At 40.3% G+C, this 72089-nt stretch overlaps 3 long non-coding RNA genes across 3 annotated transcripts; 1 reads left to right on the top strand and 2 right to left on the bottom strand.

The window, feature by feature from the left end:
* Positions 1–16382: 16382 nt before the first annotated feature.
* On the bottom strand, positions 16383–20039 carry LOC109194816 (uncharacterized). Its single transcript, XR_003213692.1, has 3 exons — positions 19579–20039; positions 19299–19368; positions 16383–16861 (listed from the first exon to the last, which is right to left on the bottom strand). It is a non-coding gene; the product is annotated as an uncharacterized LOC109194816 (long non-coding RNA).
* Positions 20040–33085: 13046 nt separating this feature from the next.
* LOC102076836 (uncharacterized) lies at positions 33086–66723 on the top strand. Its single transcript, XR_269059.4, has 4 exons — positions 33086–33228; positions 53514–53623; positions 55160–55262; positions 66049–66723. It is a non-coding gene; the product is annotated as an uncharacterized LOC102076836 (long non-coding RNA).
* On the bottom strand, positions 34592–62233 carry LOC112842074 (uncharacterized). The gene is made up of 3 exons (XR_003213688.1): positions 61899–62233; positions 45301–45516; positions 34592–34665 (listed from the first exon to the last, which is right to left on the bottom strand). It is a non-coding gene; the product is annotated as an uncharacterized LOC112842074 (long non-coding RNA).
* Positions 66724–72089: the final 5366 nt, after the last annotated feature.

The raw sequence follows: 72089 nt of genomic DNA, 5'->3' as shown, positions 1-72089 counted from the left end.
GGGAGTGAGTGATGCGTGTTACTGTGAGTGTTTCTGACAAGCCCGAGCAGTCAGGGAAAACAAGGTCATGCTGCGTGATTACTAACTGACAGATGAATGTGTGCAGCCCAACCAGCTTGCTGCTTCTGGTCTGCTGATGAGTGTGTCTGGTAGTCTTCGACAAAACACCACCTCCTAGCTTGGTATTTCCCTAGAAGCACTCAAGCTTCGGGCTTCGACAGTATACGTCCCAGTAATTGCCCTTTCATTGCTCTTCAAAGTGTATATCAGTGCAAATGCATGTTTCGATATGTGCGTGTGTATTACCGAGGGCCCGCCGCCGCATGTGTCGAGGGGATAATTATCCTTTCATTTGTCTACAGCAAGCTGCCCACACAGTCTCTCTTGTCTCCTGACATTTACCTTTTTGCCTTTAATGTTAGTTTTCCTATACCTGCCCAATTTATGCCCAGATTAATCAATCGATCTCTCTTCCATCAGTCTACCTGTTTGTCCTCTCTCCCTTACCATTGCCTCTTGCCACCACCACTCTCCCTTACTCCCACACCTTCATCTCTCTGCTGCTGTTAGGCAGCTATGTGTGTGTACTGTATGTGTGTGTGGTGTGCCTGCATGTGTGTGGGGTTGTCCACATGTCTGCAGAGTGGATGGAGCCCAGCTGTCGGAGCTGTCAATCACTTTGCCAGGAGATGAAATCAGGATGTTCAGAGGACACACAGCACCTATCTGGCACTGTGCAGATAAGAGTGCTGCAAGCACAGGTGTGTGTGTGTGTGTGCACGCATGTGTGTGTGAGTGGGCACGTAGTTATCTATTTATGTGTGCATGCACGTGGAGACTGTGAGCTGTGTATGGTAGGTCAGGAGTATTTGTAAGTACAGTATGTGCATGAGTGTGTTGTTAGTCCCTGATCTGTAATATCATAGATAAATCAAAGTTTAGGATGTGGAAGTTTAAGCTAACGCAATAGCACGCGTTTAGCAAGAAGGGAATTTGGCTCATTTGCATTCTCTCAATCTTTTAATTACTTAACTGTGCTTACCAAGAGCTTTGTATTATTATGTAGCGTTTTCTCACTTAGTTCATTAACCAGCTCTACAGAAAATGACATCGATTTTCCCTTTTATGTACCAAGATGACTATATATATATGTGTGTGTGTGTGTGTTTGTGTTCAATACAAGGTCTTGCTTTTGATGCATTCACAAGTGTTGTAAAAAAATATTATAACTGCCTGATTTACACAGGGAAAATTGAAATTCTATTTCCTCTTCTCAATATACTCTTCTGAAGTTCTTTGTATATTCAAACACAGAATTAGCCAAACTGTCAAAGCAACACTTTCACAAGTCAAAATTCAATGATGGACTGAGTTCAGGGTTCGGAGTGTGTCTTTAAAGAGGGCGGGTGGAGTGTTGCTGGTTGTTGAGTGATAACACTAAAATCAAAACTCATTTTCAAAAAAATCCAAGAAGAACAATGGGTAATGTTTACTGTGTGGTTAAAATTAATTAAACTGGCCAATATGCACCTTGTCAGCTAAAATAATGAAGGTTTCCTGGTTAGATTTTGGAGCAAGGTCCCCTGCATGACACGGCTTGAAAATCAGCTATTAAGAGCTGTTATCATGCCAGCTTGTATTGTGCATTAATTGCGCGCATTACCATATTTCCAAACAAAGTAACAATTAATCACAGTGCTGCAAACCGACTGCCTAACATTGCATCTGGCATTCTGGTGCCCCCTTGGGGTCCGTGGCCTTGAGCTCGTCGCCCGTTTTGTTCTGTTGGTAATCCGGTCTGGGTGAGATACTACGAACGAATTGTAAATGCACCTCATCAACAATATGCTTTCATCATTTTTTAATCTAAATGTAATTTGATTTAACGAGGGATTTTCCTCTTCATCTACTCGGATGATGAATGGTGTTACATGTGGCTCTTTTTCAGGAATACTTTATGTAAACATTTCTCTGAGCAGCTCCATAAAATATCCCTCATATTCATTAATCAAGTTTAGCGTGTGTCACGTTCTGACAAACAAGCAAACAGATGCATGGAGCATACGCATAACCTGTCTCTGACTAGGACTAGTAATGGGAGTTTACAGTGGGAGAAAAAGAAACAACCTTGGGCCTGTCCTTTAACAACAAGGCTTGTTATTTGCAGAATGAAAGTGAGCTACTATTCTGAGGTGTCACAAAACACAATTTATTCAGTGCTTACACCTGAAAATGTAAAAGAACCGATGCAAGAAAAAAAAGGGTGTCCTGTGTGAGCTTTATATTTAGAGCAACACTGCCTCACTGAGTTAGCAAACTGTAGCTGTGAAGAAGTTCTCAGGCGTCGCATTGCCACTTCAGGGCCAAACATTCCAGTATTTCACTGGAAACATGATACATATCTGTAACACTTTAGAGAGATGAACTAAAATCCAGATGTGACCTCAGCCCCTTACTTCAAACCCAAAGTGTGTGTGAGCATGCGCCTGCATTCATACAATATGCCCGTGTAATGTCAATCCTCTCTAGTCATCCTACACTTATCCTTCATCCTCTCTGCACCCAGATTTAACTGTGAAACACCCCTCCCCCTATCACCCCAGCCCAATTTACCACCACCCTCCTCACACACTTTCTGAAGCTCAGCGCTTAGTCAGCCCCCCTCCCCTGGATCACGGGCACAATATTTTCTCTTTCCAAAATGCCTGGGACTTGCCCTCTCTCTCTCTCTCCTACTTTGTCTCCAGCTTTCCTAACATTGCCAAACGGTGCCAAATTGAATGGACTTAAAAGAACGAATGAGATCTTTTGAAGAGAAGCATGACATAAACATTGCTAAGGATGAGAAAGAAGTGGAGGGGTGAACATGCACCCCCGATGCCTTTCACTTGTCCAATCCCCATATGTGCATAATTCTGTCTCAGCAGAAGCTCCGCTGCGCTTAGATGTTGTGATTTGCATGGATTTAAAGAGGAGATGGGGTGGATTTCCAAGACACTCATGAGTGATTGTGACCATAGAGGCATGCTGGATTAAAATGCTGGGTCTTTGATAAGGAGATGAAGGGAAGCAAGGGAAACGCAGAGGAAAGGTGATTAGAGGCCAAGGTCTGACACTGGCTGTAAAAGTGACACATTTCTGAATGTGATTTACAGCTTAGGTTTCTGAAGTGGGTGATCTGGGAAATCTTGTGCAGACTGATGTGTGGCGATATGTATTATAGTTCTGTATCCAAATAATGTATGTAAACACATGCAAAGCTTTGGTATGCACATGTACAGGAGGGAAAGCCCAAGATTTGTCGGTTTTCTTATTTTAAATGTTAGCATATGTACAGTATGTACACTAAACTACTTGTGTGACATGAGTTTGCCATGGTAAATATAATTCTGAATATGGAAAAGCTTCTTGGTTGCGTCACACTGTGCATTCTTCCTATGTTTTTTCAAGCAGGCTATATCAACGTGGACAGCCTGGTGAAAATATTAGCTGACTGTCAAGGCTGGAAATAAAACAAACAAAGGAACACAGGGCCCGAGTCACAAAAGTGAATGTTTGTCACACTGAGAAAAAATTTAGCACCCTCCTGTCCACTTCTGTTTTCTCTTCCAGCTGAATACATTATCCAATTTAATACTTGCCTTTCTCGAGGCTTTCAGCAGCAGTTTGTGAAAAAAGAAATTGTAATGAAGTATGTGTGCTTTTATAACTTAAAATTAGGGCCTTTTTTGGTTCATTTTTGAGATCATTTACATGTTACTTTAACAACTCTTTATATTCTCAGCAGAAAAATGAATAAAATAAATATTGATATATAATGGTTGGGAATACAATGGAATAACAGTATAACAATTTGTTCCCAAGGAAGTCCTTGCATCCATCCATCTAGGCATCCATCCATCCATCCATCCATCCATCCATCTAGGCATCCATCCATCCATCCACCCATCCATCTAGGCATCCATCCATCCATCCATCTATGCAACCATCCATCCATCCATCCATCCATCCATCCATCCATCCACCCATCCATCTAGGCATCCATCCATCCATCCATCCATCCACCCATCCATCTAGGCATCCATCCATCTATGCATCCATCCATCCACCCATCTATGCATCCATCCATCCATCTTCTTTCTCCTATCCAGGACTTGGTCATGGGGGCAGCAACCTAAACAGAGTACCCCAGACCTCCCTCTTCATACCCACCCCCTCCAGCTTTTCTGAAGGAACACGGGGTGCTCTCAGGCCAGCTGAAAAATGTAATCTCTCCTGTCCTGGCTCTACCCCAGAGCCTCTTTCTGATACCTGGAACACCTCATCAAGAGGTATCCTTGTTAGATGCCCGAACTACCTAAACTGGCTCCTTTCGATGTGGAGGAATAGTGACTCTACTATTCAGCTGTCAATCCCCAGCTCCCCTCTTCATTCACTCGTGAACAAGACCCAGAGACACTTAAACTCCTCCACTAGACAAACGCAAGTAAGCAAGCCAGGAAGCATAATTTGTTAACTTAAACTAAAACGTAAGCTTAGTGAAAACACAGTTGCAGAAAAATAAAAATCAATCTCATACTGTAATGGAGATAAAAACAGAGAATACATACATCATGAAATATCATGAAATCAAACCATCTTACCATGATGCCTGAGTTTGCATGTGTGAGTTATGACAGAAACAATGTTGTCTGGGGTAACGTACCCTTAGTATAATCTTGCAGTACAAACTGATGCAAGATGACAGGGACTGTGTGATTCACAAGGTCTCAATGAAGAGAAAATATTAAGGGTTACGAGTATCTCACCATGTAATCAGCGCGCAGGTATACCTCGTTGAAAGCAGGCTCCTGTAACCAGGGGTCTTGGGCACATCTTTGGGTGATGGAGCAAACTGGTCCTGTGCTATGCGGATCAATTGGCCAGGTGAAGGCTCTGGTGCATCGATCACAAGTTGCTAAAACTGATTGTAATTACATGGAACATCAACTTTCTTGTGGGGTACATGAGGATGGGTCGTACCAGATAAGCGTATTCCACTTCACCATAATTCCACTGTAGTGCTGGGAGGCCTTCAGTGCTTGCATGGGTAATAGTAGTAAACCTTGAGGACATTCCCGATCTGAGCCCAAGGGTTGATCTGCTTTTAGACTCCTGTGCTAATCATAGTGTTATGGCCTTAGCAGCGCCTCCTCCTGAAGTTGCCTGTGTGGGCGTGTCCTACCATCTCTCCTGCCTTAGGTGCCACCTTTTTCTTTTGTACAGCAGCCTTCCATCAGCAATTAAAGATATTTAAGGCCAGAGAAAGGTGAGCTCTGGTGCCAGAGTGCCATGTGAGTGGTTGCAGCTAGTGAGCTGTATTTTGTGATTGCTTGCTCCTGCACGGTGGACAGGAGTGTGTTTGGTCACTAATCTTTTTTTGACTTACTTTTCAGTTTACTGACCAACACTTGAGTTTTGGTTTGTGTCTTCAAATGGTGATAGCGGCTTGTCTGTCTCTTTTAGTTGAGTTATAAATAGAATTAAACCATTTTGCTTCTCTGTCTCCAACACGGACACTTTTTGTTACTTTCCCTAATCGCCTGGACCCTTTTAGGGCAACGTAACACATAGTTTGTCCATAATGAACACTATGTTATAGCATAACAGTGTTTTTTACAACTGCACTTGGCAGCAGGCGTCACCAGGTTGCAGGTTTATGATCAATTTTGTAATTGCATCGTAACATCTGTGGCCGTATGTTTTGGGGACGAGAGGAACTGAGTTGGCAACTGAAAACCTCTTTGACAGCATTTCAAGGGAAGCTTTTGACATAGAGTCCAAGTGGACCCTCTGTCCCACTGATGGGACTCTATAAGTTGCAGCAATGATGCTGTTTATGTTTTCTGGTGTGCTAGTGACTCTAGAACCAAATAATGTACACCAGTATAAAGGGAGCTATCAAACTGCCTCTAAAGTCCTATTGAGCTTACGTAACTTCTGGGTTTCTGGAGGCAGGAGAAGGTGAGTGCTGTATGTAGTGATGGAGTTTTGAGGATCTCGTCAGTTCCTCTGCAGAGTAAAAGATTCTGGATATCAGGGATTACTTGTCAGGCCTAGTGGCAGGGCCCCTGGGGTGAATATCATTCACCCTGAGTTTTAGGCTCTGGATGCTGAACGGTTGTCCTAGTTGACATGCCTGTGCGACACTGCTTGTAGGTCCACTCTGGATTGGCACCATTGGTTTTGGTTCCTTGGCATCTGCTAATTAGGACAAAATAAGAGACTAATAAAATTCTAGGATTTCACAAAACTGAAGCAAAATCTTTTTTTGATGGTCTGTCCCTCTCAGCAAAAAATATTATATCAGAAAATTTCATTAGCATCTTCTAGTTTATGATTCTGTCCCTACATAACTGATGATAATCTGAAATGTTGGCAACATAAATCAAAATCACTGGAGTCAATCATTAATCATGCGCATTTTAACCCATGAAAAACAGAAAATGCTTTGCATAAATACCACATTGGAAATAAGGAGAGGAGTGTATTTCCTAGTCCTTAGTAGCTTGGTACCTGCTAATAAGTAGCTACTAATACTAGTACTTCACACCTTGTCTAGGTGAAAGGCTGATGCATTGTGTTGCCTCTTTGTAGATACACTTATTTTCTGCACACTGACTTTCAATCTGACTTTTAATAGAATTTCTTTTGCCTGTGGTCATCACAGTCATCGTGATCGTGACCTTGATGAAGGCCACAGACCAAAATGTGTTGGTCAAGTAATAAAGCTGTTCTTTATTCTTCAAGTGTTGCTTGACCTCTTTAGACTCTTGCTCTTCTCCATCCACCTCGGAAGTAGGGGAAGCGCTAGAAACCTCCATTCTTCTTTGAATTTTTGCTACCTTGCTCACTTATGTGCTCTGTAAACAACAAAAAATATCATTTTTGACAAACAAATGCATGGAAACAAGATTACTGTAGAAGAGCCTGCTGGAAGCAAGTTAAATAAAAGTTTATTCTTTTGATCCTCAGTCTTATATGTTTTAAATGACTGATTCTTACCTTTGAGAGCCAACTATGGGTATTTAATAGTTTCCAGACCAACGCTATATTGAATCTTTGCCACTTTGTCAGGTAAAAGGACAAAGAAAGTATTAAGGCTACATCATTCTGTGAATTCCACAATGTGTTTTTTCCTCTGCACATTGAACAAATGCCTGAATCCTTGCCTGACTTTTGAATCAATGTTCATCACAGAGAAAAGATCAGAAGATGACCTTGATAAGATGTGCACACGTATAAGCCTAGTGGGCAGGAAAATAAAGAAGTTGACAAATTCACAGCTATTCACACTTACGCAATCTGTATGGCTTATTTGGTTATTTTTCCTTCACGTCAAGTGTTTTTTTTGTTCTGATTTTTTATCTTATTTTATTTCACTCGCACTCCTTCGACCGCTAAAAGTCCTTTCGTCAGCTTCCCCCCTCCCTCACTGTATTCCTCCATTGCTTTCTGCTCAGTTTCAGTCTTGGTGGCCTCCCATGAGTGTAGTGTGTCTAACCAAGCTGTCCGTGGCTGTCTGTCAGTCACATCAACTCTCAGCCTTCGGGGAGACACAGAGCAGTGCAGAGGGAAAAAAAGCAGACCAGATTTAGTCAGACTTTTGAATGGTGAGCTACATCCATGTGAAAAAAATAAGTACACCCCATGGAAATTTTTGACTTTTACAACAAGCAGCATTTGATCCTTTTTGAAACAGTGCCTATTCAGGTTTTCTACAAGCCTGGCAGTCTGCTCTGCCTAACTCGATCCCTTTCTGGGCCTGTGCTCTAGGGATTTTTATTTTATAATGTTTTTTCTATAAAAACTCTATGTTATCCATGGATTTTTTTTTCACATAGAAAACACACAAAATAAAGGCTTTAAAGAAGGGCTAAAACATCTACACAAATTAATTCACATGAATTAATACTTTTTTACTTTCTTGATGTGCAGCTCAATTCTTCTGTCTGTGCTTCTGAACAGTTTGAAAGTGAAGTTAAATTAAACAATTTCAGCCAGACCCCACAGCCACTTAAACAGGACTCGGATTTAATTCAATTCATTTCAGTTTTATTTATATAGCACCAAATCACAACAGCAGTCGTCTCAAGGTACTTTGTATTGTAAAACAGAGAGCCTCCAATAATACTCAGATCCAAGGAACTAATTGCAGTGTTAGGATAAACCTGGTTTTGCTGTGGTGATTCTTCTCTCCGCATCCAACCTCTTTTAGTTCCTAACAAGAGCAGATTGTTTGTTGAAGAAGTGTCCAAAAAACCCCAAATTTCATCACGAGATCTGCCAGCTCTCGCAAATGTTCGTGTCAAAAAGCATGGGGCTACAATCACAAAAAGATTGCACAAATTTGACTTGCATGGGAGGTGTGCCATTGTTGTGCAAAAAGTAACATTAGAGGAAGACTACAGTTTGCCAGTGAACAAACACGCAAATACAAGGCCTTTTCAAATAATTTGCTCTGGACGGATGAATCAAAGATAATATTATGTGGCAATGATAACAGTTGTTGGCACAGACAAAAAACTGCTTTTCAGAAAAACCTCATACAACTTATGAATTGTGGTAGAAATTCTATGATTCGATGTTGCTGCAGTCCTAACAGCTATGAATTCATCATTATATCAAAGAAAGCTTGAAGACAATGCAAGTCCATGTGGCCAAAAGATGAAGCTGAACTGAAAGTGGACATTTTGAAAGGACAATAAGCCTCATTCACTAATATCTGCTTAGAAATGTTCTTACTCTGTGCAAAAACAAAAAAGAAAACGTGTATATGCAAAATTACCTTTGGATTCATGAAACATGCACAGCTATGACCACAGGGGTGGTGAAATGAAAGCCTGGCTGTCTTGGGAAATTTAAACACGCAAGTTTTTAAAAAGAATACTACTAGTAGTAGTAGTAATAATAATTTGTATTATTAAAGCCTTTTGGTCATTATTTAAAGTATTTCAAAACATCATAATTGCATATAAAAAAAAAACTAAATGGAAAGACTTTAATCTCAATTTCTCATCTTAGGCTGACACATCACACATGTTCCAAGTTTTTCATTAAAAAACTAAAAAAGGGTAACTGACAAATATCCAGGTTCTTCCGAGGAAACCAGACTGCAACTGATGACATCCAGCAAGTTTTAATTAAAAACATTTCTTGCATTTCGTGTTGTTTACAAGTAATTTATTATCTTATTCTTATGCATTTAAGTCTAATTAGTTCTTGCCTCATGACCTTTTGGAAAACTAAATAAGGACCAAAAAGAAATAACAATAATTAGCAGTTGTAGTGATTGCAGAAGTAGCATTCGGTTTAAAAATGCGTGTTTAAGTTTTCAGAGGCAGTCAGGCCTTCATCATTTGTTCATACACATGGCCTGAGGCCATTCTCAATAGATTCATGGATTACAAAAAAATTCAGGTAAGAAAGCATTGATGAATCCCAGATTTTAATGTGAAGCTTTTTGGGCACAGAAACATTTCAGTGTGTGAACGAGGCCCCATGAGCAGAAAGCTAAAAAAATCCTCCATGGAAAGTCTCAAACAGAAGAAATGGAGAGCTGTGTGACGGTTCAGATTTAAATCCCACTGAAATGTTGTGGGGTGGTACTTAAAATGGACAATACGTGTGAAAAAACAAAACAATACAAAAAAAACCAGCCTTCAAATGCCTTGCGACTCTTCCAGGGTTTTTGACCGCTCTTCCATACAAAAAGGAATTTTATATGGAACAGTGATCAGAAACTTCAGCAAGCCAGTGTTAACGATGGGTGGACAATTATGCAAAACACTTCCAAGGAGTTGTCTCTGCTGAAAGGGGGGAAATACTTCGTAGGAACATGAAGCTTTTTGTATTGATAAAAGTATTATTTGTTGCTTTTCCTAACATGTCAAAAAAGCCCCCAGAAATTCCCACTGGATGTCTTTACTTTTATCCACGTAAAAGCTCTATTTAAACAGAACTCCAAAAGGACATGAAAAAAGAAAAAAACTGACCACTTCTTTTACTAATCCATTTATTCTATCCCAAACCACCTCTATGCCTCTCACAGCCCTATATCATTTTATTTTTTTTTTCCCCTCTTGGCTCCCTCTCTCAGTTTTATTGAGTCCCTGCTCCCTGTGTCGTCTCTCTCATACCTCTCTGTTCAAATGACAGGCTCCCCTCTTAGCCCCTGTCACCATAGCTGCCACCTTGGCAGCAAGTGATAGTGTGAAGCTGTGTGGGAGTTCTCTGGTGCTGACGATGTCTCGGGCTAGTTTTCTTTTTCCACCAATGAGACTTACAGATCTGGATTTTTTATGTAAATATCAAATATCTAAAATGAGCGTTTGAGAAACTCCTGAACTCTTGTCCTCAAATGCCACGATTTGCATACCAAATTAACACCGATGAAGGATAATGTTAAAGAGGAAGAAAAAAAATTACAGTTTTATCTATTTAAAGATTAATTTTAAAAAAATTAAGCCAATTACTTGCTTTTTCCTTCAGCTACCTTTAGGATCCATATTGTCTTTTAACTCATGATAAGGTGAAGAAGGGGATGAAAGGGAAACCAGGTATATCTATCATTACCCGGCCCCCTGCCTGCACAATCTCCTTTATGGGGACCGCCCACAGTGACACACTCAAATTATTCATGGGAATTGCAGACCACCTAGCACCTTGCAGGAGTATCACTCATCCATCCTCAGATACATGGACACTTTAATTTGATAGTGTGAAATTGGAGAGCCTCTGAAGAACCTCCCCAAAATCTTATTTCCTCTTTCTTCACTGTCACTGGTATGTGTCTGAATTTCGAGAAAACTTATAATTTGCTTCTTTTTTTTTCATATTCACAGGACTGTGATCTTTCTCTTATTCCTGACTCCATTTCCTCCTTAAAATTTGTGTCAAAATTTTACTCGGTCTTCTCATACTTGCTTCGATTTTGCCTGTTTTTTGCCTCATAAAATTTTTTGTAAAAAATTGATCTTCTTTTGTTCTTTGTTTTTATTTTTTGCCTTTATTTCTAAATTACTTATTTCCCAAGTACAGAGCTGATGGTGGCAATCTGATATAAGTAGTGCAATTTCTACGTACACAACAGGAACAATAGGATAAATTCTACTGCTTTTTACTAACACATCATCAGCGACCCTGAATAGCAGTTTTTATAAATAAAGTAAATACTTTTTTATAATTTTATAGATGTTTTTATGCTCACACTTTGCAGAAATGATTTTATCTTGAAGTCAGACAAATTTACAGTGCAAGGAAAGGATTGTTGCAAACCACTATCAGCTTGAATGTAAAGTATTTTTTTATTCTAATGAAGTGAGGGAATAACTACATTTCATGTAGCTGTGCTAACTGTACAGCCCCATCAAAGAGATGACTAGAGGACCAGCAGGAGTTTGACTGCGGTTTGTGTTCTTACAGGTTTCAGACCGAACTGCCTTGGGCTATGGATCTCACCGAGTGTTTTCTGATAGATGTGCCTCTCTATTCTACTTCAGCTTGAACGCAAATACTTCAGAGTGGGATAGACTAAGAACACATAAGAATACTCCCAGTGGCACATACTGCCCTACTTTTGTCCAACACCATGGCCCACAGTCTTTTTTTCTTGGCTTATTTTGTCAGATTCATTCTGACAAAATATATATGTGGTGGGAGGGAAAATGGCCTACAACATTTTTTTTTGTCTTCACCGTCTACAGTCAAAGAAAAGAGTTCTCTCAGATTGGAGTGGTCCACAAAGTAAAACACGCTTACACTAGTAGTTGCAAAGCTTCTGGACACCTCCTGCCAGGTAGTGTTCTCCATGTTAAGGAAAGTCTACTACAGAAAACCTCTAATGTTATTCACTGGCGCCCAGTACATTACATCTAAAATCCTTCTAGTACAGTTAAAGCTCTCAATGGTTTGGCCTTCGAGTACATCTCTGACTCTGGATCACCCAGTCAGCTCTCTTTTAAATGTTCTTAGGATCAGATCTAATTATGCTGCTAACATGAGACTAATTACATCACAGAACCCTTAAACAGACTCAGAACCTTTTTATTCACACAGGCTAATGCTTATTGTTTGTATGTGTTTATGTTATGTTTTTATCCTCTCTGTTAAGCACATTAAGCTTCTGTATAATGACATGTGCTATATAAATAATATTGACATTACCATATCCATGTCTTTGATATATTATAATTCAGAAAATAAGTAGGTATATAATAATTAATTAAGTAGGCATCTTTTTCTTTCAAGTGCATTGTCGGCTTTCCTTAATTATTTGTTTGTTTGTTTTTCTACTTACATATTTCAAATTTGTGGGTAATACTTTACTAAATAGAAAGATCCATTTCTAACTGTGACCTCAATTTGCACCACCCAGAGCAAATCATTCACATATCCAGGGGACACTGTAAACAGAAGTTTAAATGAATATTCATCATGCATGCATTGCTTTTTGCAGCGGTGGTTTGCTTTTGTTTAACTGTTGGCATTATCTTTCATGGATGTAATGTGTGTCGTTGTGTGGTAGTAATGTTTGTGTCTGGAATTATCAGAAAGGAAACACGAGGCTACAAGAACAGAGAGGACCTGATAAGACAGTGCCCAAAAGAAACTTATGCCCACAACTTCTCAGTCTCTTAGCAACAGCTGCCGAGGCTCCGTGCTGGAGGAAACACTCCTCTGATTTTCCAGATGCTCTCCTGAATACTCGATTTAGGTGGTTGAACATCAATAACTTACTGTACTGCATTTTATTACCAGGCGTTTAAATTATATAAAAAAATTTTTTTTATTTTTTACTTTTTTTAGCTTTTAATAATAGTCAACATCTAAGAACTTAGAATAGATTTAACTTAGAACTGCAGTGACTTCTAGATGACTCCTTTGGTGGTTAATAAATATAAATGTAAAAATAATATTGTTATTAGGAGTTTTGTTGCCAGGCAAGTTGACTGATGAGAGCGAACTGGTGATTCTGGTAGTTGGGCAAAAAGAGGAGATAAAATAGAATTAAAAAAGAAGTGTTTTGCTGATGTCAAAGCCTGTAAAACTATTCTTATAGAGATCATAATACTGCCACAGCGGATCATCTGCCTCCATCTCACCGTATTCCTTGCATCCTCCTCTGCCGCACCAACCCCCTGCATGTCCTCCTTCACTAAATCCATGAATCTTCTATGTGGGCCTTCTCTTTTCCTCCTGCTTGGCAGCTCCATATTCAACATCCTTTGTCAAATATTTATCCACTATCCCTCCTCTGCACATGTCCAAATCGACTCACACTAAGCCTCTCTAACTTTGTCTCCAAACCACTCAGCCTGAGCTGTCCCACTGATGCACTCATTTCTAATCCTGTCCATCCTGGTCACTCCCGGTGTAAATCCTAACATCTTCATCTCTGCCATCTTCAGCTCAGCCTCCTGTCTTTTTGTCTCCAAACCATACATCACAGCAGGTCTCACTACCATTTTGCAGAGCTTCCTTTTCACTCTTGCTGCTATTCTGCTGTCTCAAATCACCCCTGGCACTCATCTCCACCCACTTCAGCCTTCCTGCATTCTCAGCTTCACCTTTCTTGCAAACTGGCCATTGTTTTTGATGGTTAACTTCAGGTAATTGAACTTATCTACCTTCACTACCTTTGCTTCTTACAGCTTCATTGTTCCACCTGTACATATGTGTTCTGTGTTGCTTTTACTGGCTTTCATTCATTACTCCTCTTTCCAGAGCATACCTCCACATCTCCGGGCTCTCCTCTGCTCTCACTACAGATCACAATACTTCTGCACAACATCAAAGTAATGAAAATTGATTTACATACAATTAATTGTTTTTTTATTATATCACTGGATTAGGGATGCTTAGTGTAGGCTACAGCATTTAAAGTCTCTGATTTTCTTTTTCCTTACTGAAAAGGGAAAAATTGACATAAAGGCAACATCTAGCTGCCCATATGTTGGTGAGCATATTACCGGTGCGTTAACTGCAGATAACACAGCTGCAGCTTCAGGCACTACTTTTTTTGCAGCAGCAACTAATTTTCACGTTGGCTGTGTGGCTGGCAGATTGGACCCAAAAGCGGGACTCAGAAACACAAAGGAATAAACTAAAAGGCAGATTTAATAAACTAAACAATGTACAAAATAACATGTGAAAACATGACTGGGAAACTCAAACCTACAACTCAACGCAAGGGAGGACACAACCTTGATGGACTACACGACAAAGGACAAAGGAAGCGACTGGGAAAGACCAGGAAACACAGCTGAACAGAATCAGACTAACGAGATGGGGGAAGCAAAACTAGACACAACATGAGATAAGGGACTATCAAAATAAAACAAGAAGGAACAAACACTGAGACCAGGACTAACACTTGAACTTGACGTGAAGTTGACACAGGAACAGGAGACAAACAAACATGGAGACATGACTGATTAGGGAGACAGAAAGGCAACACAAAAGATAAGTAACATAATCACACAAGAACACATGAACCAGAGAAACAGATAATAAAACTCAGAGGCACTAAGAATATTGAACACAAACAGAAGACTATGGAGCTCAAACACCAAATTCATCTTAACCCACAATGAACCTAAAGACTTATAGGAGCACAGAACTAAAACATGAAGGAAAAGACATCTCTGTGTCCTAGGGACCATGACACTAATAGGCTTGATGAGCCCTCATTACATCATTCTGCGGTGTTGTGATGCCAACACCACAGAATGATACACTGCAACATTTTCAGTTTAAGACAAGATTGTGATTCTATGATCACAATAGAAAGCTCTATATTCCAAAGCTGAGGAGTGAGAGAACTGGAAATTTTACACACTCTTATCCAGACATCTAAGTTACTGTCTGTTTGATAGAAATAAATGATCATAGCACGCCTTCCACAATCAGAAGGCTGTCTAACAGTTATAGCTATAACAGAAATGTAACAGTCTGGTAACATTTGAAACAGCTGGGTTACCGCTAAGACTTGCCAAAAGCATATATTATGCTGTTGTATGTTTCTTTCACAAGGCTGGGTGGGATGGCTGAAATAATGAAAAGATGAAAAGAAGTAAACCGTTTCCACCTTTGTTTTTGTAATTGTGGCTATCTCGTGCCTTTCTCCCATTTCTTTCAAAATTTAAAAAGTTCTATTCAATAAGAGAAGATGCAGGCAGTGAAACAGAAGAGCCAAAAAAATAAAAGAGAGAGAAAAAAAGCTTGACTCTGAAGATAGCCATTCCATTTTTAACATTCACATTTCTCCCAACATGCATGCATTGAGGAAATTGCTTACAAGGTTGATTATAGACTGTAGCTGGTGCACTTAGCATGATGTGGGAGAGGAACCCAAGAGTGAGGAAAATTGTTGAGCGGTCAGAATACCGTTATTCACACACATTTCTGCAAATAAGTAGAGGTGCAAAATATTCCAGCAACATGGGAATTTCAAACCACGAGCTGAGGAAGATTTGTCCCTGTGTTGTTTTTTTTTGTTTTTTTTTGTAAATATCAGCCTGCAAAATATTACAATCCAACATGGCTGCAGAGTCATGACCGCATGGCTGTGACAGGCAGCAGAAGTGAAGTGAAGCATGCACAGATGCTAGCTTGAATCTGTTTGTCAGCAAGAGGTTATCAAGAAAACTTTTGCTTGCTGAGCAGCAAGTGAACGAAAAGGAATCAAAGGAAGGCCACACACTTTTTCGGTACCCGGGGGCAGGGACCATCCGTGGCGCAGCTGGGCTTGCTGAGAGCCTTGAGGCGAGAAGGGCACCCCTCTGGTGCCTGGAGGGCAGACCACACCCTGCTGCCCTGCAGGCCACAAGATGTCTGGCAAGGGCCCGGCACAGATGGAAGAGAGAGTGTGTTGTGGCGCTCACAGACTGGTTGTTGGATATGTCATGAATAAGTGCAAGGTATGTAAATGTTCGAACATGGAGCATCTTTGCTCCTGTGTCATATATGCACTGTGCTCTTGTGCATGCAAATTGACCAAAGGAACACTGGGTGAAAGCATTACATCAGCAGTGAAAGTGCTTAAACTGAATTACATGTCTGTCTGTGAAAATTCACAATTATCCGGTGGAAAAAAATATCTATTTTCAACCAGTGTTTCCCCACTATGTTAGCCTGATCACTTTAAACATAGCACAAATGATTAGCTGGATCATTGAATAAAACAGCGATCATGTGTAAACATGCATAAATAAATACATAAATAAATATAATAAATACAGACTATATAACATAAAAAGTAGAAAAGGGTCATTTATTAGTTACTGTAATTATAAAGTGGTTACATCTTTGTAAAAACGTTGTGTGTACATTGGACTGCCTCTTGCTCGTATGTTTTCTGACAACACCTGTGACATCATGGTGCAAGCTCTTGTTTTTTTAATCAGCAACAACAATTACACCGTTAACAAATAAATACACACCCCACTAACACTGGAGGACATTTAAATTATTTATCAAAACCAATAAAATGCCCCTGAGTAAGTAAATAAAAGCTAACCACTTAAAAAGTAATACAACATACTAAGTGAAAGAGACAAAAAATAACTTTTTAAAAGGCTAAAATAACCAAACTCTACTCTGGAAAATAACTGCCCTTAAAAAAAGTGATGTCACTGTGGAAATAGCTCTAAAAGGCAAGAAAGTCATTGTTTTTAAAGTGTGTGTTTTACTTACATTCAAGTGCTTCAGATCGGTACTTTGAGTCTGTCTGATGTCTCTAATGGCTTTTTCTCAGTATCTCGTCCTCTCTGTATGATCTCAGTCCTTCTCCTCACTCAGACCACTATGTGAGAGCTCAAAGCTATTGTGGATGCACACACACACACACACACACACACACACACACACACACACACACAAATAGTTTATATTTTCTTTACTTGCTAGTGAAAGTTGTAAAGTACCTTATATCTTAGGATTTTGCAAGTGAAATCAGGGTCATTTTTACAATGTTAAATGACTCATGTAATCAGTGAATCGTTAATGCCAATAAAAAAACATTAAAAAGGAAAAAAAGATTATTGCAGACTTTTTCCAATATGCCTTTCTCTTTCTGTGTCCGTCTTTGTCTAAATAAAAAAGAAATTAATAATATGAGCATTAGATTTTACAGCAGTATCTGGAGTATTCCTGATGAGTGTCAAAAATCGGTCTGATCATTTACATCACAAAATACAGAGGTGAGATCTGCAGCTTCTTAATTCAACTTGTTTCAGTCTCAGTTATGCACCGGGGTTGCTGTCTGCCTGCAGTTAGAAAGCCTTACCATGAAGGGCGTCTCTGACAAAATGTTACGTGCACGATTTGTTCGCTTTCTAACTGATGCTGCAGCTGCTGTGATGGGCTGATACAGAGGGATGTAAAAGGATCATCCCTAACCTGATCATCATTCACTGGATCATTCGGAAGTTAGAAAATCTGCTTCATGATGCTGTAAAACAGGTTACAGAGCTAAGTTGTTTTCACATATTTATTGACTCTTAAACTTCAAAAGTCTGCTGCTGATCTCAGTAAATGTAATACAGGTCGCCTCCTCCACTTGTGGGAGATTTGCAGACGTGGGTAAAAGAGGGGTGACATACTGCAGACGACAGCTTCACAGGAAAACAGAAAAAGTCTGTCATTAAAAAAGACTGTGCTCTTAGCAGTCAGTTCCAGTGGAGTACTTATTTGTCAAATTGACAGTTACATTTCAACATTACCCATGTTAGTATTTGACAGCAGTAAAAATACTGTAAATGTTAATCCTTTAGCCTGAAATCTGTTGGCTTTTCCTAAAGTGTCAAAAAAAAAGAAAATATTTTTAAATATTGTATTGTTGTACAGGTGTTACAAAGTTTTTAACCAGTCACATTCAGTTTGTGCCATGTCTGTGTGAAATTTTTATAGGACAGTGGTGACACAGTTCAAGACAGATCTTGACACAGTCATGAAACATATCTGTGTTTGCACTACATTAGGTAAGGATGGAGCAATAACTTTGGTTGTGCTGTCATCTCCAACAACTTTTGTACATGGAACTTAAAACAGTCACAAGAAAAAGTTCGGATTTAGGTGTTACTAGAACAACAGATAATATTGATAGATGGTGTCGGTCTTATATACGGGCCCCAGGCGTCCAAGGGTGTCCAAAAAGGTCACTGTGCCCCCTTAAAAATTAAGATACACATTTTGTTAATGGAAATGTTAAATAGGTACTTACTATCTCAAAAAAAAATCATTGTAGTAACAACCAGGGCCATGATGGTAGCTTACTGAAACTCCACCAATCATAACAGCATGGCAGAGGAGGACGCTGGTTTTTGGAGTGCATGGGCTAAAGCAAATCAGGGCTTGGGAAGTCAGCTACTTCCCAAGTGGAAGGTCATCATCAGCTCATGAAGCTGTCTTCACGAGCTGGATCTTCTAAAACAAATTTGATATGCATACTGATTCATATGCAGGTTTCTGGTTGGAGGTTGTTTATGCTAGAATTTGTGTTTTTTTTAGGTAGGCTGTAAAGGTGGCAGAACTGTTCTTCTTCTGCTTTTTTTATTATTTGTGTTTTATAAAATAGCAAAGTGAGTGGAGCCTAATGCAGGGAGGCACAAAGTTAGTTGCCCATCCAGTCCATCTGCTCTGGCGCCAACCCGGCCATTGGAGAACTGTTGCAAGTACCGAAAAATTTAGTTGATTACTTCATGCAGTCTTTTTCGGGCAGTTGTCTCCACTGCTGCTGCGCCAGAAGTGACATCATTGCCATTTGTGCGCTTTGGTGCCTTTTTATCCAGTTGTGCGCCTCCCAATTTATGTAATCTGGCACACGCAGTGCAACCAGTGAAGTCTTGCTGGAGGCACGAGTCTGCCAGCAGGTTGCTCTCTACAGGCATTTCTACGATAGAGCAGTGTGGGAGTCTAAGGATTTCCAGATGGCAAAGTAGGAGATGGCTGCAGCAGTTGAAAAAAAAGTCATGTTTTGCAGAAAATTGTGGAAAAGCCCCGGTGATTGCTTAATTTCCTGTTTTGACTTCTTCTAATGGTGAAGCAATGATTGTTTTGGGGGTTTTTTATCATTAAGATTCTGAAGGTTACGGTGCTGTCCTTATCACCGTTTGTCCAAGCAATGCATCAGCTATACCTGCAGCTAAAGAAATCTGTCTTTTAGAGGTATCTAAGTGTTCACCATCCACTAAACTGTAAAATGAACTCATGAGTTAAAAAAAACAAACCAACAAAAAAACAATATGGCAAGCAAATACCTTTCTCTTTTTTGCCCTTTCCCTCAAAATGCAGCCTGAAAAGAAGTGCTCTCTGGGCATGCAGTTCACACTGTAAAAAGCGGGAAAGGAGATGAAAAGGCGAAAGAATGAGAGAGGGAGAACGAGAAAAGGAGACAGAGACAGAGATTCCTTTGATGTTCTCTGCTATAACACATCACAAAGTCAACTCAAAGGGTTTGTTAAAAATGCATGACATGCACACAACTGGAAAATAAGTAATGAACTTAAAGAAATAAAGATCAAGTGATTTCATACACACCCCGACTTCAAAGAATCAACTTGACTTGAAGAGAAGAAAATAGAGAGAGGGAGAAAAAAATACATATCAATGATTTCTTCACTCTGAGATTGCAGACTAATTATCACTCTGTACCACAGAGTGGGGCAGACGTGGCTGAAACTGTGCCGATGAATGGAATGAAAAGGATAGAAATTATTTGGATTTCAGGAGAAGTTTAGGCAAACATTCAGCGTGTCCCCCGATCAGGAGGTCTGACTATAGTCTAAGTGAGCCTGCCACGCCAGCGGGAGTGTAATAGACACAATCTGACTTTGCATTCCAGCAATGGAACACCAGTTTGAGGCAAGGAAGCAGATAATTGCTACATAATTACATGCAACAGCAGCCATTAGAATATCCGATAAAAAAAGAAGAGGGGGAAAAAAACAATTATAAAAGGATGATAATGAGGATTCAATCGACGGGGACGATGTTGCCAACACCAGAGAGACCTTGGTTCTCCCTCAGTTTGACTTGCATATGCTGGCCCACGTTCCACCATCTGGAAATGGACACAAACATAAAATGACTTGACACATTGTAACGTTTTTTTTTCTCACTTTCTTTTGTTTTTTTAAATCTTAAATAGACACCTTTTATTCTGTTACTCTATTTCAAACCAAGTGGGCTTTAGGGGAAAACTATCCATTTTTTATTCAATACGACAATACAAACATTTCTATCAAGCCACCTGATGCCAGACCAAAGCTCGGGGATAAAAGGAGGGGAAATGGCAGCTATCGATAGCACATTTATTGTGGTTTGCCAGCTCTTTAAGTGTTTAAATGTACCCAACAGCAAGGTGATATCGGCTGATCAACCCGGCTACTGCTATCTTCTTGGTTTTGCTGTGAAGTCTATTTTTACAGCGAGGTATTGGTGAGCCATTGTGCCTTCTCCCTGTAAACCGCCCAGCTCCCTTTCCCCATTTGTCTCTTTATTCAGTGTACACAAATGTAATCCACTGAATTTGAAATCATTTCCAGCTCAAGTCAATGAATGCAACTATAAGCCCACGGTGTCAGAACCTCGGGAGCATATGAATAAAGCATAAGAAGTGGGGTGGGGGCACAAGGAGCTGGGGAACAAAACTGGATCTTTTTACCCCTCGGGTCTCCCTGCTACCCAGAGAAAGTAATCGGCTTAACCCATGGTGCTGCCGTGGGTTTTCTAGCGTGAGCTACTCTGTACCAGACCAGATCTCACCAAAACCAGAGAGAAGTAAAAATCAATGGCGTACACCCTCTGACTAATGGGATTTCCTGCGTTGTATTGTGCATCTAGAAGTTGTGGGCATATGTGTGTGTGCGCGTCAGTGTATATTTGTGCATGCAAGAACTCTATGCCCTTGTATTTTGTGCGTGTCTGTGTGAGCGTGCACGCTTGGTAAGGAGGGTGGTGGGTGGTAAACGTCTGACATTTCCTCACAGCGGGGGGCATCTTGGGCATGCTTGGGGGTAGAAAATCATGTGTACACGCTGAGGGGAGGAGGATGGCAGAGAGGGGAGCCATAAAAGGGGTATGAGCAGAAGCACGGAAAGACAAAACAGAAGGGGAGAGGGAGAAACGCCTAGGGCTTCCAACTGTGGCGGCATTGCAGAAAGGTGTTATTGGAGGGGTAGGCCTCTCGTCTCTCGTTGCAGGGATTGTTTCTTTTTTTCTCCCGTGGCACGGGAAGAAGTGCATTATTAATTTGAACCTAGAAAGAATGCGGAGAAAGTGGAGGTTCTAAACTGGGGTGGTAAGACGTGACTTTGCAGAAACAAGCATGCATTGATGGTGAGAGGAGGATGTACTCATGTAATCAAGACATGTGAGAAGAAGAAAACAGGGAGTAAAAAAAGCCGTATAGTTCTAAAAATCTACTGCAGCTAAAATATGCCTGTCTACCATTTGGCCCTCTTAACTTCACTTTTTTGAAGCACTGGCTGAGTTACACCTACAGGAGTTAGAATTACCTTTCAATTACTGCTGATAAATCTACGTAAGGCTTTGGGGAGATTCCACTTTAAAGCTGGCTAACGAGACTAATTAAGTAACGAGACCTGGAGGGCTGTGAGAAAGGGTTTTCGCTCACTTTTTGGACTATTCTCTTTTTTACTGTCATCTCAAACCCTTTTTAGTAAGAAAAATCATATTCGAGAAATGCATTTTGTTGCTTGCTAAGATCCAAAATCTGAAGATTTTAGAGTTGTCATGCATCTTGATGAATCTCACACATTGTTTCACAGCACCTGTCCAACCCTTAATATTGTACACGCTGTACTTCGAGTAAGGTACAATGCACGATATAAGCAAGGCCTCAGCACAAAGTCTAATGCAACAGATCATGAATAACTAAAGACAGCTTGCCATTTTCAATATGGGGGCTTCTGAGGAGGCAGTGAAGTGGTTTTGCAGTGCTAGGCAGTATGCTCTCAGCTCTGGAGAACATGCAGGCATTACCCTGCCAAACGCAGCCTGCAGCTGGGTAATAGCATGCATATGCACACTGCAGGAGCCGCTGAATTATTTACACCTTTAAATGTACAGAGAATTCCTTGAGCATCATGTACTGTCTATCACACTCCACCTCACTCGCAGCTGAAATAATATGCTGTACTTCACCTCCTCCGTTTCCTAGTAGTATCAGTACTTTTTGCGAGCATATGCTGTATCTCTTCCCGCGTGCGTAAAACGGAATGTAAGCATGCATATGCTGTATGCGCGTTTGACTGAGATTCTGTGTTCTATGAAAAAGTGTCGTTAGGGGCGATTGAGGGAGCATGTAGTGTAAATAAAGACGAGAATAATGATGACACTAAAACAGTGGTTTGGACTCTATCGGTGCAGGGGGGCCAGGAACATTCTCCTGTCTCCTGCTGGGCTGACTGCAGCTTTCAAAGTAACACTGGAGATGACAGGGGAAAAGTGCCGTGCCAATTAGAGTGCTGAGAGAGAAAGAGAAAAGGAGGTGGGTGCAGCAGAGAGAGGGAGAGAAAGAGAGAGAGAGAGGGAGGGACGTAGCGAGAAGAGAGGCTACAAGTGAGAAAAGAAAAATAATGGCCTTACACTGTCAGGGTGGATGCTGAGCCAAACAGAGGGAGAGGAGGTAAACACCAGTGGGACAAACAAGTCAGCAGGGACAAGAGAAAGGGAGAGCGAGCGATGCAGGGAGAGCCGAAGAAGGAAAGAAAGAAGCGATAGAGGGAGGGTTAAATTGGCCTATCTCCCCTCAGGCTCGGCGGCTTCACAATGGCGCCTCACTGGGAAAGAAAGTAACGCTCCAAACAGGACCCACAGGGGACACAGGTGTGCACGTGTGTGCGCGCGTGTGTGAGCATGTGTGCATGTCAGAAAGAGAAAAGAAAATGACAGACACAGATAGTGAGGCAGGTAGAGAGAAAATTTGTGTGTGTGAGAGAGCAATCCTCTGTGGGATCCACGGGGAAGCTTGTCACCAGCGGTCAGACAGACAGACTCAGTGGATTTAGGAATAAAATTTCAAGGGAGCTCACAACCTGAGGGAACAGCAATTGGGTGAACTCAAACCGTTAACTCGCTTTTTAGCCTGATTACTTGGGCAGCTGAATAAAGTCATACTTATTGGGATCTTTGCCTTTTATTGTGCACAAATTGTTTTTCCCACCAAAGCAGAGATTTAACAGTGTGTTACAGTTTTGCTATAGTTGTTAGTCAAGGTGCGGCTCTACATACAATTGATGGTATTGTATTTCTTTACATGCGTTTATATAAATACAGGCATGAGATAACACACTGAACCAAATTTGAAATTATAGGTCATTAAGTTTTGGACTCAGTCTGCATAAAATAATACAAGCAAACATATAAAACAGCAACATAATTATGTTTGTGAGGTTCTCAAGAATTTTGGTTGCTGGTTTAATAAAAAGAAATGTGTGTGTACTCCTAACAGTCCCCCAACCTCATCCCAAATCCGACTGCGTCTGTCACGTTAAATTAGGAACCATGGCAAACATAAACTAAATAAATTGTTCTGTCTATTAAAATGTGCTCCTCCAGGACCCCAGTTAATTGGTATTTTTAAAAATAACAAATTAAAAATGTAACAAAAAAACAGTGATATGAAGTCATGGGGAACAAATTGACTGACAAAGTAATGAAAAATTGGGTTAATAGAGAAAAAAACACAAAAAACACCTGGGAAATGTGACAATACCTCTGGGGTTAGGCTGATCGGCACAATCGGGGTTAACCTTGTCTGTACACTCTTTACATTAGGTCTCAAAATGTTCATATTTAAAAAGAAATGTCTTCATATTCATTTTCTTTCCTTCTAGTTTTTCACTGTCTGCATCCATTTTCTAGCCACAGATCTGTGGGACAAGGATCGCCCTGCTGATTCGGCTGGTGGGTCTTAGCATCTCCCCAAAGTAGCAGTTGGTCAGCTCTTAAAACAGTCCATTACAGTGCAACGTCACACTGAGCTGCCAAACTTCGGTGCCCAAGTGTGACTGTCACAACAACACTGAACGAACAGTATAATTTTGTATTTTCTTCCTTTCCTTATCCTTATATGTTCTGTGCTGTAATTAACAGTAGCTTCGGAGACCTCATGCTGTTCTTGTTTGTCTTTCTGTCGGTCAGAAAAAAACACATTTCAGTTTTTTTTCAAATAAAACACAGTTTGAGTGCAATCAGACTACGTGTCCATCTGCACTTAAATGCTCTCAATGGGACATAATCTGTTCGTTACTGCAATGTGTTTTTGGCAATATTTACTCATTTTGGCTTTGATCATCAAGTCATTATACAATATGTGTACGATCCTCGTCATTCACAGCTAACAATGTGTTTACCCTACTACACCATGCAGCAGTGGTTCTCAGTTTGGAGCTATTGAACTGAGTCTAGAGCTTTGATTGCTTTCTAAGCAAGTGCAATGCTTTCAACAGGGCAAAAAAACCAGAGCGGTCTTGTAATTATGACTTCCAAATCTCACAATTACGACTTGCTGTCACTACATGAGAAAACTTCTTCTTAATATAAATTGTTGTGATATTCTACATCTTGAGTGGAAATCAATCAGATGCTCTGATGATACTGTTACGTACGCAACAGTCACATACTGTCGCACGTGAGTTAAAGGTCTGGTATCATTCACACTGCGTTGTTTTTTTATTAGACATTAAACGTGACACACAGCAACCAAAAAACAAATTAGATGTCAACCGTGGGCTTCTAAAGTGACTGATGTTGTTCGAGCAGAAAGCTTAGCATGAAGGGTCCATTGTGGTTTAAAGCTAAGGGATGTTTTTTGGATATATGAAAGTTCAAAAGTGCATCAATATTTGTGATTTTTTTCTGATAGCTTATCTAACTAAAACATAGAAATAAGTATTAAAAAAACCTTTTGTAATAGCAATATAAAGTTTAGTAGAATTAAACTGAATTAAACTATACGCCAGCTCTTCTTCTGATTAGAGAGATGTCTGAAATGGACTGATATCTATGTAACGCTTTTCTGTGCTTTTTAGATGCACTCGTTCACTGGATCCATCAGGGCAAACCTGAGGTTTAGTATGCTGAATACCTCAACATGCAGACCAAAGAACCCGGAGAATCAATCTGCCAATTTTGCGATTGCCAGACGGCCTGCTCTACTTCCTGAACCAAATAATGATAATCACAAAATAAACAGTCTGACATGAACACAACACTAAAAAGTAATAAGCTAGATTAAATGTCATATCAAATTGTAGAAAGATCATTAAGAACAAGCAACTCAGTGTCCCAAATACAGTGAACCTACAAACACCAGTATAACTTAACAGGTTCCATCCATCCTCTTCTGTTTATCCAATTCAGTACTGGTTCTGATTTGCTGGTTTTGAGTGCTTCTTATATCATTTGGGAAGCTGTCAGCTGGCCATGATCACAAAAGGTAGAGTCCTGCATCCAGTGATTCATATTTCAGAGCATTAGCATCTGATGCCGCTGACCCATTAAGAGCTTCATGTATGGGTTTCACTAGTTCTGCCCCGGCACAATGCATAGTCATCTGCTATTGAAAAATCAGTGACCGGAGACTGTGTGGACACAGGCTGTCCACATAGGAATGCATGTCTTGCCTGATCATAAATCAGAGACAGGACAAATTTCCTTTTCATAGATCCTCAACTGCACTGAACTGTCCACTTTAAGGGATAAAAAATAATTATAGTTTTAACAAAACAAAATACCAACAGAATACTCAATACTCATTTGCAACTCCCCTATGTGTGACATTACAGAAACCTTTGCCTCTCCTGCTATCTCTTAAAGTGTTCTTAAAATTACAGGTTTTAAAGGACGAACAGCTTCAAGTCCTTAAATTCTCTGCACAACTGTAAATAAAAACAGAATCCAGTGGTCTTTAAATGCCATAAACCAATATTTTATTTTCCAGTTAACAAAAAATGTATTAAATTATTAAGAAAAAAAAGGTAATTTTGAATCTGATGGGTTAATATAAACATGGCCCTTGCCAAACATCACAAAATAGTTTGTGTTTATGTCTATGCAGCATCATTTCTTCTTTTATTAAAAGTCCAAAAGGGTTTTTTTTGTATGATAGAGCTTTACCTGCATTTGTGGATGGCACAGTGAAATGTGTTCAAACATATTGATTACTGGGACTGCTCCCAAGCACATGCAGTTATTGCACGTGCTAATGCATATTTATAAAGAAGTGCCATGTAAGGGCCCAAAATCACAGGCATCCAATGCTGATTTTCATTCTTGTCCTTGTGCACAGAGATTTCTCCAGATTCTCTGAATCTTTTGATAATATTGTGTAAGGAACATCTGTTTTGTGTTGATGCAGCATCCCAGCTTTGCTGGAATTTCAGTTATACAACAAAATTGTGTATTACTTAAAAAGTAGCATTGCTACTGTACCATGGATACTGAGGAAAACATTTACTTTAGAATATCTTTTCACAGGACATGTTATCTTGAATTTTTAACAGGTATATGTTACCACATACAAAAGATCACTGATCATACACACAGAGACACAGACACACAGAACGCTGCATAGGTATTCCACATGCTTTCCTCCTATTTTGAGTAGAATTCTAACTTCCACAGTCAGTCTGGAGATGCTGTATGAAGTCACGTGTTTCCCTGATGGCCTGACCTCCTTCCTTTTACCTGACAGTGAGCCACATGCCATGGATTGTGCAATGCATCTGGATGTTGATCCTGGTTAACATTATACAGGACTAAAAGTCAGATTGTGGTATATATTCATAGCCTTTTATTTGCAGGGAATCACGTAGGATATTTCACTATGCATAATCATTCAGTGTGTCCAGTGTTTCTTTCACCAGTTTTCACAGTCCAATTTCTCTTCTCACTTATATGCAGGCGGAATAGCTGCATTTGCCTTCTGTGACTCGGTCCTTTGATATGTTTTCAGTTTGTGTTTGGAGCAGGAGCATTCAGTAGTAGCCAAGGTAACAAGATATTAACATTTTACTTAGCTCTTTTCTGCTTTAGTCATTTGGCATCTAAATACTAAATACAGCACATAAGGTCATTACAGATGAACTACCGTAAGTAGTAACACATTTTTGGAATGATCTGAATTTAATCAAAATTCACAGCAATGTTTATAATGACCAAAATCGTCCTCTGTGTTAGGTATTCAAGCTGAGTCAGAGGGGCTGAACAATGCAAGCCTCAGTCACAACCATAAGGTTTAAGCAATCCTTTGTTCCAGCTGCTATTAATGTGTTTAACAGCTGGCAGTAAATGAGTGCCACGTGTGATCGTATTACTTATTACTGCCTTGTGTTTTACTGTTACATATTTGATGTATTCATATAATGCAGATTTAATTTACACAGCTGATTTCTCGTGTGTGTGTAATTGTGTGTCTGCAAGTGGAAGTCATTTGTACAGCTGTTCTAATTTCTCTTTGTATGTGTGTCTTGTTGTTGATGATATTTGGGGTGGTGAAGAAGGAAATCAAAGCAAGTGGAAGACAGAGTTTCTCTGTAATAGTGGCCTTCAGACTGTTTTTCCCCCAGCTGAGTCACCTTTTATTGTTTTAATGCATGTTAACAGTGAGTAGAAAGCTCTCCTGCCTTTGGCTTTCAGCTGTGGAAGAACACAAGCTCCTGAAATTGATAGAATTTTCCAGATTCCCAAGACATCATACAGTAAAAATAGCAGTTGTCACATGCATGTTTTCACATTTAGTTTCATCTTCTGTTCAATCCCCATTTACATATATAAACTGCTATATAGAGAGAGACAGGGAGCAGTTTGGAGAAATCTGTGTGAATAAAGATGGAAAAGTTAGAAAGGATTTTTTTTTTATTTAAAGGGGTCTTTGTCCTACTTGTGCCACTTGAATAAAAAGTAATGCCATGGCTATTCAGTTTTGAGCACTGCTATGATAAGGCCAAATTGGGGCACTATTTGAATGTTACATTTGAATTTAGGAACAGTCGGAAAGAATTTCTTTACATCTCGCACAATTTTCTACTTCAAGGATGAACATATTTGAATTTGGTTGTAAAGATCAAAATCACTGTGACCTCACTAGTGCTTTGGGCCACACCCCAAGAACTCATTTACTACTTTCATAGAAATGTCTAATAGCATAAAATAATAAAGTGATAACATTAAAAAAAGGTCAAAGGTCAAGTCTTTAGAATTATGACTGTAGCTGGACCTTAACTTGACTGCTTGGTGGACACAGTGTATCACAGTTTAAAGACTGTTGTGCAGAATGTATTGCTTTTTTTATTTAGCATTTTTATGTTGTAATTGCAATAGTTTCCATTTCTTATTTATTTTTATTCACATTTTATTGTGATGCTGACAAGTTTTCAAAAGAGAGAGATTATTTACCTCTCATCAGCTGTATAATATTCACTACTTTTAGTTAATTAGTCTATATTTTTTAAAGCAAAGCTTTACGAGTGAAGACATTGTAGTCATTTTTGGAATTATTAAGCCTGAAAATTGTAACATAGTTGAAGAGCAGCCCTGATGGCTTTGGAAGACAGACAGCCTTGCTCCAAAACAACCTTTAATTATGATCACATGAAATTCCTTTGTCTCTAGTCCATCCTTGTCTGAGTTGCATGCAATCTCATCTGGAGTGAAAATAGGTTTAACATAAAGTTCCCAGCATGTGAAATGTCACTGAAGCATTATTGTCAGCTGTCACAAATTTGATTTGAGGAAACTGAGCCCACATTGATAGTGTGAGTCCACCGTGTGAAACTAGATAAATGAGAACTGGGGAAGTTTCTCCTCTGATCAGCGTTCTGCTGGTCGATAAATGTATGTCAAGAAAGTGAAGTGAAGCCCAGCAAGAGACCTGGTGACAGCTGCCAGTTAGCTGTAACTCAAGTTTGAAAGACATACTCAACGTATGGCTCAGATATCCATTTAGCTCAGCATGATCCTAAAAAAAACTCCTTTGAAAACGGTTTTGTTGTCATTAACTGATCCTCTGAGATTGATTGGATCCTTTGTCATATTTTATAATATCCTTTTTTGATAATGTCTGAACAATTTAAACAACAGAAAATGATTACAGCACACGTTCCTGTTTGTTGTTTCTCAGTCCATGTTTGAAGGAGAAGCCAATTATTTTAAACCCCTTGTCACATACAATCCCTCAGCTCTGCTGTCTAAGACAGACTCAGCCAGTCCACAGCAATCCTCAGTGAAATCACTGCAGCATAATTGCCCTGTTCTGTTGGTTACAATAGTTGGCTGATCTTTATTGTCCCCGCTAGCTGTGTGGCTAGAATGCCAGCTCCTTGTTTATTATTCAAGCTAGCGGGACTAGCTCAAACATAAATAGATAAACGGGTGATTTTCTGTACAACTGCTGACCTGCTTTTCACTTGCCTAGGCCTCTTCCTGCGATTTCTCAAATTGTTGTTCAGTTCTTGTCCAGCGCATAGACTAGGTAATTGGCTGAAGCTCATTCTTCAGCCTTCTATTCTTGTAATTGCACTTTTCTGGCTTGAACATGCACGCATTGATTTTTCTTTTTTTTCTTGAACCTGCTGTGTAGCTTCTTCCAATAGGTGTTCTGAGAAATATCTGCAGCAAGTATAGCAGCCACACACAAAAAGAAAAATCTCAAACTCCTCCCGCTGCGACTGTGTCTGAAGAAATGTTAGGGTATTAAAGAGTTTAGTTCCCCTAAACTTGGCACTAAAAGCAAATTGTGAAGCAAAGAGATGATTAAAGAAAATGTTGAAACAAAACACACCTATTCAACATCTTAAGAAACTGTGTAATTGGGGTCAACTTTCTGCGTGTCATGTAGTAGTAAATCAGATTACCCGTGCGGCGTCAATTAGGGAGATTCCTGAGATCGTCCACAGCTAGTCCTTGAACTTCTACTTTGGAAATACTTGAGAAATACTAGGATCATCTTTTAAGTAATTTGCCTTTTAATTTATATGTATTTAATTAAAGAATGCAGAGTATTTTTCCACAAGATGAGCAAACCGGATTTTAATACCAGCAATTGGCACGGTTCTCCCCTTAAAATGTCACGATTATTTGTTCCCAATAAAAGATCAACAGATAGCAAGGATACTCTGTTAAGACTCTAATTTTGGGAGATAGCTTAACCCGGGCTGCCATTAGTTTCGACTGAATGAGGGATAAGCATTTTGTTCCCCATTCTTAAAGAGTGAGAGGATCTTTTTGTGGCGAGGGCGAATGACTGCAATCCGTTACCATGTGAGTTCTGCATTAAAAGAGTCTGAAACAACACCTCGTCCTCCAAAAGAAAGGATTGATTTTTTTTCTTCAGAGACCTGCCAGCGTTGGATATTTCTAATTGTGTATTTAACCCCCCCTATTTTTTCGCACTGCGGACCTTTGATTTCATAGGAGATTTTCTATGCAAACCCTTTTTTTTCAAAAGCGAAGAAAAATAGAGTGTGAAGAAATGACTCATCATCATATCAAGCTATAAACCGCCCGGAGCCTGTCTGCATGCCGTACCACATTTTTAGTAGTTATATTGAGATATTACAGACAAGTCAGCAGCTATTTTTTTTTTTTTTTTAGTTATTCCCAAAACACATTCCTAATAGAAAATATATATTTAAAAAAAAAACACAGGAGAACATTACAAACAAAAGATGAATGCCTGAGAACAAAGTGAATCGATCTCTAAAGTCCATACCCACCATACACACATACACAAAATCCCCCCACTCTCAAACACACACCTACACATGCACACCGCAACACAAGCTCTCCGTACCATCACAGTCGAGCGGTTTGGCAGAGCGACAGCAGCAGCGGTGGTGTGGAGCTGTGTGCTGTTCTCTGTGCACTCACCTTTCACCTCCTGCCATTTTAGCCTCAGTGATTCCATCAGTGCACCTGAATACAGATGCCGACTTGAACCCTGTGCTTTGGTCTTACCTGATGCACGTGGACACCAGTGGAACAAACGTAGCAGACAAAGTATAACAGGTAGGAAAGGGGGCAACAACAATAAAAAATCACATACAAGGCAATATGACAGCCAGAGAGACAGGATGCTGGTGTTGTTTGCCGCATCTTGACATTATTCGTTTTCCACCTGTTTCACCTCATGTCACTCTGCTTTTTCTTTTTCTTCCACCTCGCTGTCCTATTTTCTCTCTGCGACCACTTTCCCTCCCTTTTTTGTGTGCATATCTTCCCTTTTGCAGGCAACTGTGTGTTGTGTTATACCATCAGGGCGGTCATGGTGTTACGGGGTCGCTTATTTGGATCAAGAACTACTTTTTCTTCCTCTTCTCGTATGAACCACGGAAACAAAACTTCCAAAGAAAACACGCCTTCGTTCTGAGACGTGGAAATTAATTTGAATACCTCAATCATACATGATCAGGCAGTGGACTTGGAAAAACATGCCGTACACCGACACAAGATTTGTCAGCTGATTGAAGCATTACATACTTCTTCCAGTCATAATGAAATCAAATTAAAATTCATATGGGCTTTGAAGTGTTAGGAAATGTAAAGTCTGTAACGTCGTAAAAAGAGGCACCACTTATGAATCTGTAGTACAAACAGGAACTGCTGTACATTTAAATGAAGAATATTCAGTAAGGGTTCCTCTTGAATGTTTCACTACTCCGGATTTGTTATGCAGTGCACTGTGGAGTTGACTGTGACAAAGAGGGTGACCCGTTCCTATCTGAAACATGCGCGCTTTCATTCCCTAACCCCCTGATGTCCACGCTACCGACCGCTCTTTCTTTCTGTCCATCTCTCATGAACGATTGGTATTCCTCCTTACCTCCTCACCAACAGCAAACATCACTCTCATCAAAGGCCCTCGTCTTTGATCAGGTCTTCAAAGAACCGTGTCATCAAAGTCTATCAGGTTAGATATTAACTGAGAAAGGCTGGAGAGAGTGGGAGAGGCTGCTTCTAATGCCTCTGAGTTATGGCACAAATGTATGCAGTAACAGGTCACTAATTACTAATTACTGCCATGGCACACACACCAAAGCAGTAATTTCTGTTAGATGGTGGGAGAGAAGGGGTGCTTTTGGGTTAAGGTGCAAATGAGACAGGCATCACGGCGGAGCCCTTTAGCTTGGTTGACATTAGCACAGAAATTGACGCGAGGACAGCAGAGCACACCTGAACACTTCTTAATCTTAAAAACAAACAGTCTTTCACGGTGATACAACTTATGTGACATCATTATGCATCAGAACAAAGATGGCAGATATCTGTGTCGGTGATGTGGAGGAAGCAGAAGATTTGCTCAGAGAGGAACAGAGGACAGCCAAGAGAAATGATCTCCATAGATAAATGCCTGCATCACTAAGTGACTCCCTCCCCAACTTTGCTCACTTTAAAAGAGACAAATTCTCATGTAATGTATCCATAGCAGCACACTGCATTACTCCTGTTCCCCAGTGCTGAAATATGAGTGCTATGTCACCTAAGGCTGCCAAGCTAACCGTTTGCCTAATATAGGAGGGAGCAACGCAGCAAAAGAGAGAGAAAGGGAACACTAAATGTCCTGATGGAAAGAGAGAGAAAGAGCGTTAGAGGCTCCCAAGGAATAGTGCCATCTGCATGTGAATGAGTCTCACCCGGGGAGATCTCTTTTGGAGAAATTAATGATCTCAGGAAAGCAGAGCTGAGAATGTGTGCTCCATGGAAAACGGAACGAGTCTCGTGTCAACCAGGTCTCTTCCTTTGCTCTTTGTACTCAGTCAGATATTAAACGTCCACGAGCTTCCTCTGGCAATCCCGTGCATATCCGCTTGTTTAAATATCATTATTACAGGGGGACTGCGAGGCGCTTGGTGAAAGGGTCATAATCAGTGAACAAGAAAGGGGGATTATATTAAAAAGGGGGAGTGAGTTCTAGACGTGGCGCTAGTTAAAAAAATAAATAAAACGAACGCGCGAGGCTTGTCTCAATAGCGTTGACATCCAGCTGAGGGCTATGTACCTGGGCGGTGAGATGTGAGAATTCAAAAAGCAGGAACAGGCTAATGAAGGATAATCAGCTCCGCATTGTGGAGACCTCTATTTCTTACCCCGTCCCTCATTATTTCTTTTGTAGACACGTCAGTGTACTGCGTGGCGGGCCTACATCAGAATTGTGCCTTACTGGTAAGCACCTCACTCAAATTAAAGCCTTGCTTCTTTGCAGAGACCCAAAGTTTTCACTTTGAAGACTTGGACGTATGTAATATGAAGTCACCCTTGACCAAAATACTACTGGTGCCATTTACAGTATGTTGTTCAGCCTAAATATTCACTTTAGTCTTTTGTTACTAGTGCAATTTTTATTGCAGCAGCAGTTTTCTATAAATTTCTCCTAGCCTTGATTCACAGGCAGGGAAAGGCACAGCCTCCCTGACAGTAACTCTTACAGTTTAGCACTCGCATTTGGCTGTTTACAAAGTCTAATAAGCGTGTCCCGGTGGCAGGCCATGCTTCTGCAGAGGAGGAGATTGCATTTTAGCTCCATTGTGTGGCTTGTGGTCCCCTCATCAGATCTGACAGGCAGTATGACAAGTCCTATCTGCCAGCTAGCTGATAAGTGCAGCTCGAGCTACGCTTAGGTCTGCCTCAATCCAATCATATGACAGTCCCAGTGAATGGCGTTCACTCACTGCAGCTGGGCAGGGCTATCCTGGCTCAGTCGCTAACGCTGTAGCATTTTAAACCATGGGTGGAAAGCTAGCCATGCAGAATTATAGTGTACTGTGTTAGATATGCTGTTTCAGCTCGAGTTGTGCTGAAGCTGATTTGTTTCTAATGGTGCCTGCAGTATATTACATAGAGCATTGAAGGAAAGCTTGTGCATTAAGTTCCAATTTTTTTTCTTTGACAAGGGAAATCGTTGATCCTCATAGCATATTTTACCACTTTGTTTTTTTTCCCCCTGACACAGACTCAGTCAACTGTATCACTGGAGTCACGTTTATGCATTCATTTGAAAGGGTCTCTTCTGTTGGTTTCTTTTTTAGACTTCTAATGTTTAAGAGGCAAAAAAAGAACACGACTCACAATGTCCCGATGTTATGCAACAACTCTGACTGAAGTGCAATTTTCAAACTGCCTCTGATCCGAAAGAAACTTCAAAGTGACTGCAGTTTTACAGCAATTGTGGAGAGTTAATCCAAGCCATCACTCTTATTCCTTCATGTTAGAAGGTTACACAAATCCAGTTGTGCATACAAAACTTTTCAAATAAAGCACTGATAGAACTACAGCATGGTTTTGGATTGCTTTTGTTGCAAAAGCAATATCAACATCAAACTATCAAAAGCACATTATATAAGGAGATTGTTTTATAAGGTAGTCTTTCAAAAACTATGCCATTCAAAAGAAAAATATGAAAAAAGCACAACAGATTGTAAAGGCAGAACAATTTGGAGTGAACACAATTTAGGAAAAATTCAAAAGCACTCAAAAGCAAATAGAGAAATCACACTCACAAGATGACAGTCTTCCCTATCTTCTAAGTGTCCCATTTCACTTCACCCTTCATGGTCACTGCTGTCTTACCGACATACTTGTAGCTGGTGATGTCGGGCTCACCTGTGAGTGGGCAATGATGAAAATGTGCCTCGAGTCAGAACCAACAGAGAAAACAAAGCTTTTACAAGACATGGCAACCATAATAATGACTCTAAACCAAATCTTTCTCTAAATCTAAACAAATGCACATCCTTTTTAGTGCCTAAATCTAACCTTGTCAGTGTTTGTTAATACCTAAAAAGACAACATGTTTTTTAAAAATTGATAACATATTTAAAAATATACATATGGTGTCATAGTGTCTGCAATATATAAGTTTAGCTTTAGCTTTAGGCGTGGGTTACGAAAGTGGAGTGCTAAAAAATGGTGTTAAACATGTTGTAATGATGTCATACAAATATGTAATCAATCAAAAATACATAGTTTTATTCTAATGAAAATATAAAGTTAAGTCAATAATTCTAAATAGTTAAGTAGTCGCAGGCATAAACTGATCACTCTCTTCCATCATTGTGGAGCCTGTACCGCTCTGTTAGAGAGGACTGTGTTGTTTTTCGCTTGTTGTGGCCTGCTTGATAGAAATAAATAAATAAAAATAGCAGTACCACTTAATCAAAAAGGATTTAACTTCAACTTAACTAGCTTTTAAATCAAGATATGGAGGAATATTGTTAAAAGCCAAATGAAAATCGATACAAGGCAGTGTGGCATTTGCTGAAGTGCCTCAAAACAAAATGCATTATTATAGAAATGGCAAACTTGAGTTGTGATTTCTTGTGTGGACGCTTTGTGTGCCAGTAGAGAGCTGAGCAAGTCTAAGTCAGGTCACTCTGAGCAGATATCCTTAAAACAATCTAGCGCCATTATTCTGCTAATATGTAGAGCTTTAAGAAGACTCATTACTGTATATGAAGTTAGTGAAATTCATTACAGCGCTGGAGAATACTGATCTAAAATGTAACAAAATTCCAGATTATTACGATTTTTTGATTTTTATAAACGCGCTTTACCCATTTTGATCATTTTTCTGTATTTTAAATTTCACTTTTTAAATACAGCACATTGTTTGAGTATGCTTTAGCAACTTTCTACTAGTCAGTGTAGAACATGGTGTAGTGTGAGGCATCACTAGACAACACATTTAGTGTTTTCCTTACTTACTGGTTTACTGAATTTAAAGACTGACTGTTAAACAGCTGGATTATTAATTATAATTAAAGTTTCCAAGTGCTGGCTTAGCTCGAGCTTAAGATAACCTCTGAATTTGTCAGGGATGTTGTTATTCCTTGTGTTACACTTTACTGGCCCGAGGGTTTTTAGTAAAGATCGGTTAAAATCCCTTCAACCGTTATGGCTGCGTTCATATTATCTCATAAATGCAAGTATTAATACTCAATAGGTGGTTATCTCTTGTTTTTTAAACAATAATCTTAACAATAATTTAAAGTTCTGTCTGATTTTTATATTATTTGTTGTGATGAGCAATTTCAACTTGGCAGGTAGCATGCTGGTCACTTTAACAAATACTGTGACCCTGGATATTGTTGTTGTGGCTACTTTCATTTACTGTAACACACATTGGATGTTTAGCTTAAGTTTAGAAAAAGTCAGTCGTTGGAATTACTATATACAATTAATTGGGAGTGAAACCAAGATATGCACAAGGACCTTGTGATGTCATCATGAAGTAAATGTGAATTATTCTCATCAGCTGTGACATTAAACACGATCAGTTCCAAACTGCACTTGTTATGTGGTGCATGATTGCAACATTACTGCACAAACTGTAATGTGACAAACCCACAACTACGACTTCTGTTCGCTTAAACCTTCTCCCCGTGTACACATTTCATTTGTTGCCCAACCCTACTCCTGCTAAAAATCCTAACCCAGTGCACCAATCAGTAACAGACAAAGCAAACAAGAAAAGGCAGAATCAACAAAAACAAATAAGATGCGAAAAGATTTCTCCTTCAGGTTTCTTTGAAGAGTTCAAATAATTTTACTCAACAAAAGTTTCCGTGTAAAGCAGACATTTGTTATACTCTCTGTGCTCCGTTTGTGTCTCGATAAGTATGGTGCATTTCTGGCCCAGCAATCCTCAGTCAGTCATGCTGACAATAGGGCTTCATGGAGGACCAAGCCAAGTCCAATTAACAAAGCCTGTTACCATCTTCTGTTGAAAAGAGCCACATACTGGGTTTTCATTTGGGAATATAACAGCAGAGATGTAATGTGCACTGACAAATGGTGTTTTTGACTTCCCCTCTGTTTTGGAGAGAAAGGGAGGTGATAGAAAAGAGAACTGGCAAATTCCACCGTAGTGTTAGTGCTCACATTTTGCTCCCTCCCGCCGAATCAGCTCCCCACGCATTAGAGTTACACGTGTTAGACTAATATTGCGGCGCTTTCTGTAAATTCACAATCATTGTAAAATCAGCACACTTACACAACCTTCTTTTTTTCTCCCCCCGCACAGCATCATAAAAAATAGAACATTTTCTAAGCAGGCAACCGCAAAACAAAGAAAGTGAAAACAATGGGGGACAAGTTGACAGTGTTAATGCAATGAACACGGAGCCTGTATTTTAAAAGAGCGCAAGTCTGTCAAACACGGAGTACTAAGATTGACACAATCCCCCAATTTAAGCTCCTGTAGCTCTTTCTGAAGCTTCAAACTATCACATAATCTTTACCAATAAAATAACAATGCCTCGAAAGAAAAAAACCCCAAAACTCATGATTAACTTTCCTTGTTTTTGTGTGTGTTCCACAACATCTCACTGTCTCTATAATGAGAACTGCTGTTTAATGGGACCAGTATAAACGTGAGCTTGTATGTATTAAAAAAAAAAACAATTTATAAAGGGTTCCAAGATTGTTTTTTCACTCTTTGTGAAAGCTTATGGTCGGCTGGGAAATTGTACCAGTCGAGGCAGTGGGTTTGTGCACTGTGTGGTTTGGCAGCCAGTCATTCATATGCCTTCTCAGAGTTTAGCAGTTTAACACCAAGCCTGTTAAAATGCCCCAGCAGCTGTCAATCTGGCTGCTATCCTGGCCTTGTTAGAACCTAGATATTGAGAGGGAAGGATTGCAGTCTCTGATATATAATATGTTGCCTGTATACTGTCGAGTGTGCAGTTATACAAGTTAGAATAACAGCCCTCTTAATAGGAGGCATGCTACATACCATGTGCATCTCTTTGAGGGCAGATTTATCAAACAAGTGAAGTAGTCAATTGGTCAGAGGGTTAAGTGCGGGTAAATGAAGGAGGCCAAAGAGAGATTACTTAGAATTCATGTCAGGAAGGCTGAAACACAGGAGACTTGGAGGGAAAGACTCTCAGCTTTCAGTGGGAGCTAGCTGCAGGGTCTCTAATAAAGATTGGAGCCTATGGAGCCCTTCCAGGTCAAACAGCCATGTGGATCAAAGACACACAGACTGCATTCCCACTGGCAAGTCCACAGGTGGTACAAACTAGGAAACACAGTCTAGAAGTCGGAATTGTAGGGCTGAGGACTCCCTACAAATTCCCTTTAATCCTTGGCCTGGTCAGGCTAACAGCAGTGTCTCTGCTTGAAGGGCAGGGTGGACGCTCTTCTCACAAGGGTCAAGCTTCCTGCTGCCTGCCCTAGGACCGTCCTCATGAAAAAAAATACCTTTTTTCTTTGCAGAAGCACAGAGTTTTTCCCACCTTCATATCTTCTTCACAGCTGGAGAACTTTCCGGGTGATGTTTCCATCAACCTTACAACTAAGTGCACTAAAACTAACTAAAATCACAAAGCACTTATTTTTCCATATGTTGTTTTCATATTTACATCTTTGCCCTTGTGCTTCACAGCCCATTCCCCTGTGCTGTTTCTGTACACGTTCTGTGTTATTTGCCAAGTACAAACATTTAAATCTAGGACGGAGATGAAAGTCTGTTCTTTGCACTGTTGTACACTGTTATCAGTGTTAATTACTTTGTTTATTAGAACTCCTTCTAGTGTGCTATTTTAACGCAGGGCTTGTTAGACACTTATCAAGACTTCACATATAAATTGCATTAAATTACCAAGAAATGGTCGAGCAACATATGCGACTCTAAAAAAATTGCCAGATTAGGGCTTTACAATCAAGGAAACTCTTTGATTAAATATTAATATAGAAGCTAACTAGCCACAAATCTACAATTCATATAAGAAACAAAACAAAACTTTAGTTTTAAGTCCACACTTTGAATTTTACATAAAGTCGTCTATAACATAATGTATGAATTTCCTTAACACATTAATAACTTTTCTATGAAATGCTAAGCATTTGGGGAATAATTTTGTCTCTGTACACATAATAAAGTGTACATAAAGTCTCTTTGTCAGCCTAATTATGGCTTCTTTGACTTGCTTTTATTCACCTAAGACCTCATATTCAGAGTTCCAATGAACAGCTACCAAATGAAAGTTCAACATCGGAAATCAACCACAGGTATGAATAAAAAGAGCTGTAAATAATTTCTGGTCATCAAATAGAGAAGTGGCTTCTCATTTTTTTCCCAGATTATTATTAAAGAAAGATTATCTGGAAAAACGTGACGACACTAATTTCATAATATTGCTTGTATCCTATATTGCTATGTCAAGACAGTCGATTCACGCTGTATTGCAGTATTTGATAGTAAAACCATCAGAAGGGAAGTGATAGGCTCACAAAAAGTGTATGCACTGGCACTGTGCTATTTAGTATTTAGAGACAATTACTATTTCTCTCCGCATGCACCAATAGCTTCTTTTAATCCTCACTTCAGTTGTATGCGGTGATTAAATAAAAGCAATCGGATCCTCCTCATTGCTGAGACACGTCAGCCAGATCAATAAAAATGACAAACTCTTAATGAAGGCCACTCTTCATCCCATATAATTCCACCACTCCTCCTAGTGTGAAAGCCTTGGTGCGCCATATGCCATTTAATATTTATTTACAACCAGTGAAAATCAATAAATAGATTTTAAGTAGAGCTGGAAGACACCAGTTTGCCCTTTATCGCTCTTTTTAATGAAGGTTTTAGTCCCTTTGGAAATGGGAGGGAAATTTGTAAATGAAATGAAATGCACTTCAAGCATTTTGGGGAGAAAAGAGAGTGGATTGAAGAAGCTGTGTGTGTGTGTGTGTGTGTGTGTGGGCTGGGGTGTGTATGTGTGCGCCTAAGTGCGAATATGTGCATGTAGCTTTAGCGGTGTTTGTGGCTACACAGACAAGGAGAGAAAGTCTGAATCAGGGCTTTCAGTAATCAGTGTCACATTGTCAGGGAGCCTGCCTTTGACTAATGAGAGGTGCTGACAACCTCACTGCATACTCCCTTGGCTCTGCTGAGTGGGACAGATCTGTTTCAGGGCCTTTGTCAGGTTCAATCTCTCTCTACTACACTCTCTTTCTCTCCCTTTACTTCCTTCTTTTTCTCCCTCTGAGTGTCAGGGAGAGCAATGACCACCAGTCAGCCCCAAGGACACCCCTTGGCATTCCACATGGTAACAAATTGACCATGGGGGACAAGGTGCCTAAAATTGCCACGTAGATGAAGAGGTTTTGAATTTTCCATTCTCCCCCAAGGACCGGAAACTGCAGATTTTGTTGGTATCACAATGACAGAAAAGAAAGGGCGAATGCCATAATGTCAGAAAATAAGCAAAACAGGAAGGAAAAGTTGGGCTGAGCCAATTTTAGAGGTGAGTAAGTCCCGAACTGATAGACTAGGAAAAAGCCTGTACTGAACACCTGACATAGTGTAGTCCCCTATTCAGCATGTTATATCAAAGGGCGTGGAATGAATCCACCTATAATATTCTGTCACTAAGATAAAATGTTGTGCAGATGACCTCTGCGGGGTGAGGATTAACTTTAAAAATAAAGAAAGAAAACTGAAAAACTTGCCAGTGTGGCATCTGAAGTATTTCCTGAACAGACATTTTCTGTGAATCCCAGATTTTTGACAGACGGCAGATTCAACCTTGGCATTGGCAGTGAAATGCATTTAAAGTCAACAAAATGTCACACTTTAAGAGATTAAATCTGCAAGGTGGGTGAAAAGTTACAGTGGCTCTCACGGGTCTCGGAAACCTTAACAAACAGATGGAGCCCACTAAAAATCTAAAAACAAAAATAAGATGTGTTTGTCGAAATAATAGTCTTTCTAAATGTAGAATATATAGGTAATTGTAATCAAAACATCTACTGCATTTAAATATAATTACAAGAGAGTGTAATCTCCAGGGCGCCACTTAGCACTTGCTACAAATTCAAGAGAACTGCTGCTAAATTTATAAGTACATACAGGTTCTATCTGTTATCCACCTTAATGTAATGTGACAAAGTAATTTTGGTTCCACTGCCAAAAAAGTTTAGGGGAGCATGGAAAATGGCACCGAGACTGAGCAGGCGGCTAATGAAAATGGTGCTGATGCTTCAGCTTCAGCTGCCTGTTTGAATATAATACCAATGCTGCTCCTGGAGTACGGCCTGCCCCAGCTAGAGAGCAGTGTTATGCCCAATCTAGGGGTGGTCGAAACGCAACATCAAACTGAGACCATTTGCACCAAACAACTGTGGACTGCGGAAGCTGCCGCAGCAGGTGCATTTGCTGCTCTCATCAGAGGGAGGGACAAAAAACAGGGGTAAGAATGGAATATGCACAATACCTGGGTTAATACGGTTCGTCAACGATCATGAGTTTACTGCTTTCTGAAAATAAATTAGGGGTGCACCTGGCAGAAAGGACAAATGGAAATGTTGGTGTGCCAGATGGTAAATGATTATGAAAAAAGGACGGAGAAAGTTGTGTTCAGGAAAGAGCAGTGAAACAGGTCTAGGCAAGGCAAGATGACACCTTAACATGCCTTCTCTTTTATTTGTGCATTTAAATTGTGCACATTAAATATCCTTGGCCATCATTTTTCAACTTCACGGGGACCTTGACAGAAACCAGACCAATCAAGGGAACTAAGGCCTCACTGGTCCATACAGCAGGAAAAATACGTGATGTGAAACATTTTGGTTTGCAGGTACTTAGCCTGTCTTGCATCTGGCCTTACAATAATAGCAAATAGTTTTTAATGCAAGACATAGAATATGGTTTAAACTCTCTGCAGACTCGAATGATTGGCAGGTGTGTAGGAGGAGAATTTGATTATTTTTTTAAGTAAAATAAATTCTCACTTACCACTTACCTTGTTTTGTTGAATCACCATGTTTCAATGCAACAGGTATAAAAAATGTACAGAATATAGAGGAAAATTAGAATTTTTAAAATTAGAATTATTCAAATGTTAAGGTTTTGGATACATTTCGATGCAACAAATGAGCAGATGTGCCCTTTTTTTTTTATCAAAGAAAATTTGTAGCGCACTGTCACTGAAATATCTGCAATATGAAAATATATAATAATTAATTTGTATATTTAATTTATATAATTTCAAAGAGTTTTATAGTCTTGTATCATAGAACAAAGAAATAAAACAGCAAAGAGAAAAAAAATGCAACAGTGCTTTTCTGGTATAGCTGCATGGACCATCCAAGGCACCAGGAGCCCCTACCCTCACCCAGTTCTCACTGTCAGAGGCGATTTCACTGTCTGCAAGTGTATGATAACATAAAGATTTAACAGTCTCTAAAAAGAGATTCAGTATTATAGGGTTAGGTCAGCTCAATACTGTAGGTATTAACTGATTATTCTTGTTTCAACTCCACTGGAACCCATCTAGGTGTTCTTTTAGCACTTGGGATCAATGGAAATAAAGTTAGAGTGGCTTAAAGATTCCCAGACCCCCCATCTGAAGATGTCAGTCATGGAGGTGATTTGTTGCCGTACCATGTGGCTCACTTTTGAGAGTGTATTACCGGCTGTAAGGTCTGTCTCTGTCACAAAATGCAGTTAACATCCAGAGCACATCTCTCAAGTCTGCTCCCTCTGCTAATCTGACACAGACCTGTTTGTTTGTGTATGTCCCCTTATAAAAAAAAAGAAAAAAAAAATCAACTTTAAAACATCCTTGACACCAATCAACACCAATCAAAACGCCAAAGGCAGAGGAAACAATACACTCATGTGTACTGTCACGCGGTGTGTGTTCAGATAATGGGAGCTTTTCTCACTCGAGTCGTCTTAGCTGGCTGTCTCCAGTCAGGTCTACCTCTGAGCTAATCAGGCCGTCTCAGTTCTTTAGATGCCCCCCATGGGACAACACAGCCACCAGCACACTTAATTGGTTCATTTGTTCCGTCATGTTTTGCTGGGCAGAGACAGAATGAGAGGAAATGCTGCAGTGGAACCATTGTCTCCTTGCTCGTCTCCAAGGATAAGAGAAAGTGACACATGAATGCTCTCCCAGATAGATAAATAGTTGAATAGAAGCAAGATAAAGTGTTGAGGGAAAGGATGAAGGCAATTCATTTTATGGCTACAGAGGAAGTTGTTTTTTCCTTTTTATTTAATGTATACTTATTAACCCGCTTTAACATATTTCATAACACTTGATAATTCAAATATACACTTAGATATGCATTTACTGAGCAGAAGTGATTCCAGACAACCTGCAATTACACCCTAATTACTGCATTAGGGTTTTAGTGATTAATGAACATTTAATGAACATTTGTCTTCAAAGTAAAAGTTGTGCCTTACCACTCCACTAAAACACATTTTAAATGGTTGGTCTTTTACTTTGAAGGCTAAAGTCTCAGTTTTCACTTTGTGTCTCACCTTTCACAATTTCACTACTGCTTGGGAAGTCAAGTCGGCATCTTCCATGCAAACGACTAGCATCCATAGCAACCTGTTAGTAACCAAAGCAATAGCAAGGAGGTTTCTGGTGCAGCAATCTGTACCTCTTTGTGACCAGTTTCACATTAGCAAGTGCTAGCAACCACTCACCAACTGGTCCCAGTATATCCACCAGGTTGGCAGGGAGACACTGACTGAACTGTAAGCCTGCAACTGATTTTATAGCGACCGCTAACAACCTTCAGCAGCCACTCACGGGTGGGAAAGGGCTGTGTGACTGAGGCCCTGTCCTCCTACTACAACTCAACTTTGGATAAGGGGAAGAAAATAGTACAGTCCAAAACACACATAGTTGGAGGGCTGCAAGCTGTGTATGGCTACACAAAAAAGATGATCTTGAAGGGAATAATGACCATATTTAAATGGCTTTTAATTACATCACAACTTCTTGATTGCAAACTGTTTAAACAGTAAAGTAAGTACAAGAATAAACTGCTGTGGCTGCAGAAGTGATTAAAAAAACTTTTTAATGTACGCTTCTGTTTTGTCCTATCCTGACCTCTGGTACTGTTTACTACACACTTGCACATAAAGAAATGCACAAGAAGAAGATCCAGTTACTGCAATATACCACAGCCACATAGAGAGCTTAGCTACCATAGTGCCTCTGCGTGTGCTCCCCAAGCTTATCACTTCCATCTGATAAATGCGTAGATTGGATTGGGAGGCAGGCATGGGGAGAGGAAGGGGCAGACAGAAAGTAGAAAGCTGGGGAAACCAACCAAGGCACCATGCAGCTTAATTCTCCTATGCCTGCTCCTAAGATTATCTGCCATGATTTTCCAACATAAAATAAAGATAGATAAATAAAACCCAGAACCGTATTGAATGAATAACAATGAAAAACCATAAAGGCTTCTGGGCGTCTCCAAGTAATTTATTCACCATTTGCTGGAATACCTGGAGCGAGAACAATTCGGTGGAATTGAAGGATGAAAAAGAAATAGAATATTATGTTGTAGTTGATGGGTATAAAATTACATCTGCCATTAACTCTAAGCATAATACTGCCATGATAATCAAATGATGCCTCATCAATATTGATGATTATGTGGTAGAAGGAAAAACAATGGCACCTGATTAGTGATAGCGGGGTGTGATAGTGTGGGGCATGTATTAGCCTAATATTTATACTGAAACTGGGAGTTTTGCTTGAAATCACATCAGGTCTCTGAGGACAGAAAACGTACAGGAGGGGGACACCTCTTTCTGCCGTCCACAGGTAAAGACAGCCAGCAAACGCATGCAGTGATGGTAATTGTGGGGGCCTATTCCATGAAAGGAATGCTGTTTTAAACGCTTTAGCAGCTTTTTTAGCAATCTGCAGACCACTCGTGTCAGACAGTCTCAATTAGCTTCAAATTCAGTTTTCAGAAATGAGACACTGTGGGTCTTTATTGAGATGATCCCGGGAACAATCTGTAACCCAGCTCTGTTCTCCATTTCTAATCTTCTAAACTGAATGTTCATTTAGGGAGAATGACAGCAACATATTCAAAATAAGACAAAAAAGGGGGGAAATTGAAAAACAGTGAGTGAAGAAACTACTTCACCTTATCTTCTCACATGTCTTTTCTTGTCCTATGTGCACGAAACTGAATCCAATCCTAAAGATTAGCACTGTCAGAGAATAGATGACACACGCTGCACAGCACAGGGCTGCAGAGAATGATGATAGCTAGCACACTCACATGGTGACAGATGGATCAGTACTAACCAGCAGACACCATTAAACTGAACCTTGTGGTGTTGAGTGGAGTAGCTAGTGCAGTGAACAGGACAACTCCACCGCTACTCAGAGGAAAGCGCTGTCAGCCAGCTCTTTAATGACCACTTACAGCAGAGGGATGGGCCAAGTCCAGCTCACACTCTCTCACCTCCAGCAGGAGTTACATGGAGATAGACCCAGTCTTGGCTTGTTGCCCCGCTGTTACAATCCGAGTCTGCTTTGAAATCGTCACATCTGGGCAGAGGGATGGCGATGATGGTGGGCTGGTTCTGCTGTCTGGAGGCTGGGCAGGGTCTGGAGCGGTGCTGAGTTATACTCTGGAGGAGCTCTGGTTAATGGAGGCAGGTCACTTGGACATCTGTTTCTGGTGAGCAGGGGAGACACAGAGAGAGATTTGTAATAGGCCAGGGGATTTCAAATGCTTTCTTGTATATAATTGGTTACCGTACAGTAGCTTGCACACAGATTTCTTGCTTGCACATCTTTTTACAAACCACTTTGGAATACAAACTACTTTATGTAAATTAGAGGCACTGAGCGCAGAGTCACACATCTACAGCTTCCCACCTTTGGCATCTAGCAACCAATCTCCGTCATGCTGACAGATCTTTCTCCGTGCCCTCACTAAAACTAGGAGAATGTCACAGCACTCACATTACTCTCACAAAGATGGATGCTGCAGCAGCAACATCACATGGGCTGCAGCTCAATGACTTTGCTAACCTTTTACACCAAATCAGGCCTGCAGCTAGTCGGCACAGTGCTTATCTTTGCAAATATTGTAGAGCTGATAACTAGGGCTCTCATAACCTATTTGTACACATGTACCCTAAGGATTGTTCAGTCTGTCAGAAACACTAGATTTATGGACCGTAGCCACTGTACGTGTAAGTGTTTTGTTTTATATTTGGAAAAGGCAGCCAACAGGCAGGTCACCGGCAGGGACTAGAAAGAGAGTGTATTTCTTCTATATTGGCTTCTCTTCACTGGCTCCCTGTTAAATCCAGAATCGAATTTAAAATCCTGCTTCTCGCAAACAAAATGCTGAATAATTAGGCCTCATCTTATCTTAAAGACCTCATAGTACCATATCACCCCAGTGGAGCGCTTCATTCTCAGACTGCTGGTTTACCTGTGGTTCCTAGAGACAGACACCCTCTCTAATTTCAAGATTAGGCTTAAAACTTTCCTTTTTTATAAGGTGTATATTTAGGGCTGGATCAGGTGACCTTGAATCCTTTCTTAGTTATGCTGCAAACGGGGGGGGGGTTCCCAATTTACACGCTCATCTCTTCTCACTCATCATAGCTTCTTTTCCACTAGTACCTTCCCAGCTCGACTCGACTCGACTCTGCTCTACTCAGTTTTAGTTGTTTTCCATTACAATTGAGTACTGCCTAATGTTACTTAGAGTCGTTATAGCAACCCGGCCGAAAGACCTGTTGCGACATTTGTATGCAACACAACAAAACAATGGATGAAGTCAAGGCAATGGTATACTGGCTGCTTGATCTATGTTTTTTGTCAGACTCAGGGACTGTGGTGTTCACTTTTGAGCAGCCATTTCCCTCATTGCCAGGTTTCAAAAACTGTGGTTTTGAATTTTGTGAAGGAGTCACTGTCATGACTTGTAGAGTGATACCTTTTTTGTGTGACACATTTTAGAGTGACATGTTTTGTTTTTTTTTTGTTGCCTGTCCCGTTTGGATCTTTAGCCATCAGAATTATTGTCTGAAGGCCAAGAAAGATGCCTAGCAGATTTACTTTACCATCATGGCCTTGCCATATTGGTCCATTTGATTGACCTTTATTATTATTATGTATTTATTTGATTTGATTTTCGGTTGTTACCAGTGTTGGGTAAGTTACTTTAAATTAGTAACTTAGTTACATTACTAGTTACTTCTCTAAAAAAGTAACTCAGTTACTTCAAGTTACTCGTTACTTTCAAAGTAACTAGTTACTAGGGAAAGTAACTTTGGTTTTACTCAGAATTCTCTTGTTAATGTGTTGCTTCTGTAACTGGATACCCAGCCAGACTGCCAGTCTTCTAGCTTGCTTACTTGCCACAAGTGCACTGTGCCACCTACCAACAGAAAGGAAAAAATAATGTGCACATTTCCACGAGAGAAATCCCACGCCTGGACCGTCGTTGACCGCCGCCATGATTCTAGCCTGCTTTTTACATCCAACACAAAAACTGCAGTCGTGGTGCTTTTGATTGTACTCAGAACTCGGAAATTCTGCCTTCTGAATAGGAAGATGTAGGTAACACCAGACTGCAGATGAGCTGCATACAGAGCTGGACTGGGACAAAAAAATCGTCCCGGGCATTTTGACTAGAGACCGGCCCACCATTATAGGAAAAATCATAAAGCCTTTGAATGAAAATAAACACTGTTGTGACAGTGATGTACACTGTTCTGATGGTATATATGTATCAATCTATCAATTGTTTGTTGTAAGATTCAGATAATTATTTTTTTAAAAGCGAGACATTTTAAATGAGAATAATAAAGAAAAGTATTTCCTTGTGCCCCCCTTTCCCTGTTAATGCCCTACCTGGCCCCCTGGCAACACTTTGCTAGATCCGCCCCTGCACAGTTACCAGCTGTCAGCTACTTAGAAAAGGATCCTGGTGTTATTTGTCTGTCAGAAACAGTTCATAACTTCCCTTCAACTCATCCATGTCACCTAAAAGGTAAACCTGTTTCTCCATCACCTGTTCAGCTCTGATGATTCAGTAAGGACATCTCCTGGTTTCATCTGCATGTTTCCCTCTCACCACATATCCAAACCGATATCATGACCAGCAGCTTTACAGCTGTGGCTCCAGCAAACATCAGCTGATACTAGAAATTAATATTAAATAAATTCTAACAGCAGCTGATCAAGCTTAAACGTGCTGCTGTTGTTTAACGCGACATCCGCTGGTTTCCTCTTTCTGGCGCAAAGTGGGCGATAAATAAACAAGAGAGAAAAGCCGATCAGCTGATCATTGATCAGTTTCGTGATTGAAGTAGAAACGGAGAGGAGAGAATGAGAGAAGAAGAGGCAGCTGTGCAGCTTCAGCTTTGTGTCTTTTTCATTGTAGCTGAAGTCCGGGACAAACTGTGTTCCTTTTCACCTCAGTACGAAACGCGTAATATTTTCTCTGAATACGAGACGATTCTGTTTTTTACGGGACGGTTGGCAACTCTAATAATTAACCGTATGAACAAAATAAAGTTCAACATCAGTAACATAGCACCCACCCAGCTGTATAGAAACTCCATCATGCTAGCTAGCACGCAGTACGAAAATGTCAGCATACCGAAAATAAACTCCACCTAAACTTGGTTTATATCTGACTCAGATAGACTGCAGGTCATAACTTCTTACCTGAAGTTCAGTTCACCTGACACTTGGACGGGCGGCCGCTTCGGGTCTCTCCTCTTGCCTCCCTTTTCCTTCATCCACCTGCTGGCTTCCACCACTTGCTAATGTTATTGAATCTGTGGAAGCACCACGATATCCACCACACGAAGTAACGAGTAACGAGCCTATCTAAATCCCAGTAACGAGTAACGCGTTCCTGGTTTTGGCATAATAACTAGTTACCGTGCTCGTTACCACAATAATAACGTAGTTACTGTAACGCGTTACTTAATAACGCGTTAGTCCCAACACTGGTTGTTACACACGGGACAGACATGACTGGGGGATAGGACAGGGAGAAAGAAAGAATGAAAGAAAGAGAGGGAGAGAAAGAAAAACAGATGGGAGAAGAGATAGTGAAAAAGGGGAGAAGAAAAAAAATCACCTGGATCACCTGTCGAGAGAAGAAAAAACAGAAGAGAAAACAAACAAAAAGAGAGCAACATAACAAACACAACACCATCACAATAAACTGCTAACAGTAAATAACAGTAGATACTAAATACTAAATGTTATTGTGGAGCACGCAAGATCAACAGCGCACAATGTGCTTTGAGGTAGCAGCCAAGAAAGGTGTAGTTTGTGTCGTAGAGTTTGTAGAGTGACACATTTTTTGGATTGACTTAGCTCGCTTGGAACACCAGCTGAGCAAGTAATAAAAAAGTACCTGGTACCAGGTACTGTTACCTAATGGAAAACCCTAAAAACTGAGTCGATTTAAGCCAAGTTGGTAGTAGTGGAAAAAGCGCTTATACACCACTTTAATCATTAGTTATTATTAATCTCTCGCTCTCTTCCACAGCATGTCTTTTGTCCTGCCTTCGTCCCACCACTCACAACTGGTCATGGCAGATGGCCACCTCTCCCTGATCCTGGTTATGCGGGAGTTTTCCTTCCCACTGTCGTCAGGTGCTTGTTCGTAGGGAGGCGTCTGATTGTTGAGATTTTCTCTCTATTATTGTAGGTCCTTATATTTACAATATAATATAATATAATAATATAAAAGCCCCTTGGGGCAACTGTTGTTGTGATTTGATGCTATATAAATAAAACTGAAATGTACTGAAAAATATTAGTGCCGTCAGGGCTGCCTCATTAGGGAAAACCCCATATTTCCTGTAACATTATTAAGTCCATATTGAGGTTTTAAAAAATCATATTTACATGATATTAATATTTAATATAATGCATTTAATAAAGTTAAGTGGCTGTATTTTATAACAGTATTTTAATGACTATAAGTCAACTGTCAACCAAATAAATAAATGGGAAAAAAGGTGAAGGTAGTGAGTTATGTGTTAGGCTCAGTCTGGGAAAACACTGGAGGTCAACTCACAGGAACCTTGCTCCGAACTATGAATATCTTTGTGGGGTTTTTTTCCAAAAAATCTTTTTCCTTCTTCTTTTTTTTAACACAGGAACACAAAAAAAATGAAAGTAGGACAGTTATAAGGCAAAACAAAATAAAAGCATCTAAGTTATCTCTTTTAAAGCTGCTGGAAGCCAAAATAAAATCTGAATCATCGCAACGCCTGCGGGACTTTTTTTTTTTTTAAAGAACAAGTTCAGTGTTAAAAATGATGGGTTTTTTGTTGCAGTGGGATGAAAAGATAGTCAAAAAGACAAAAGGATTTCCAGGGAACGACAGTAACTGCCACGGCCCATAGTAACATACTTAGTTGTCTCAGTCCACAAGGGAGCAGTCTTGCAGTGACACTGTCAGAATTATCCTTTTGTGTCCACATCCACATATGTACAACATAGTGTTTGATAGACAGAGACCCTACAGTCTGGGAAAACTAGACAGAAGGGAGATGAAACAGCTAAGCCCCTCTGGAATATAGTGTTCAATTGAGCTACGGCAGAAGTTTGAGGCTTATATCAAAACAAAAGCACCGACGGAATAAAAAAGTGACATAGTTGAACTTTTCATCCATCCTTCAACTCTATCAAGTTGGATTCTTTGAACTGCATAACTATATAAAAGAAAAGCAGCCACGGTCCACTGGAATTATATCACATTTGGTAAATTTAGCAATTGCCACTGGTTCACTTTAGTTTTTCCACCCATCAGGTTATGATAAGGATGCTGAATAGAAAAGGAAAGCTGTTTTATTGGCTTATTACGCTTTGTGGAGCTGCTGTCCTGTCTTGGACTTGGGAGGATGAACACCACATGTTAGCTCACACCAGTGTTATCACTAGATTTAGTCAGCACAGGGGAGACAGGGGATAGGCCTGATCCATCCCCTGCCTCAGGACTCTATCTCTGAGGAAAGCCACACAGATTTGCCCTTTTGCTGGAGGCCACAGGGTGCACAGCCTGCAGGGTCAGATCCCTTTTCAAAAAGCAAACCTATGGTCTGATGCCAAATTCCTTCACAAAGTCGTGTTCCCTTAAGAAAGGCAATGCTTTGCCACTATTCACCCATGTTGTCACTGATAAATCCCTCATGTAATGACAAACAGCAGGGAATAGTCATAAGTTAGAGGCAGTAAATCACTGACCTGAAATGGCACACTTAATGTGACTCAGTTGATGATGTTAAACCAACTAACAAGCCCGCAGCAATTTAATATTAAGGCCTTCGCCTTTCATTCCTGTTCAAAGCCGTGACACACTGTAGGATATCACACCTTTCTTCAGATATCAAATGTACCAGCCTCTATTGAACAAGTCCTTGGCTTGTGAATTTTGCTACACATCCACATAAAGTTCACTCAGGGTCTACACAAATGAGACTGTCTCTGGGGAAGATGATTGGCTGGAGATTGCAGTGGCAAGGGCTCCCACTGAGGGACGAATGTACAATGGGGCCCTGAGGGGCCTGCTGAAGAAGGGCGTTTAGCCTCCAAGTGCCCCCCTGTGGTAACTCTATCTCAGGGGTGGTGGGGGGCCCTCAGCTGGGGCTAAGTGGAGGTGTGTAAGTCACTGTTCCTCCCCTCCGGCTGTACCACCTCCCCGAGCTGGGAAATAGAATTGGTGACTGATGCTTTAGGTTTTTTTTCTGCTTCTTCACTTTTGCTGGGTGGGAGTACTTTGTGTCGCGTGTTTGAGATAACCTTGAAGAGCTCGGCGACAGATAAAAGTGACACCTAGGTGGGGGATTTATCAGTCACTGAGATGCCCTAATAATGTTAAACCATTACATGTAGTTAGAGTTGGTGCTTCTCAGACATAAGGTCACTAGTTAGTTTACAGCTATCTTTGCCTTTCCACGTTTAAATACAGGCATTTCAAGTTAGTACAGATCAGCAAAATACAAGAAATCACAGAGAAATCACCTCTATTGTCCGTGGTTATATTAAAAACTCCATTCTGAGAATTTATAACATGGTCAGAGCTGTTATAAAACTTTACATCATCTTATGAGATCCTAAAATGCAATGGAAATAGCAAGACTGAAAGAGCTGACAGCTGTAAATGTTTGCCTCACCACATTCCTCATGTGGAAGCCTTGCTCCTTTTGTCAAGCTCAGCTCAGATCTCTGAGGTGGAAGATGGAAGATGATGCACAATTCAAAGCGTCAGATGCAGTGATGTAAAGAATATCATCGCTGGACTTGATCAGTTGCCAGGAGAAGGGTTTGACTGAGAAGTGAGTGAGGTGGATTTAGGGGGATTTATTCAGCATTCACTTTTGGACAATTTCAAAATTAGGGGACAATTTGTGGGAACAGTTCAGAGATGGCCATTTCCTGTTTCAACGGATAAGCGAGTTTGGTGTCGAAGAACTTGACTGGCCAGACTCCTGTAATCAAAGTGGAACACCTATGGGATGAATTATAGTGGAGACTTCTAGTCACGTGTTCCCGTCCAGCATCAGTGTCTGACCCCACAAATGCGCTTCTGGAAGAATGGTCAAAAATTCCCATAAACACTCCTAAACCTTGCAGAAAGCCTTCCTAGAATAGTTGAAGCTGTTATAGCTGCAAAGGGTGGGCCAACATAACCTTTCATTACAAAAAGAGGGGGGGGGGGGATGTCACTTAAGTTCATATATGTGTAAGGCAGACAAGTGAATACTTTTGGAAATATAGTGTATATGCAAAAATGTATTTGGGCAGCAACAGTAACAGCAGTGGCAGTAAGGCTAAGCATATAATAGCTTGCAGACCAGTAGTGTGAGCGGGCAAGGGAACAAAATAGTGCACAGAGCATGTAAGTACATTCCCATGATTACCTGGATATGTGTGAAAGTTGAGTGTATGCTCACCTCTGGTACTGGAACTAGTACTAGAGCTTTAATTCAAGTACATAATGTGACCAGCTTCAGGTAATTATTTATTTCCTATGGTGATTGAAAAAAAAAAAAGTAATTCTCGCTCATAGAAGTTTTAAGGACTCGGTTGTATTTTCAGCATTTGCTTCCAAATGAAGAGCAGGGCATGTCAATCAAACTGTAATGTGTAGATGTTAACAGCTGAAGACTGTACAGAGGTAAATGACAATAAAAATGTAGATAAACCTAAACAGCAACAGCAGCCCACAAAGACAAACATGGATCCATTCTGTGAAATATTGACAGTTGCAGAGGAGTTGCACACACAAACGCTGGGTCATTTGCACTCCCATTCATACCTACAGGCAATTTACAGCTCGGGGGGTGGGGGTTGCTCAGAGAGCTCCTACCCTGTGCTGCCAGCCCTTTCTGTTTTCTTAACCTGTCCTTTGTAAACATATGACATAAACAATACTCAGTACTGTACAGGATAAATGAGGGTTAATTGAAAATTAAAATAACTTAAAAAATGATATAAATAACTGACTGACGCTGACAAGCTGTCTTTAAATGTGCAATTAAGTTTGCATTTGCATTTTTGCATTCTCTGAATGCGTGGTAATAGTTCAGTCAGGTGGCGGTGTGCAAATTATCCAAACTAATTGGGACATCATGCACAAACTGACTCCATCATCTCTGGCTGTTGTTTTTCTCTCCGCAGCAGGTCAGACTCACACACGGGCGACATGCTGCTACTTGTGTCTCGTGGAGCGCCCACATCGTCGGACACTTTCCACACTTGCCCACACACCACGACTGGATGCGTGTACTGTGAGTTCATAATAATCTAATAATCGCCTGTAAGCAGTGGAAATAAAGAACAATCTGTTAGATTTCTGGAAATTCTGGACAAGTCGCCATGCAGGACTTTAGACGGTCAATGGCGAACTATTCCAATATCCAAATATTTGCTCACACTAATGATCACCTAATTCTTTCTGTTTGCCTAACGGAGTTGACTTTTACATTTTAAATTAGATTGTCTTGCTTTTTATAAGCTAATGTTGATTGGTTATTGCTTACATTTGGTTGGCAGCATTGATAAGTTTTTTAATTTTATACCAGTGACAAAGAGATGAGGCTAGGGCAAACGCTATTGCTACCTGTGTGTCACGAGTAACAGCAGGGAAGAGACAAGATAGTGCTCCTCGGGGAACTCGAATGGCATGAGTATAGCTGACTGTGACAAAGAGAGTTGCAGAAGGGGGCCGAGCATGTGTGGTTCAGCAGAATTCTAAAAAACACAATTGCTTAGCATTGCATGCTTTTAATTGGGAATTGATGCCATAAGCAAAATTTCAAATTAAAATCCAAAATTATAAAACAGAAACTGAAAAAAGAGCACTTGTTAATTAAGAGGCCCAAAGGACGGATGCTTGAGCGCCACCTTTCGTCTTTCTGTCCACCTGCCTGACCTAAACTGTTCAAATAGAGTGAAATGACACTTCTTCATACCTGAAACTGGATATTGGGCCATTTTATGTGGCAGGCAATGTATAGGGGAAAAATTGTTTAAATAATTTACCTTCCTGTTATACTGGAAGGAAAAAAAAGCAGCAGATCCCCTAAGGCTCTTTTCATTGGGTACAGACATCCTGACTACCAGCAAAGCTTACATAACACTGCGTTCCACCCGTGATCATAACAACTGTATCTTTCAACCTGTGCAGCACTGCATTTGCCTCACAGTAAAACAGGCTCGACTCCATGGCTAAACGAATGTTTCATCAGCGGGAGAGTGAAACTTTCTCTAATGCACTCTGACATGGCTATATATGAACACCACGCTCCATCTCCTTCTTACAAATAATGCATGTGAACTCGCGAACGTCACAGATTCGCAGTTTATTTGCATTGCCACACCACAATGGCTGTGGAGGCTCTGACAGCGTATAGCAAGTTCAGTTTGTTTATGGGAAAGGGGATTGTTCAACTGAAAAATAACAACCGCAGAGTGTGCTTAATAAAACCAGTGTGCAAACCCACTATTGTAATGCAGCCTGTAAGAACAACACATTTCACTTTAATGGTTTTGTCTGCCTTACATGTCTAAAACAGCGATTTTGATCGATAGCAGTATGTTGCATCATACATAAGGTTTCCTCAAAAATCAATCCAAACATTTCTGCCAGCGTGTTTGAGTACAATAATTCAGTCTCATTTAGCACAGAGAAAGATGAGATAGCACACTAGGATAGCTGTTGATTACATGAATTGATTTCCTGTTTGGAGCCCCTAATGACATTATGAATCAAGTACAAGTTACTACAAAGTATTTAACAACTAATGTTGTTTGATGTTTGTCAGTGGTGTGTATTGGCCAGAGGACAAAACACAGGAAGCTGTGATGGATTTGATGCCTGTCTGAAGTGTGGATAAATCTGGAACAGAGTGGGATGAAGATAACAAGGTAAGGCAATAGACTGGCATTGTGCCACTTCATCTTTCATTCTCTGTCTTTTTCGAGTCTTTCTCTGTCTTTACTGTATCATTCTCTTTCACCCCTCTTATCTCGCCATCTATCTTTTTGTCAGCTTTCGCCCTCTTTTACAATGCCAGCACATCTGTTCAGTCCTTTAACACCTCTGCTGTGTGGTGAATGATGTTGCCTTAAACCCCGAAACATCAGAGAAGCCAAAAAGCCGGGCAATAAAATAGAATCTCTCTCTTAAGAGCATTCCAAAGGTTCTTAGCTATTGCCCACAGATAGGTGTTAACATCATTTTTCATTGTGGGAAACATTCCCCTTCCAAGGAGAAGTGTAACTTTGTAAAACACATAAATGATACACCCCCCACAACCCTCCTTCCCTAACGTCACTTGTCTCAGGCACTGACTGATTTACTGTAATTCACTTTATTTTGTTTGTGCTGAGTATAAAACACAGTTCTGGATCGGAGTACAATTGCACTGAAGGTTATTTTCAAGAACAGCAAACTACACTTTTACAATCAGTCTCAATTCAACAGTGTAATAAAAAAGGAAAAATGGCATGGAGGTCGTTTTGCTGATGTGAAAGAGACTCTTAACGGCATAATTTAATCTTGTTTTAGATGCTCTTCTTCTCTCTTTTTTCCCCTTTCTCTGATTAAATGCGATTAGGCTGCACAACACCTTTGCCATTTCTTAATGCAAATCTTCCTTTCAGCCCAATTAGCCTGTCTTCCAGAGCGCGCACTTCTATCTAAGCTGTCACTCGGCGGGGCTTAGCCTTCGCAAACTGTGTTTTTGCTTTAGGGCCCAATAAGGACGTGCCTCTTTCGGCTACTGACTGCCAGACAAGCATGAAGAATTTCCAAATTATGACAAGAAATCTGTGACTGAAGAGTGACAAATGCAGTGAAACTGTCACAGAAAAATATTTGGGTTATCCAAGTTTTAAAAGTTAATGGAGGTGCCATTTAGTAGTCTGTTATCTGAACTGTGAACTATAGCGGCTCCACCAAACTTTTCCAAGGTCCTAAGTATCAAGAAGTATCTCTAAATGACAAAGTTTAAAATTCGATGCATGCTTGCTTAAAATCAGAAGCAAACATTTTATAACTGTCAAGAGTATTTGTAGTAACAAACATTAACATATATATATATATATATGTATATAAATATATAAAATGTGACCCCCATTCACAAAGATACAGTACTGTGTAAAAGTCTTGAGCCACCCCTAATTCCTTCATGGGGAAATGGGAACTAGCAATTGATTTAAATATGTGCATACATACATAGATATACAGTAAATAATACAGCAAACAATCCAAAAGTGCTTTAAAGTCAGTTTTTTGGTATGACCACCTTTATTCTTCCGAACAGCCTGAAATCTCTTAAACTTTCTTGTCATTTCTTGAAGTGGTCTTCAGGAAAAGTTCTCCAGGCTTCTTGAAGGACAATCAAAGCTCTTGTTTCGATGTTGGCTGCCTTTACTTCTGTTATCTCTCAAGATGTTCTCACACTGCTTTAGTATTGTGGAGGCCAAACCATGACCGATAGTGTTCCACTGTGTGTTTTACTATCCAGGTATGATTTTACTGTATTGGCTGAGTGTTTGGGATTGGGAATGCTTTCCACCATGGTTTTGCATGATGGAACAAATCATATTGCATATTGATTGAACCACAAACTTCCAAATTGGATTCATCACTCCAGAAGACTTATTGCCACTAATTTTCGGTCGAGTTCTTGTGTAATTTGACCTCAGCTTTTTCTCCCTTCCTTCAGAATGGCTTATTGCCATTTCTGCAAGGGTTCAGTGAACAGTATGGATGGATCAATTGAAAGGCCAGCTGCATCTCTCGCATAATTTTTATGCTTGAATACTATGCTTGAAAACTAACAAAAAAAAAATTCCTCTGAAAAAGTGAAAGGACTGGACTGAAAAAACAGCTAATGTCCAAACAGAGGCTTTGAAAGACCTTCAGAAGGCCTGAAGAACTTTTGCTCCAGACCACTTAAATATACGAAGATGTCTGGCCTCTTCAAAGCAAAATATGAATAAATGAAAAGTGGCTCAAGGAATGGCATTCACCCCATTTCAACTAAGCTTATTAATACAGACTTCGTGCATTCATTGGGAACTACCTAACTGTGGTTAATAACATTGGTTGAGTTATAATATCTCTAAAGCCTAACAGTGATATTTTGGAACCACTGAGACACGAAAACATCAAGAGCAAATACTTTTAGGATTACTTTTCCTGTTATCTAGCGATAACTTTTGGATTACCCCGACAAAAGGAATCACATTACCCTGCAACACTTTCACATTATATTACAGTGATACATGATACAGTATCATGCACTACAACAGACCACTGCTGACTGTGAGAGACAGCACCTTTTACTGTGTAATCATGAATGGTGTACTAGTACTGTGAGGCGACACCAACAGGACTCCTAAACAGATAACCAACACACAGTTTGAGCTCCATATAACTAAATATACATCGGATGCATTTAGTTTTTGATTGAATCAGTTAAAAAGTTTGTGCTGTAAATTCTGGTTTCATGGTGGTGCATTTGCTTAAAGCTGGCATTTCCATCATGACTGCTTTTCCTCACAGTGACCTTGTCAGCGCCTTGTCTGTCTGTCAGCTAGCTCTGCTAAAAAGGCTAAAGCAATCTGGCAGCCTCCCCTGTATAAAAGCGGGGTGGGAGGGGGTTGAAACAAGGGTGGAGGAAGGATGAGAGAGATGTGACCTTTCTACTTCCAGTGAAGTGTTTTTAGCTAAACAGCCTTTCAGAAATGAGCAAAATGACAGGTTGGCAAGTGTTGCACCTCAGAGAGAGACGGAGGGAGAGAGAGTATGCCAGATTTTCCTCAAGATTTATTAGTTTTTTCTCAGATTAGACAGATTTTCAGTTTTCTGTTTAAATTGAAAATGCAAAGTTCATGTTTTTGAAACACCATGTTTCAGAGCGCTTTTATTTAAAGAGTAAAAGGTGTGAAGCAACTTGAAAGCCAAAGACATGAGACCTCCACACTCAATTATTCATTTATCGAAGTCTTTTAAAGTAACATGTGATTTCACTCATTTACAACCCGCTATTATACAGCACCATGTCCTTCTGAGGGAAACACAATGCATACTGATGCTGTCCTAGCTCCCCAAGGTCAACGCCGCAGCGCCCGCGTCTAATGTCACAGCTTTAGTGACATTAAAGCGGGTATTCAAAATGCACTGAGATCTCCATCTGTGGGTGGTGGAGGGTAATGAGAAAGGCTGAGGAGAGGTCACCTATATGACCAGCATTGGCAGCGATGACTTTACTGAGATGCAGTAGTGAAGACAAAAACACACAATCTTTCTTGCTCTCTCTATCACACACACACACACACACACACACACACACACACACACACACACAGGGCGGGTGCTCTCTCAACCAGAAAGGAGACTGAGATTGGAAATAAAGACCATCCTCTGTGTCTGAGGACTGTGAATGGGAGCAGTAATGTTTTCAATTTGAGCCCCAAGAGCAATAATGGAGCTCATTCTACACCACCTAGATACTGTAGTACTGTTCGCCTTAAAGCCTTAGGATTCTATCATCCTTCACCCTCTCAATTCCTCTCTTTCTGCCGTCTGTGTGCTGTTCATGAAGGGATTAATTTGTGGAATAGGGACTCTTTGGTAAAAAAAAAAAAAAGAAAAAAGACTGAGAGACAGAATTGTGGAGAGAAGAGAAAGAGGATGAAGAGGTGCGGGGTAGATGAATAGGTCTGTGTTTGACACCGGGCGTTATTTCAAATTCTGGCCTCTCGCATTTGAATGACATCTGCTTGAATCTGTTTCATTCATTCACGCAGTATAAGAATTCAATTTCATGGCATGGAGTCTTGGGGCACGTTTCCTGTATATCTCTACGCGCTAGCGTGCCACGGAGCGAGAGGCATTCTTCCTCTGCTGGAAAAGAAAGGGTAAATTCATTTGTGTCATGAAATGCAATCCAGGTTATTGTCTCTGCCCTGCTTCCAAGTATCCCATGAAAGACTTTTAATCACGCACCGGGGAAATAATGTTGTGAGATCTAACTGCTGAGCCAAAGGCAATTGTGAAATATTCAGATCTGGAATAAAAAAAAGAAAACAAAAACATGATTACCTTTGTTGACTGGAATATATTGATATAATAGGCTTGTGTATCCTTGAAAACTGCTATGTCAGAGCTCACTAAGACGAAATTCATAAAGTGCAGATACGAAACTAAGATGTCATGTAATGTGGTCTGAGAAAGTAAACTTTTGATAGAAACTATGAAAGCTCCAAGGACAGCAGGAAAGAACAGCTTTAAAGAAAAAAAAAGCCACACTGTGGTCGCAATGTCAAAGCTCTGTGTTTTCTAAGTCTCTACATTTGACAAAAGAGCGCGCGAGTACAGAGACAAGGTAGTTCGTCTGACCTTTAAGAAATGCACAAAAAGGGTGAAAAACCCAGAGACTAAATGGAAGAGAGAGATGTTAAAGAAAAAACAAGATACTATTCTCTCAAATGAATGGATAGCGATATTTTTTAAAAATGCTGCTACATCTGCATGACTGAATTTCTTGCGCCATCAATCACAAACAGAATCCGAAGTCTTTACCTTGTTTTTTTGTTTGTATTTTTACTTATTGCCCTTTGTGTCAGTTTCTCACCAAACAGTCAACGAGGCACCATCGAGGTTTGTTCTTTTGCGTTTTCACTTCCACCAGAAAACCAAAACTTGTGTTGCCAACAGCTAGCTTCTTTTCCTGTAAATGTTTTATGCGCCTGATTTATATGCAAGCAAAAACTGACTGTGCTTTATTCAGAGATTTCGTCAAACTGTCATCATAATTAGACTTTGCATATAAATCTCATTACAAAAGTGCAACAAAAAATTCACTTTATGTTTCTGCTTTCTTCAGATCAAATAGTCTCAAACCTCATAAAAGCTTGTCCTTGAAGTGAGAGGGATGAATCAGCAACCCAGTGCCTTTTAGTTATTAGCCTTAAATAATGCAGCGTAGCCACTTAATACATGTGCTTTAGACTAAAAGGTAGTGATCAAAGAGAAACACTGAGCAGGTCAGATGATGCTAGCGATGAGGAACTGGTGTCCTTGTGCATGTTTGTGTTCTAAGATGTGTAGGCGCACTTCACCTCCAATTTTAAAAGCATGCTAATATCGGAAGGATATTTCAATATGAGTTCAAAGGATGGCTGATCTGAAGCGGCTATCTGTCACTGGACTGTGACTGACATATAAGGTGCAGTTTGACTGGACCACAAGGACACAGCCAACATGAAGGACGGCACCTGTGTGGCAGATACACTGTGCAGGTAGGTATCTATAGGTAGATATAATCCCTTTAAACAGGAAGGTTTGGATCACTGGTTGCCGCAGAACCAAAAGGAGCATATAGAGACAAAGCACGACAAACAAGACTAAACACAAACCAAGGGAAAAGATACAAAAGTTAAATAAATGAAATAGTGGTAAATAAATGCATGAAAGTAAAAAGGGGGGAGTTTAGAGATGTGATCAGTGCATCTTGGTAACTCTTCCAACAGCCTGAGCTTATAGAAGCATAACTAAGAGATGGCACAGGAACAAAAGAAAGCCTGATCTTAAAGTTCAGATGCACAAACCCCCATGTCCATCTGACATTTTGGGGTTAAATAAGCATTTTTTAAATCAGGCTTCTAAATTCAGCTTCAGTATTTTCATATTTATTGCACTGAAAAGGTAATTAGTCTCAGGAAGACATTTTGTATTTTCAAAAAATCAAAAATTAATTGATTTTTAACAAATGCGATTGCCTTTTGCAGCCAAACCCATTATGTCCCAATGTGCCTTTTTTTGATATGTGTGTGTGTGTGTGTGTGTGTGTGTGTGTAAAAACCTCTAAGTCCTCCACTTTGGATAAGACATAGATAAAAGTTACAAAATCAGAAAAGATTTAACTGGGGAGACCACAAACAGTGACAGCAGAGTTTAAAAAGAAATACAAAACAAAATGATTAACAGTAACAACCCGACACAACCACATACAATCACACCACATGACAGCATACTTTATTGCTACACAATAACTGAATAAACAAGAAACGAAAGATTATCAAAATAAATGAAAAACATCCAAGAATAAATGACTTTGCGTACTCTCAGCATGTCAACTGAGTTAAGTTCCAAAGTATGGCATGAAAAAAATTATTATAACAGACATGACCCGATTGTCATTGGTGAATGCTGTTGCTGATAGAGGAAAGTGGCAGGTTTCTGCCTACAGCTCTCATTTTGAAAAAGGCTCAGTGTAGGGTTTCACAGGGTTTTAAGCAAAAGCGTTTGATTATGGCATCCTATGCACCAAGAGCTTTCACTTGATATTGTTGTCTCCTTTTTCGTGGAGATGGCGTTTAGAGGCTTTTGCATCTGAATTCTTTACAGATATAAACATTTTTTTTTTAAATTCCCAGTGAGTTTTCTACAAAATATCTTAGATGTTCCTAGGAGTGCACTCAAGCACCACTGGTTACCTACCTGGGAACTGAAAAAGATTGCACCATAGCATGGAAATCCATACTTACCCGAAGCTGACATCTCCGAGGACCAATGCTGAGAGCGATGGCAGACGGTTATGCCTGAAAAGCACGAAGGTGATTTGCAAAAAGGAAAAATTAAAAACAAACCACACACACAGATGCACCTCCAAAGTGTTTAAAAGGGGAGCTGTAATGAAACCTCGTGTTCATTTACGGCTCCTGTCTTTTTCAAGTGGAGGCAAGCTAGGACAGCTTCATCATGCCTGTCCAGGAATAGGGTGTGTGTGTGTGCCAATGCTGTGATGGCCAGCAGGTTTATCTAAGCTGACAGAGATGAATCTCCCAGCAGAGGGCTGGGCCTGTTCAGCTGTCCTGCTGAGGAGAGCCCACACCAGGGCTGACATTAAATTATTTCAGGAGGTAATTAGTCTTCTGTTTTTCACCAAGACACCAAATGGTCTTGATCTCATGCACACATCCGTGTTGTCTGTTTTAGATAGACTCGTACCGATAAAGAGGAAGAAATTAAACAAGCGAAACGAGCGGACGATCAGCTTTTCAGAAAAGAGCGAACTTGGCTTACATTGTACAAATATTGTAGGACAAGTAAGAGCCCTTTTTACATGTAGATAGGATACAGTGAACAGCGAGAAGGTGTTAATTTTAACAAAAATGTCACTGCATATGAAATGCTAACAGGGCCACAGCTATTATACAGAATGAAAGAATCTCATCACCCATCCACTTTTCACTGCAGTTAAATTCTCAGTTTCTAATTTTGTTAATGACACTAAATTAAAGACTGCACTGGCTGACTTGATGGCAACAGACGTTATTAACTTCAGTTATTCAATCAGTAGACCTTGAGAGAGAGGTGCTAAAGATATGATCACAACTCAACCAAGGTGTCAGGCTGTCTTTATCTCTATTTTTCCTTTGTCGTACGAGTGCTCCGTCCCAAACCGGGGAGGACTTTATTTATACCCTGCATCAAAAGTTAAAATTAACGTTGGCTCCCTATCAAGGAAAATATGATTTGCCTGTCACGTTATCACTATCGTTGCCTTTATGGACTATATTATGCAAAGTCATGCAAATTAGCTCGGCAGCCATCAGAGAAAACAACCCTTAATTTTGTCCTTCTGCTTTTCTTGTGTTTAGCGTGTAATGTGGTTATGTGTGCTGCCAGCAAATGAAAAGTCACTTTCATGGCATATTACTTTCTCATGTTGCTTGTTGATCAAGTGGCGCATCTATAACCACTTTTTCATCCTAAAACAAATAGAAAGTGTCCCCCCCCCCTTCTTTATTTTTCCTCTAAATAAACTTTCCGTCCTGTTGGATTCGTCACAAGAAACCGTGACGGCTTTGCAAGAACACCTCTACATGAACCATAAACGGTCTCTTTTTTAAAATCTGTTTGTAAATGAGGCCGCTGAAGTGAACACATCTTTAAAATAAATAGTCCCGTCTCTCCTTCTCATGTCCGCTGATAAAAACTAACAGCGTTACATAGTAGTTTACAGTTACTTAGTTGAGCCTGTGGCTCTGTTCTCTCATTCAGTGGGTCATTTGAGGGGTAAAGAGTAATTTACCATGAAAATCCAATTGGTTTAATCTAATTTGCTTTGATATAATTCACAATAGGCTTACAGCCACAAAGCGTTTACCTAGCTGAAACAGTGGAATTGTCCCTGGGGTACAATTATAGTCCAACTACAGGTACTTGGCTCATAGAACATTAAATAACCAGCATCTCCTGCCACTGGATTTACAATGAAATGAAGATCAAAAAAGAAGAGAGAGCACAGATGAATGAAGATTTGTTTCATTTTGCTGAATCCATCCTAGCAAAGGACTAGCCTGTAACCCAGACGCCTGACCGATTCACAAATAAAAATTTTCGTCATGTATTGCGATTATATCGTCTGTTATTTCACCAGTTTTAAATTCAAGATATTACTTAACGACGTGTAGATGCAAAAAAAAAACATTTAAGAGCTGTAATTACTTTTTTTTATAAAAAAATATATATATTCAGAGGAGCACATCAACTTTGTGAAAGCTCTGGACCGAGAGCCAAAATTTTCAATCACCCCTACTGCTCCAATAATTGCAGAGGACACGCTGATTAATCTGTCGCAATCCTGCTGGAGCCAGCAGGAAGACGGCACAAATTCTGATGCTAAAGTGTTTCCACATGACACAGCATATGGAGCTTCGGTAATTCTTGACCAGAGGTGGTGATGCACTGCCGGCAAAGAAGTACATGGGGATAAATTAATAGGAATACAGTATTATCAATAGTTGCGTAGAGACCTGCGGCAACTGTGGAGAATCAGCTCCTCTCATCTCTGTCGTGAACAGTTTGTTCTGTCATAATAAACAGAGCATGACATTCGCTTCATTCAGGGAAGGAGATTCTGAGCTCCCTCCAGAGAAAAACAAAAACCCTCATTGATGTCTATCACCTTGTATCATTATTTAACGCCATAAATATTTCATCAAAAGCAGGCGGTGTGGATCTTTTTGTTTTTCAGCAAGCTCCTGTGTGGGGGGGCCAGTGCAGTGGATCAGATGCTTCCCCTGCATCTCCCTCGCCTTCTTACTTTGTTCCTAAAGTAACCAAAATATCGCCGTCCCTGTGATATACTCATTGCTAATCCTCGCTGTCACTCCCGCTGCCACAGACAAAAAGACAGTGGCACCTCAGCCTATATCACGAAGCTAAATATTACCATCTTGTAAACCTTCCCCTTCACTTTTGCTGGCATCCTCCTGTCATAAATCACTCCTGGCATTCTTCCCCAACCTGCCTTAACTATCTTCTTCACCAGTCTTCTTTTGGCAAAAAAAAAAAAAATGCTTTAGAGAGTCTTTCAGAGTTTTGTAATTACTGGGCAAGAAAAAAACCCAGCTATGTCATAAATTACATATTTAACTGACAGCTATATACGGAACAAGCATGTCGTTCTTTATTTAGCTGATTTGCGATGCCATATTTCAGCTGTGCTACAAAACAGCATCACCTTATGGGTGTGGGTGGAGGGAGAAAAAAAAGAAACCTTATTCTTTCTGGCACAAAAATAAAGTGTTACTTTGGCTCCTCCTCGATAATGCAGTGCTTTGTGACTCCAGGTGGAATTGAACCAGGGCAGGAGACATGCCGGGACCATGTGACCTGCATGTAAAGTCTATCCTCTCTTGCTTCCCGGGAGCGTGTCGTGCAAGGGGTCTGTTCCCCGCGGTTTAAGGGCTGTCCATGTGACACATGATGCCAAGTGGTCACACGTCAAGCTGATTGCACATCGGATGCGTGAAAAACTGCAGGAAGAGTGAGAAAATGGCAAAGGTGTGTCGCGCTCTCCCCTGCAGCCCTGACACCAGCACTTTGGGCTTGTCCTTCTGCTGAACCAAACCATTTCAGACAAATTGGCGGGGGGATATCGATTGTACATTCCGGATGCTTTGGTATCCTGTCGTCAACAGAGTCCAGACAGAGGGATTTAGAGAGGCCTGAGTTTGAAATGTGTTTGCATTGTAACTCGCAGCAAGCCTCCTGCTTTACTATCCTTGACTTATTTTATTTCACAGGTCTGTAAGCCACTTCACAGTTAGACTAACTTCTCTCTGAAGCCATTCAGCGTGGCTGACCTGCACCTGTCGGAGGAACAGTTTTATTTTTTACATTTTTTTCTGTTTTGTCAGCTCACATATATGCACACCCCATGGTTTATCATTTCTCAATGTCATTTTTAATGAATTTTAAACCACATCAAGTCATATCCGTCTCAAATCGTAAACCTCCATAATAGGTTGGAATAGATGTTCATGGTAGTAGGGGTTTGCTTGTTACCATCTCTGTAATTGTAATATATTGGACAATACATCTGAATTATGTGTTCCAACTCCTGCCAAGAAAAAGATGGCTATTTTTGTGTCCTTTTGTGGAGCACAGTATATATTCAGTTATATTCCAAAAAAGCCTAAGAATGTTCCTTTTAACTGCTCTCTTATTCAAATTTGATCACTGATGAATTGCTATATTGACGTATTTATTTAATATAATAGGCTATTTTGAAGGTGAATTCAAAAGCAACTACAGGAGAAGCAAGATTACAATGAATAACAACTCTATTATGTCCCTTGTCTTCTATCTCCCGTTTCCCTTCCTCTCTCTAATCTCATTTCTCAGGGGACCGGAGCAAGGAGGAAGGAAGTTTTCCCGTGGTATCACACAAGAGACTACTCTTCCACAGGAGGAAAAATGAAGCGAATAAATAAAGAGAAAATCGAATTCCTTCAGCCGTTGCAGGAGTGCCAGCCAATGAATCAGCAGAATAAATTCTCTCCAGAGATAAACAAACATGATATTTCAGCCGGGAGCCATAGGACGGAAGGGCCTCTGTCGCTCTCGTAAAGTTCAGAGCGCTTCGGACCGTAAAAGAAGCCGCCTTCTCAATCAGGGAAGCCTCTGGCACGAAGGCCTTTTACAACTAAAGCTGTGTGATGAAAACCCACGGAAAAGCTCACACGCATGCCCTTGACAAGGACTTTAACGCCGCAGATATACGGCCTCATATGGAAAACCATTAAAGTGGGATTCTGAAGCACAAGTGTCTCCCAACACACTGTCAACACACTAAGTGCTTGTAGTCTTGATTTACACATCTGCGAGCTGCACCGTGTCCTGCGTGCTGTAATAATAAAAACATGCAGCTGTATCCTGATAGAAAACATGCCTTCAACTACGAAGCTTTTACTGGCTTGATTTCCAGTTTTCTTTCATTCGTATTTGCAAACACCCAGCGGTGATTTTAGTGTCTACGCTTCGGTGATGGAACCCGCACGTCACTGTGAATAGCGAGACGTTTGTGGTTTTTCTGTTGTCTCGCGGTAATGATAACAAGACAGTGTCAACATTTATGCTGTTGACTTTAAAGGTCAACGTCTTGTGCGTGTTCACTTGGCTTTTTCGCACCTTGGGGCAAAAAAAAAAAAAAAGAGAGCCACTCATGTGAAGTGAGACTTGAAAAGGAGGCTGGAGGCTGTGTAGAGTGAGCATTTAAGGACTATATATGGGGGGGGAAACAAACATGTCAGTTTACGTGTATCGCTAATTTAAAAGGGATTATCTCAAAGGGTATTTCTGTTTGGAATGTTCCTCAGCATCTACACTACACTCAACAGCTAGACTGACAATTTTGTGAATTTAGCAAAAGAGAGCTGTATCAGATTTCTTGGCTGTCGATTTGTCTCTGCCTAATTTATTGGATTGTTTCCAAACAGACACCGAAACTCTTGCCTTGACAGGTTAAATGGCTCCCGCAACTTAGAGACACATTACTTTGGCACGGAGAGGGTATGTTGGGAAAGCATGGCAAACTGCAAAGCTGCTCCTTTCGTCAAGGAAACAACACATAATTGGTCTTGGCACTTGAACTGTTAGCACTGTATAACACTTGTATGAGGATGTCAGCTATCTTTGTAGATAAATGGATTCCTGTGGAAATAAAAAGGGCACACAGCACACGTTTTGCTTTCTTTCTGTGTGATTACTATCATGACATTTTTAAGCATGTATTTTAGCAGGAAAAATGGGCATTTAAGCACGTTCTGGGTTATTAAACATATCACTCCCTGGACTGTTGATTGTTTTTTCCTCTGCATTTCCCAACCCACGTTGTCCACCCAACGCCTATGGGGCTATCATACCCAACTTATTGGATGTAGAAAGCAATACAGACATAACAATGAATATTCACTGAGCAGAGACGACTTTATCTCAAATACAAGTAATATGGGCCGGCAATTGTGGTTAATATCTGCCACTTAACTCTGCTGGATTGCATTTATCAACTGTATTTCTAGCCTTCCTGGGCTGACACATTTCAGAGTGGCCCTTTTGTTGCCACTGTCTGCAACCCAGACTGATGAGGACAGTTTTAATAGCAATTCTCTCTCATATACAGAGATGCAGTCATGACGGAGAGACACGCAAAAGCGCCACAGTGTTGAGATGGTGTAGCCGATTCTGTGATTTAGACAGAAAGGGCACTGGCTTCTTAAATCTTTTTCACAATGACAGCAACCAACACCCTGACCACAGTGATATCCCAGATTGAATCTATCCAGTGTGAAGAGCTTTTTTTTCCTCCTTTCTCCACCTTGTCGAAATTGTAAACATCTCTTTTTTGTTGTGATTGTAGTCCACCATGATTTCTTTCTCTTATACCCTACCTTATTTTCTCATCCATGTGCAGCATTCTCTGCAGAAGCATTCTCTCACTGTTTCTGCCATTCTTTGGAAAATAGGACAGTGACAAAAGAGTGACAGCAGGAGCCCAGACTTGATTTTTCATATGGCTCTTACCACTATCAACTTCCTCTTGACGAGCTGTCGTCCCAACTTGCACAGTGTAAAAAGTTACCACATGTGGTGTTGTGTTCAGGTACCCTGTCATATCCCAAATCCTTTGTTTTTTTTGCCTTGTATTTTTTTGTCTGTTTTTTTCCCAGTGGCTACTCTGGAGCATGTTTCGAGCATGTGTGATGCCTGAAACGTGTGTGCGCCTATGGGCATGTGAGCATTTCTCATAAGGATGCAAGTTCTTTTGAATTAACGCGTTCTTCACAGAAAATGAGTCAAGGCACTAAAAAAAATTAACGGAACCTCATTTCCTTCACTGAGATGCTTTTTTAACTGGTTCCACAGACCCGAAACATCGCACAAGGGTTAAAGCCCAAAATATGAGGGCTGCATCCCACCTCAGCATCTCCCTCAAAATCGATAACAACCACCGACATCGTGAATGACTGAGCTATCATCCTTCACTATTTATAGCGTGTGATGCTCTGTGAACCGTGAAATTAATAAATAGCATGCTCAGTAATTGCCTGGAAACCAAGCGCTGTGGCAAAGTGAGGTATAAAATCGGAGGCATCAGATGGGGTTCCTAATAAGTTGTCACATTATTGTCAATGACCTTCAAGCAATTAAAACAGTGGAGTAAAAGAGAGAGACAGGGGGTGTGGGTAGGGGGGGTAAGGAGGAGGGGTTAAGAGTGGTCGAATTGATGGGAGTGCAGGAGGACTCTATTAGGATGGGAGGATCTTCATTAAAAGGTACTGACTGAGAGAGGGCTAGTGCTCAGGAGAGCTGCGAGTTTGCCAGTGGCCCAGTTTAAGCAATCTTTTGCCTAATCTATTGGTGATGACACCGAGTGCCTTATAAAATCAAGATCTCCATGTTACCAAGCATCAGGGGAGACGAGGTGGAAAGCAGGTTGCTTGATGAGCACTCCTCCTGGCTCCTGGTTCAGCTGATGTTTCTTTTTTCCTCAAAGAGCGTTGGTAGAGCTGCAAGACTGCACTTGTGCACATAGAATGAACGGTTTTTGCGCAGAAGACACTATTGTTACCACTTTTAAAGGGCCAAGGAGCCAAATAAACATAGAATGCATATATTATTACACCAATAAATATCGTTAGGTCACACTTAACCCAAAACATTTACATATGCTATCTGTGTGTTTGCACACTAGAGCACTTAAAATAGATTTTAAGTGAGTGTCTGTGCAGGGTTGCATATGGTATCACACTTGCTTGTTTCTTAATAATGCAGTGTTTAAAAAAGTGGGAATAACAGAAATGGTTTGGAAACCTTTTTTAACGAAATAATAATGGTCCAACAAATAGTACAAATGCAACTTAGCAAATGTTGAAACTTAGTGTATTAGTTCTTAAACAATAAATAAACATGTACAGTTTTATAGTAGTAATCAGTACATGGACCAAAAATGTTTGTCAGTAAACACAATTTTGTTCCTGTACCCCAAAAAATACAATTTAAAAAATATATAAAACAGCCTTCTCTGCACCCAAGCTCATTTAAGATGCACTGAGGCGAAGTGGAAAACTACTGAGTGGTTTATGTACACATACAGTCAAGAGCTATTTTATTAGGTGCACCTTGCTGGTATTGGTTTTGACCCCCTTCTTCCTTCAGAACTGTCTTAATTCTTTTTGGCACAGACTCCAGAGGTGCTGGAAGCATTCCTCAGAGAAGATAGGATCACACAGTTGCTGAAGATTTGTCGACTGCACATCCACGACATGATTCTCCTCTTCCACCGCATCACAAAGGTGCTCTGTTGGCTTGAGATCTGATGAACGTTGATGCCTTCTGAGTACAGTGATTTGTGATCCATGCACGATGCATTATCCTGCCAGGTGCATCCATCTGAAGATGGTTACACTGTGGTCATAAAGGGATCCACATGGTCAGCAGCAATGCTCAGGTACACCATTACACCATCACCTGCAGCCTGAACAATACAGCCTGATACAAAGCCGGATGGATCCATGCTTTTATGTTGTTTCAGCCAAATTTTGACCCTGCCATCCAAATGTCACAGCTGACATCAGCACTCACTCAAACTAGGCAATTTTTTCCAATCGTCTATTGTCCAATTTTGGTGAGCGCATGCAAATTGTAGCCAAAGTTCCCTGTTCTTAGCTTACAAGAGTGACACTAGGTGTGGTCTTCTGCTGCTGTAGCCCATCTGTGTATTCAGAGATGCTCTTCTGCATATCTTTGGTGTGATAAGTGATGTTATTCTCTGTCAAGCTCAAAAGCAGTCTCGTTTTCCTCTGACATCAATGATCCTTTTTTTTGCACAGAAAACTACTTTCTGTTTCTCTCTATAAACTCTAGGGAATGTTATTTGGGAAAATCCCAGCAGATCAGCAGTTTCTGAAATAGTCAGAGCGGGGTGTCTGGCACCAACAATTATGTCACGTTCAAAGTCACTGAAATCACTTTTCTTCACCACTCTGATGCTCGCTTTGAACTCGAGCTATGTCAACATGCCTAAATGCACTGGGTTGCTGCCATGTGACTCGATACTGGCGAGCAGTTGAACAGGTGTACTAAATACACCTGTTATGTCTGTGCGCGTGTCTTTCAGCATGAATGGAGTCACAGATGTTTGGCACAACACATCGTGTTATCCAGATTCGTGTCTGCTACAGGGAATTTAGTGTCTTGCTTTCCTCAGTAAGACAATGAAATAAGTGCTCAGGGAGTAACCTGACCACACCTGTCATCCATTAAAGTATTTGGTACATGATGAGTATTTGGTGCAAAACAATACATCAAAGCATCAAAAATACATCTTACTGTTAAGCATTTGAAATCCTATTTAAATGGGAAAACCTTTCACTTCCAGAACCTTATGTCAAAGAAAAGAAAAGAAAGAAAGTGTACTTTATTGATCCCCGTGGGGAAATTCCTCTCTGCATTTAACCCATTCACTCAGTGAAGCAGTGGTCAGCCTTTGGGCGCCCGGGTGGGCGCAAGATGTTGTTTAAAGAAAATGTAATGCAACAGAGTGGTAAAGATGTTTATTTCAGTGTTTATTAATTGTGTTCTAGGTGCCAAATTCAATTTGAGTATATGTACACGATGTTATAGGTCGGCTTTGTACTATTTTTCAATAGTATAGAAATGTTTAATTATCTGTAAATCAGTGCATTCAGTTTTTTACATTTTTGGAAATATCAGCCTGGCATGAAATGTTCAACTTCAGTTGACACCAACAGCTCTTAAAATGAAGTTAAGTACAACAGCAGAAGTATTAGTTAATAGTGGCTTTCATGACACAGCAATCAGCAGTTTGTAAGCAAATTAGGTATTAAATAACATAATTAAATGACAGTGTAAAAACTGTAGCACAGAGACCAAAAATATACTCGGGATACACCAGCAGGTTCCACTCACTGTTGTCACATTACTTTTGTTTTTAACAGAATGTGTCAGAAGTAGTGCTGTCAAAATTAACGTGTTAACACAAATTAATCCGCCATCACGGTCAACATGATTAAAATTAAAAGGCTAAAAAATGCAATTAACGCATCTGGAGTGCAGAATGACTCAAAATTCCTGAAATGTTTCTGTCAACGCATTTCAGGCAGTATGTCCAAGTAGTTACCTTCACACATGTGCAGTTGATCTGGTAGTGACGGGCAGCTGAACCAATCAACTCAATCTGGAAAATGATAAACCACATTGGCCCTCTCAATGGGAAATTTGAGTATTAAAAAAATAACAAGCCGGAACAGTTGAGGGTATAAAGTATTATGCACATTGGTCAAGAATGAATTTTCTTTTCACCAAAGCACTTCCAGCTTAAAATATCACATTGACGCGAAGAATACGTTAGTCGGGGATGCTGC

The sequence above is a fragment of the Oreochromis niloticus genome, linkage group LG2 (assembly GCF_001858045.2).
Source record: "Oreochromis niloticus isolate F11D_XX linkage group LG2, O_niloticus_UMD_NMBU, whole genome shotgun sequence".
NCBI lineage: Eukaryota > Metazoa > Chordata > Actinopteri > Cichliformes > Cichlidae > Oreochromis > Oreochromis niloticus.
The sequence above is the reverse complement of the archived record's forward strand: the minus strand, read 5'-3'. Positions and strand labels throughout refer to the sequence as shown.